This window comes from Nelumbo nucifera, chromosome 2 (assembly GCF_055504915.1).
Source record: "Nelumbo nucifera cultivar China Antique chromosome 2, China Antique-T2T, whole genome shotgun sequence".
In the NCBI taxonomy this organism is placed as follows: domain Eukaryota; kingdom Viridiplantae; phylum Streptophyta; class Magnoliopsida; order Proteales; family Nelumbonaceae; genus Nelumbo; species Nelumbo nucifera.
The window spans coordinates 57,359,423-57,431,002 of NC_142650.1; the positions used below are offsets into that span (position 1 = coordinate 57,359,423).

The 71,580-nt window shown below is 39.4% G+C and overlaps 6 protein-coding genes across 8 annotated transcripts in view; 4 read left to right on the forward strand and 2 right to left on the reverse strand.

The window, feature by feature from the left end:
* Nucleotides 1–1,882: 1,882 nt before the first annotated feature.
* Nucleotides 1,883–8,082, reverse strand: LOC104587331 (malate dehydrogenase [NADP], chloroplastic). 2 transcript variants are annotated; one of them, XM_010244890.3, is made up of 14 exons: nt 7,834–8,082; nt 7,634–7,727; nt 7,127–7,213; nt 6,283–6,367; nt 5,205–5,386; nt 4,587–4,657; nt 4,420–4,510; nt 4,239–4,313; nt 4,043–4,144; nt 3,821–3,943; nt 2,749–2,817; nt 2,591–2,659; nt 2,424–2,477; nt 1,883–2,326 (listed from the first exon to the last, which is right to left on the reverse strand). In XM_010244890.3, exons 1-14 carry the CDS (start codon nt 7,989–7,991, stop codon nt 2,273–2,275), a joined length of 1,314 nt encoding a protein of 437 aa, XP_010243192.1. In that variant the 5' UTR covers nt 7,992–8,082; the 3' UTR covers nt 1,883–2,272. The 2 variants fall into 2 exon arrangements, with proteins under 2 accessions (XP_010243192.1, XP_088755048.1); XM_088898922.1 differs by having other exon boundaries at nt 7,308–7,727; nt 7,834–8,070.
* Nucleotides 8,083–18,297: 10,215 nt separating this feature from the next.
* Nucleotides 18,298–20,077, reverse strand: LOC104587375 (expansin-A16-like). Its single transcript, XM_010244960.2, has 3 exons — nt 19,782–20,077; nt 19,376–19,694; nt 18,298–18,845 (listed from the first exon to the last, which is right to left on the reverse strand). Exons 1-3 carry the CDS (start codon nt 19,993–19,995, stop codon nt 18,536–18,538), a joined length of 843 nt encoding a protein of 280 aa, XP_010243262.1. The 5' UTR covers nt 19,996–20,077; the 3' UTR covers nt 18,298–18,535.
* Nucleotides 20,078–23,230: 3,153 nt separating this feature from the next.
* On the forward strand, nt 23,231–24,234 carry LOC104587374 (thaumatin-like protein 1). The gene is made up of 2 exons (XM_010244959.2): nt 23,231–23,320; nt 23,430–24,234. Exons 1-2 carry the CDS (start codon nt 23,266–23,268, stop codon nt 24,092–24,094), a joined length of 720 nt encoding a protein of 239 aa, XP_010243261.2. The 5' UTR covers nt 23,231–23,265; the 3' UTR covers nt 24,095–24,234.
* A 4,983-nt stretch (nt 24,235–29,217) lies between these two features.
* LOC104587330 (thaumatin-like protein 1) lies at nt 29,218–32,264 on the forward strand. Its single transcript, XM_010244889.3, has 2 exons — nt 29,218–31,110; nt 31,223–32,264. Exons 1-2 carry the CDS (start codon nt 31,062–31,064, stop codon nt 31,891–31,893), a joined length of 720 nt encoding a protein of 239 aa, XP_010243191.1. The 5' UTR covers nt 29,218–31,061; the 3' UTR covers nt 31,894–32,264.
* Nucleotides 32,265–53,022: 20,758 nt separating this feature from the next.
* On the forward strand, nt 53,023–54,089 carry LOC104587372 (uncharacterized). The gene has a single exon (XM_088898999.1). The coding sequence runs from the start codon at nt 53,101–53,103 to the stop codon at nt 53,884–53,886; it is 786 nt and encodes a 261-aa protein (XP_088755125.1). The 5' UTR covers nt 53,023–53,100; the 3' UTR covers nt 53,887–54,089.
* An 11,844-nt stretch (nt 54,090–65,933) lies between these two features.
* The window catches only part of LOC104587329 (uncharacterized), a 9,938-nt gene continuing 4,291 nt past the window's right edge, over nt 65,934–71,580 (forward strand). Inside the window, exons 1-5 of one of the 2 annotated variants that reach the window (XM_010244887.3) lie at nt 65,934–66,377; nt 66,817–67,060; nt 68,285–68,435; nt 69,856–69,912; nt 70,029–70,107. In XM_010244887.3, the coding sequence (XP_010243189.1) occupies nt 66,137–66,377; nt 66,817–67,060; nt 68,285–68,435; nt 69,856–69,912; nt 70,029–70,107 (772 nt within the window). In that variant the 5' untranslated portion in view covers nt 65,934–66,136. The remainder of the gene's footprint in view (nt 66,378–66,816; nt 67,061–68,284; nt 68,436–69,855; nt 69,913–70,028; nt 70,108–71,580) is intronic. The other variant, XM_010244888.3, reaches the window with a different exon arrangement.

Below are 71,580 nucleotides of genomic sequence, written 5' to 3' on the forward strand. Positions count from 1 at the left end.
TTATGGCTTTTGCTGCCTCGTAATAATTCAAAATTATGATAACCCATTAAAGTTTTCTAGGTTTCATGGTCTCAACCCCTCTCTTACTTTGATTAACTACATACTTTATTTTTAATAATTCGTGCTACTAGAACTAGAATTTAATCTTTATTTTTGCAAATATTTCTGTACTATTTTTTTTTTCTAATTTCAAAGGTGTTGTGAAGCCTCACAACTTGACACCTAGGCCACCTTACATTGTGGTTCAGGTTTACTCCTTTTTGAAACTGTTCTTCTTAAGTGGGCATCTTCTATACAATCATGGCGCCTACACACACACACCACAAATGGGATAAACTAATGAGTGGTTGATCTTGGTGATGAAATTGTCAAATGTTGGCCGATCTGCTCGAGAATGTGGATTCCAGTGTGTGAGTGGTCATTTTCATCCAAGAAAATGTCCAATGGTAGGTAATGTTGTCTAGTTTTGGGGGGAATTGAAGATTTCCCTTATGGCACTGTGAGGTCCGCCCCAGCTCCGATTGGGTTTTTTTTGTCAAAATTTGAATGGGCTGGGCCCAAAGGCAGTGTAAAATGCTAACTCGGGCCAACCTGGGTTGCACCCCGAGTCCCAGAGATGATGAAGGTATCCTGTAAGCAAGCATTTTTGGCCAATGGAGTTCATTAATTCAAATCATGTCTACTATATTTTCATACTTCTTATTATCAGCTGAAGCCCAATGCAAATTTTAGCGATGATTTTGGATCATGTTAATTTGATGGAGTACTTAAGGCTATGTTTGGTTTTATAAGAAATAAGAGAGGTAGAAAGTTGAAGGAAAGTTCTTGAGGAATTTTTACAAAATTTGTTAAGATATTTCCTTCACCTCTCTGTTTCTTTCTTATTTTCTTTCAAACCAAAAACAGCCTTAAGGTCTGGTAGTTGGTAACCATCATTTGGGTTTTCATTGCAAGGGAAGGCTGTTTTTGGTTTGATAGAAAATAATTAGGGAAACAGGAAGTTGAGGGGAAGTTGTTAAGGAATTTTGTGCCAAACACACAGCCTTAGGCTGTAGAATGGTTGATTATTAAAAAAAAAAAACCCAAAAAGGTTATCTGAAAGCAAATTCTAGTTCATTAATTCTCAAGAATCAATTCTATCAAAACGAAACAAAGAGAAAACAGAAGAATGAGACAGCTGAAGATTACTGAATGTTTTGTAGCCCTATACATCAATTACGCCATCCTTCAGTAGGCAAACCTCAAGATTTACAGTGCTATTTCAACATTTATCCTAGGTGCTCAGTTTGGAAAGAGTACAAATGCTAATATGTACAGTACAAATACATACAAAATATAAGGTTTTGCACTCTACGTATTTGCATTTGTACTCCTTCCAAACTGAGCGAAGAGAAAATTCCATGGCCAGGGTATTGTGGTCAGTAGATCCGGACCCTGTGCTGTGGGTTTTTTTTTATAGGGTTTGTACCAGGATCAGAACTACCTTGAGCCCAGACCTGAACTATTCATAGTTATATTTCATCAGTCCATTGTACAAGGATGAGGAAGAGCCGAACAGGACCCATCTTTATTCAAAGACCAAACAAACTTGTTAAAATTTTGGAAGGTAGACTGTAGACCTAAGTATGGAACCCACCTATCCACCATTTGACAGGTTCTGCACCAGCAATTCTGGTCTGAGAACTGCACTAATCTTCCCATTGCAATAGTCTGGTCTAATCAGATGGTTGGTATCATTGAATCAGTCAAAGTTTCCTTTTTGCTGCACATGTTGAACTATTCATGCTAATACTTATTAAAGGAGTTATTCATCTTTTTTAATCTTGATTTTCAAATTGCATCTCCTTGAATGAGAGTGTTTTTAAGCAGGGAGAGGAAATCATTGACACCAAAAGCACTAAGCATCAATAATGTCAGACTCAGGCTTGTACAAAATAGGATACAAGATTAAAGCTCTACAAGTAAACAACACATCCAAATATGCTCCAGATCTAAACATACCCAACTGGTGGATCAAAAGGTAAAAAAAGGCACCGCTATACCAGCTCAAAGATGCTACATTGGAGGTCATGTTAACCACAAAAATTTGCCGACCAGATTTATTTCCTGTCAGACATTCTTCACTTAGGCCTATTGGTATACTTATTATATGATACTATACATACAACAGCCAAAAGCATCAGACTCGATCCACATTTCTATTCTGTGATGAAGCCACTCCTGTCAGCAGCCTCCACCAAACTTTAGAGAATGGACTCTATCTGATAAGTGGTTACATCTCTCCAGGAAGCATGGTGTCCTCAGGAAGATCACAGTAGGCATTACCCTGAAAAAGTTTATATCAGATTACAACCCAGTTAGCCACTCAAAAGAGGTGATTGTCTTTATATGTTATAACCCGCTGGTGGCTAGTGAGTGCATACCTCCCCTGTAAGGTGAGCGACACATCTCTTTTCAGCAAGCAACTCAGCTTCAGTCTGCACACAATGGCAGGGGTTCTTATAAGACATTACCATTACATATCTACCATATGGTGAATTGGTGATGGGCCTGATGGCACAGTGAAAGATGGGTTAATAAATAACCAAACCTTTTTTAGGCGCTCACGGAGGAAATCATCAATGATCACATCTTTGACAAGCTCATAATCACCATTTCCCTGAACATTACAAATGAACACTAAGAGGCATGTCATGCAATTGTAGTTGAACAAAGCAAGCAGCACTAAGAGTAAAATATGTAACTTACATCTGATCTGCATGGCATGCTGAAGACAATATCCTCTGCAATACCATAAGGATTACCATTGGTGTAAACCTGGAATTGCAGTGCAAGCAGTAAGTTTGAGATAAGCCATCCATTTTGGCAGATATGCTACATCATGAACCATGTGACCAGTAGTAAATCAATAATTAGGTTTTAGGTATCTTGTGACATACAAGACATTGTTGGAATTTGCATTATCAACTGGAGACATCCTTATTCCAAGGTATGCTTATTTACATTTATGGATATGTAAAACAGGAAAGAAAAACAAACACACCATGAGACCTACACAAATTGTAGATACTATAACATGCACATAACTGAATATTTTATAGCTTTTTTCTAGTCTCATGTACTTGAGCTGGAAGTAATTTTCTTTTGTTTTTATATGGATCAAGTGAAACTTCAGAAAAGTAGTCTTTTCAGAGTCAAGTTTTGCTCCTGATATAGAACAAACATAACAATACAATGCATAAACAGTAGTTCATGGGTGCTGATTTTGTTTTTGTATCAAATGTGGAGATATAGTGTCTTTTGTATGTTCCCAATGTACAGTCCCTTGTAGTACATGGGTGCTGATTTTGGTTGTGTTTGGTACCATTGCCACTTCTACTTGCAACGTTTTGTGTTGGTCAATACAAATTTTTTGAGAAATTGTCTTGTCACATCACATCAGATAATCACTTCCACTAAACAACTATAGGCATTGGATTAGGTGTTGGCATTTATAGTAGAAACACCAAATTTGACTTTTCCTGAAGAAGCAACAATGGTACCCAATGTTGTATTGATAACTCAAAAGCATTCGTGGTAGAAAAAAATATATATTATCATAAAATTTGTATTGACCAACCTAAAACGTTGCAAGTAGAAGTGGCAATTGTACCAAACACAACCTTTGTTTAATGAATTTATACGTTACCTTTTTCTCAAAAAATGGAGATCTAGTTCAAAGAAATTTATTAATGAAAAAAATGGAAAATATTACTTTCAACCAGCATACTTGTGAAAGAAACATCCACAACAACATATATCCCTCACTGTATCTACTCACCCCTGAAGAAAACCAGTCACCCTTTGGTGTAGGAGTAATTAGGGATTTTATGGCATCAACAATTGATACAGAAGTTGAAGCAGCTGAAGATCTACCCCATTTTTGAATCAGCACGCCTCCTCTCTGCAAAATAAAATCTTATCCGTTGTAATAGAAGATTAAATGTACATTGCATACAAACCAAGTTAATCAGTTCTGTGTAGTCTACTTTACGGCTATTACCTTCTGGACCTTCTCAGTGAACTCTTTCTCTAACCATGCAGTATCCTTTATAACCTCTGTCACAGGCAAGCCATTGATTCTAGCATTTAAAAAGTCTGGAACCTATTCAAATTTCAAAGAGGATCTTAATCAAGGGAGATAAAAAGGAAGACATTTTATCTAATTGAACCATTTTTTAGAAAATCTATTTAATAACCTGAGTAGTTGAATGGTTCCCCCAGATAGTCACATTTGACACTTTATCATAAAACACACCAGCTTTGAGGGCAAGCTGCACAAACCAGAATCAATATTTACTATAAATTTGCTTTTTTATTTTGTAGTGATTACCACAATTAGATAGCATTGACAACTGCAAATCTTCCAAATCCACCTACCTGACACTTGGCCCGATTCTCATCCAATCTAGTCAAAGCATGGAAGTTCTTTGCAGGTATGTCTGGTGCATTTTTCAAACAGATAAGGGCACTACACAAAAAATGGATCAAGTTTAGCAATGTAGGACAAACAAAAGTAATAATTTTCTCTCTCAAAAAATTCTTACTTGGTATTGCAGGGGTTGCCCACAACTATCACTTTAACATTACGAGATGCAACAGCATTGAGTGCTTTTCCCTAAGTTAGCATTAAAAAAGTAATTAAAGGAATATTATGAAAAAAGCCAGCACAGAAATTCAGTTGATAAAAAGTTATATTTGATACTAAGGCTTTGTCTGCAGTGTGAATTTCCTTTGCATTGGGGTAAATGCATGGGAGTGCAAACAGGTTGGGTGTAAATTCCAGTTTTCTTTTGCTTCATTTTTGACTTTATATTATTGTTTGTAAGAAGTAAAATGATGTGGTCTCCACCTTATATGAAAGATAATGGAGGTAGGAGAAAGGTTATTTGTTTGAGAATGAGATAGGAAACAAGATGATGTTGTTCCCACTTTATATAAGAGAGAATTGAGGAAGGAGGAAGATGGTGCAAATTTTGCATCAGTTTTTAAAATGCAAAATTTGCACTGCTATTGAATGCAAATGAGACAAAAAGTACAAATTTTCTATCAGATAGGAGTGTAAATCACAATTACAAACAAATGGATGCAAAACAGAACCAGGTGCAAATTTTATATCTGGTTGAGATTTGCACTAGAAACGGAGCCTAAAAGATGAATCGAACCTGTTCAGCAAATATCTGCCCATTTATGTCTAATAAGTCGGCTCGTTCCATTCCAGGCCCTCGAGGCTTTGCTCCAATCAGAAGAGCCCATTCTACATCCTGGAACACCTCATAAGGACTGATACCAATACTTACCTCCCTCAACAGGGGGTACAAGGAGTCCTCCAGTTCCATGGCGACTCCTGTGCATGCCAAGGCAACACATTAGAATTAAAATTTCAAAAAGTCATAAACTTGAGCTCAATAAACAGGATGACATCAGAATAATACTAAATTAGTCATGGAAATCTACAATTGTCTTCACAATTTGCATAATCATCATCTTCCTACTATCATTATTCTACCATTCAAAGTATTGTACAAGATCACTTTCAAATTTAGCACTAAGAATTTATAGTTGATTTTGAGTGAAAAAGTAACCCAATTTAATTGATCTTTTAAGAGACAAGATTCAGTGGTTCATTTATAGCAAGCATCTAGATATTACTTTTTTATGAGCAATGAAAATTCAATAAGGATCAAAGGAGAAGAATGGGACACAGATATTATAGCATGAATGTTATTGCTTTTTCTTTATATTTTTCCTCAGAGTATATCAAGATATTCATTCCTAATGATTCACATAATTTTAAATATAAGTAATTTGTGTGTTTTGTTCCCTTTAGCCATTTATGTCCAAACTAAATTCCATAGTCTTTGCAAAATTATAGAAATGTAGAGAAAGGTCTACCATTCCATAAGTGCAAGCCAAGTTATTGAAAGAGAAATCACATTGCATGATTATGATATCAAATACGAAATAGTTTTTAATGCCTAGGATGGAATCAAAATTTACCCATTGATATAATGTAAAGATAAATCACATTAAATTTTCCTGATGTTTGATAGGATTTGAGAACAAACTAGTCTTCCGGAAATAGATCAGGATAATGCCATACTAGAAGCTAAGAAGTAATGCACTAAGCAGGTAAGGAGCTATCTATAACCAAAAAATCCTAAAAATCTCATCTCAGAGTAGTAGCAATTGAACTACTATATTGTTGCCAATAATATGCCTGATTTGCCAATTTCCATCTACCTTCAAGTGCTTGAAATGACCTTTCAGATCCCAACAATTTCAATGCAATGGGTTGATCTGGCCCAAAAACCTCACCAGATGCAAGCTGGCATAGAAAGACAAGTTAGGTTCCTACTCTGAAACAGCTAAGGTAAAATTTTCAGCCAAACATAACTGAGTTTCATGCAGATAAACTGTAATCGGAAAATCTACTATATCTTACAAGAAAAGTGACTTCGGTTGCATTCCATTGTCCCTGCTATGGGAGGTCCGTCAATAGTTTTTGACCAATTCTTTTTCATCTTTCAGAAATTAAAGGGAAGAAAAGAATCCCCATTTCAAGGAGAAACATTTCATAAACTTGGGTCTGGGGCCATACAATTAGTGATCAATGCCTTGTATCATTGTTTGAAGGATCAGGACCCACTGTTTAACATATTCCACTTTGGAGATTAATTGGACCACAAAGAGCTAGATGTTGATATGGATGAGTGGCAGCACAGAAAACTAGAGAGAATCAAGGGGCAACCTACCCCTACCAACACCCCAGATACCTGGGAACAACATTGGTAATTACCTTTTTTTACATTCAAGGGAATTCAGGAGTTGCTCCAATTGACACAAAGTTGACTGTGGTATAGTAACATGAAACAAAGACCAATGGATTGAACCAGGAAGAATGAATTCTTTGATGCACGTTAAAATTAAAAAAGACTAGATAGGCATGGGTTTAGATGAAAACATTTGGATCTTATTCAATTAATAACGGTATGGGATAGAAGGCTTCTGTAACAGATCACACATGGTGGAGAAAAATGTTCTTCTGCAGCCAATGATGATAATGGATCCAATTGCTGTAACTTACTTTGAAAAGTAGATGATTAGATATCATCCCTGCAGCACCTGAAACCGCAATGTTGATTAATTTCTTCCATGATTTTGTTTCCTCTTCCTGTAAAAACAATAAAAGAAGGATCTATTAGCAATGGTAGAATCAATAAAAACATTGCAATGTTAATGATAGAATCACTAGTTATCCACATAACTGCAAGAGAACAAATTCCTCATATCAAATCACTGTTAACAATCTTCTTTCCCTTCTAGTATTTGGGAACAGAAGGATATGCCAAACACTTTGCCAACATAACACAAAAAGGAAAGAAGGAAAAAAACAAACAAACAAACAAGGTTAATCAATGCACAGAGATTGACTTCACTGATAGTATAGAGAATAAAAGATAATACAGATTCCCAACAAAAAAGATTGCAATTATGTCAACTGAAGCAATCATCCGAAACGAAATAGTACGAATTGAAAGGTGCAAAGATCACTTCAACTCATTGAAAGCAAACAACAGTAAGAAGAAGATACAGCTTTGAGATCATAAGTAACACAAAACACTCCGAAGCAGTCGGGCTTGTTTCTGGTCCCTTTAGTCTGCGGAGTGATTGGGGCCTGAACTTCACTGACATCGAACAAAAATGGGGTGTGAAGAGAAATAAAGCAACAGAAGATAGAGAAGAAGAAGAAGAAAAGACATGAACAAAGAAAATGGAGAAGCATAAACTTACTTGGGTGCAACAGAACACACAATTTTGGCGTTGCGTGCTTTGGAAGAGGGACGCAGTGCTTGCCGACGGCGGCTGTAGAGACGGGTTGAAGCGGATGAGAGTTGAGAAGAAAGAAAACGAGTTTCTGTGTATGAAGGTGAGAGTTGTGCCACAGCCATGGCAACTTCAGAGATGAAGATAGAAGAAAGTGAGAGCAGAGACAGAGTTGATGAGAGGTTTGGACTTTGGAGGGAGAGGACCGACTGAAGTTGTTGCAAATGGATTTTTGAAATAACATGTGAGGCCATCCATTGGACACGTGTCACGACAGCATAATCCACAGACTATTGGGGTGGGGATGTAGAATGGGCAATTATCAAAAATGACCTCGCTGGCGCTACTCACGATCTCGAATTGAGTTGGGGCGCCCTACGAATTCATCATCGGGAGATGTTTTCAATACCCTTATGATTTAGTTAATTTACTAATTCTATCTTGTTTATCTCTTGATTAGGGGTGTTGATTGGATTGGATTTGGTCTAATTTGATCCGGTCCAATGTGAATCCATTACAAATGGGCCAGGTCCAATCCAATCCAATGAATAAATTGGACTATTTTGGACTGGTCCAATTCAATGTTTAGACCATTCAATTTGTTCAAATTCATTTTAATTTAGCTTGGTTTCAACCCAAACCCACCAAATCCAATATAAATTTATTACGGATGGAATAGGTCCAGTTCAATCTAATAAATATCTTGGATCGGATTGGTCCAATCTACTATGTCTTTTTGGTCCGTCTAATCCGTCCAACTTGACTTTCCAGTCCATTGACACCTTTACTCTTGATAATTGTCTAAAGCTTTTCTTATCGTTAATTTTTTGTCATGTTTCTTTACATGTGACATTACGTAGTTGATATATTTTCCAAAAATTCCTAAAATACCTCTTCATTTAAGTCCACTCCATCTCTATCTTTGTCTTCGTCATTGTCTCCCTTATCGGCGACTGATCTTCACCCAGAACGACTACATCTTGGGGTTGGGTGGAGCAACAAATTGTTGTAGAAAATATCATAACTGTGGATTGGACAGTAATCCACATTGTTCTTAAAAAACCTCAGAACATGTGGTCACTAATGAAGTTACAACACAAAGATGGTTGCTATCATGACATAAGGAGTCCAAACCCAACAAAGTAACAACCATGCCTTTTTAAGTCACAAAGTCGCTTCCCATTAAAACAATGGTGGTTTTGGTTCAAGAAAAACCACACCTTCAATCATATGTTAGGATGGATGAAAATCCTCAATCCCGAGATTGATGGTTTTTTGTTGGAAGGGTTTTGAATCCATCATATGGATGATCGAACCATGCTAGATGGCTAGGCGAAATTTCAAAAAATTTTCTAACCCTTATAGGAATCAATTTCCTAGTGAATTTGAAAACTAAATTTTTCGGATCAATCTTGCATTGAACCAAACTAGATTTGAAACCAAACAAAGAGGGAGATGTATACCTGATACGGATTCCACAAATGCAGATCCCAAAGTGGAAGTTCATGCTCAAATCAATCATAAAACCAACCTCCACTAAAGATGGCGTAGTGTGTAGGTGAAGCCGGTTTAGCAACATTGTTTTCAGCAAAACTATGATCCAACTTGATTGAATTGAATGAGGTAAGTGAGCCTAATTTTCTTCTAAATTTTTCTTGCAAAAACAACGAAGAAAACTTATCTAATCAATTCTTGAAAGCCTATGTCGTTATAGGGTTTCTTGGAAGACAAAAGAGAATAAGAGATAACAAAAAAGAGTGGTGTTCTAGTCTGGACTCTATTAAGAGATAAACCTTATTCTCTTAAGAGGATAAGTGTTTCATACCCATTTCCAAACCCAAATTTGACTTAGAGCACATGACAATTTAAGTTCTCATGTGAACTTACTTAATCTTATTAATAATGGGCATTAGGCCCATTTAATTCAAAAGCTCATGACCTAAGATGTTGCATAGCCAACTTAGGCCTAATTTGTATGGTGTGGGACCCCATAATAGTTTCACATAAGTCCACATGGATTTAGACCAACTTCTGTGAAAAGGCTTGGTCAAATTCACTACTAAACGCAATGAACCCCTAAGCACATCACTATAGGCTCAATACGGGCCCAACATTTACACCTAAATGATCATTGAATTCAGCCATCTTATGAAGACCCAAGGATAATGAACTTAAGTATTATAAAGTCCATCAGGTAATCAGCCCTATAATGGTCTCTTACACTTATCCTCTCGGCTCATAATGATCACAACACTGCTCGACAAGGAAGAACCTCTCCCCTGGGTGCAAGGTACAGTGTCACACTCTCTACTCAGATGGATCTCGAATTTAAAACATTGAAATCATTTTTCATAAAACATTAATACATATATCATAAATATATTTTGCAAAATCAAATTTCAAACACAATTGAAATTCACTACTAACAGTTTAGGTTTCCATTAGAGATAGTGTAAATCCTATCATTCACTTTGTCCAACAAAGGGGCCGATCCTATCACTATGATCACCCACTTAGGTGAATTCTCAAACTGCCCCAACATACCTAGATTTTGATCATTGATGTATCTCACTGATCGACATATTAAAGACAACTCAATCTAACACCTAGTGTAGTACCATAATCAAGTCCGGAGTTATGTGTAGCTTTCTAGTTTTGACCATCAATCTCCAAGGTCCAGGGCATAATTGGAAAATGATCCAAGTTTAGTGTTTCATCCAAACACACACTACATATGTTTCGGGTCTAACCCTATCAGTTAAGACAAGTTGTCCCAACTTCTTTGGCAGCACATCAGTGTTAGCCTTGACAGGATAAATTCCCCAAGTCTATCCAACGGCTGAAAACATTCTAAACTAATACGAGTCTCATAAGTGTCCAGTTTAAAGGGTAAATACACGAAACATACAAATATTAACATGAAACAATAATTTACTTTATTCATTTACAAATATATGTTCATGTACATCAGTCTGATTAGATCTAAGTGCATATACTGTTAACAGTTTCATCTGGAGATGAATACTATAACCTATTATCCTCAACCGACCCAAACTCAAAATGAGTTTACTTTGGGAACCGATATGAGATTCTAAGAATGTAGACCTTAATCCGTGTCACATCATTTCAGGCCATTTACGAGTAGTGTTTGTCGTACCATGTGGACAGTCATCTTTAGAGGTGAAGATGAATGGTTTTGCTCAGAATGCAAAGAGCACACAATACAACCACTGGTTCGCATTGATCCCTACTTCAACACAACCAAACTAGATGTATGTGCACTCTGCAACTTGGCATGGCTTAATCCATTGGCTTTCCTTCAAAGTTACCTCCAAGCTTTGAGAGTCGACCACTTAAACATTCAGTTTGTCATGGAAAAACTAGGTAACAAAGGAGATGATAGGTCCATGGTTTCTTGGAAAGGAAGCTCATTTCTCTCATAATCAATTGCGGGTTTTTTTTTCAGAATATGTCACAACTCCTCTTCCTGTGTCCTTCCTCCATGAACCGCACCTCATCTTCGTCGCTCATTTCATTTGTTCACCAAATGGACAAAATAAAATAATACAACAACACATCCATTTGATCACTACTTATAAATGGGTTCAAGGGAAGATTGCCCAAAGATTGTTTTCTTCAATATGGAGACAATGGTCCCCACCGAAGCTGATCAATTGCATACTATTGGAGTTCGACATGATTCTTGTCTGCCCCAACGAGAAATACATAGGTTACAACTATTCAGGCATAGCTTGGTTCTTGTATGAAAACCACTAGCACATCAGCAACCTCTAGATATTGTCCACCAATCATCTTTAGAAGTTTCCCACTCACGCACCAATGATCATCCGATGGCTTGCCTCCTCTGGTTCTGAGGGGGTAGATATGAAGTCGACGTTTTTGAGTTAACACTCAATGTGATGATGATGATCATCGGCAAGCAGTATTACAGAGAGAATGTGGAGGAGGAATTAAATAAAGTACAACATTTCTAAGATATAGTGATGGAAGCGTTTTATCTAGTTGGTGCAACACATGATAAGGCTGCAACAAAAGAGGGACCAGTTTATTCAGGAATTAATCAACGAGTAGAGGAGGATGAAGGCTTCAAGAACTTGGTATGGATACTGGAGAATGGGTTGTTAGATGTGGATTCCCATGCTGCTTGCAACAAAACAGTAGGCTCAAAGAGCTTAGGAGGCAAGGCAAGGGGATGGGGAGGCAAAAGAAAAACTATATGAATCTAATTTGTGTTTCCTGTTAACAATATCTATAAATAGAAGAACCTATTATAGATTAACACAGTTCTCTATGAAGAATGGACTTAAGATCGATGTTACTATTATCAATGTTTAAAGTATCAGAAACGCCAAGTGTAATGGAAAGGCAATTTTAAGAGACGTATCGGCATAAACCTTGGATACACATAGTTCTCTAAGAAGAATGGACTTAAGATTGATGTTACTATTACCAAAGTTTAAAGTATCGGAAACGCCAAGTGTATTGGAAAGGCAATTTTAAGAGACGTATCAGGATAAACCATGGATACGCATGCATATCGGAGAAAAACTAAGATACGCATAGATACGCTTGAAAACACTATAAATACTTTAACAAATCATAAAAATACATCAACAATACTAAATATAAGACCTCAATGAGGTGTATATACATTAAATTAATATATTTTAATGGTTTTATGAAGAAATATATTGTAGCTAATTATAATTTCATTAAAAATCCTATGCTTAACTATAATTTATAAATTATAATTATTAAGTTTTAATGTTTTATGTGATGGGAAAAACTCAACTCTCCTATCCAACCATAAAACATGCATTAGCACAATTTCTATGTGAAAATGTAATTAATAATTATTATTTATTATTCATTTCCAAAAATTATAAAAAATAAATAAACATTATATAATAAATTCAAAATATAGTTATTAAGGAAGAAATTTCAATTGATTTATGGATATGATAGATCATCCATATAATTATAATATATTCAATCATTGTAATCAAATGATAAAATATAATTAATTATTTTTTAATTCTAAAAATAAAAATAAAAAAATAATTATTAAAGAATAAATTTCAATTGGTTTGTGGATATGATAGATTATTCATAGAATTATAATATATTCAATTACTGTGATCAAATGATAAAATATAATTAATTATTATTTATTTTTTATTACTAAAAATATAAAAAATTAAAAAAAATTAAAGAAGAAATTTCAATTGCTCTATGGATATGATAGATAAATCCATAGATCTAAAACATATTTAGTCATTATAGGTAGAGAAAAATTACATTTTCAAAATTTTTTCTTAATTTATATTTTCCCTAAATATCTTCATGAAATTTTTATAAATCTATTGATAACACAAAAAAAATTATGATTTTGAATGTAAGAAATGTAGATCAACATAAATTTAAACACTCAAGAAAAAAAGAAATCACAATATATTATAAAAAATTAAAAAAAATACCTATTTTTGCCATATTTTTTCATAATTTGAAAAATCTTAAAAAATTAATGATTCACACTTGTTTCTTACAAACTTTTACAAATCTATCACTCTAGGAATGAAGTTTGGAGTTTTATAGTCATTTGGGGGTGAAAGAAGGCTTATTTTGGGGAAAAGAAGCTTGTTTTCCCCCTTTAATTGTTTTTAGTTTTTGGTCGTATCTTTTTTGTCAATATGCTACCGATACGCCCCAATGCGCTCCCAATATGAGTCCGATATGTATGAAAAAAGACAAAACGCCCAATTTTCATGTGTATCTCATATCTATTTTTCAAAAATACGATATGATACACCCCATATTGAGCATATCGTATATATCGAAATTTTAAATCTTGACTATTACCATGATGACCAATTAAGGAAGATGATGATGGAGATGAAGAATTTGATTTTTGATTCGTGAGTGAACTCAAATGGAATGGACTCTGTTTCTCTAATCAACTCTATGTTCTTCAGTTAACCTATAGTTTTCACTCACTATAAAACCCGATGAGTCTATCCTAAGAAAAATGGCAGAATGGGGTGGCACCCCAGCTATTAGAATTTGGACTAGTCGTGGGAGCAACAGGGCATTTGAAGGATGCTAATAAATGTTTTTTTTAGTCCAATGGTGATCTGGTGAAACCTACAACAAAAGTCGAGTCCAAAAGCAATCTAGTACAATTTATAAGAACATAGGAGTTCAACAAAATGAGCTGGTGATTCTAGGAAAAACCCACATTGCATCGATAATTTCTGTACTTCATGAATTCTTACCTACTTGTGCCATATTTAAATGCAAAAATTATTCACTCTTGGTAGTGAAAAGAAAGTTGGAAGAAAATGGGTCTGTAAAGCATTCTACCCCTTTAAATTTATAATAAGGGAAAAATAGACATTTTGTCATTGTTGATCTCTCGACCTGTATTCTCTCTCTCTCTTTCCCCATTTTTCTTGTTTCATTTTGAAAATTTGAAAGCGATTAATGGGTAAAATAGCCTTGTTTCGTCTTTCCGTTAATGGAAATTAATGGCAATGAGGTTTTAGACAATTGTCAAAAAACTTAAGAGTACCCTAAGACAATATGTAAAAAGTAAGGGCAAAGTTAGTCAATTAGCCAAACCATAAGGATAACTTAAGAAATTTGTCCTTTTATTTTTAAGACCAAAGGCAAATTTCATTGATCTTTTTTGAGGTATATTTGGCTTTAGGGTCGGGTTAGGGTTTTGATTTATTGACCCGAGTCGGGTTCAGGTTTTGGCTGACCCACCCCATTGGGTCATGATACCCTACAACTTATTCACTTCTAACTCTATAACCTTAAAGTTTATGACTTATTTACATGTTGGTTTTGGTTTTCTTCTTTTTTTTTTAATGGAAAAAGTGACACCTTAGAATTTATAAAACAATTTCCTAATTTAAATTAATGGATTTTAGGTATTTAAAATGTGTTAAAAAATACATTTGAAATGCTACAAGCCGAGTCAGGTCGGTATCGGGTTGGCTCTTATAGGGTCAAGTCGTGTTTAGAAATCATGTATTTTTAACTCCTGTCGGGTCGGGTTAGGGTTGCAACAAACCCATGTCCAACCTAAACCATTGGCACCCCTACTTGCATGCATTATAAGCCAATTTGTGAGCTACTGAGTTTGAAGTTCTACAAACAAATTTCATTGGTCAAGCAAAATGTGCTAGAGAATGTATAGCACATTCTCGGTTTTTGACTAGTTCAATTCTTCGGTTTTTTAGATTTTTATATTTATCATATATGTTTTATAAATAAATGTGTATACACACACACACACACACACACACACACATATATATATATATATATTAGTATTTATACCGATTTATTCGATTAACCACCAATTTTTTAGGTTAACCAAAAACTGAATCGATCCTTGATTTTTCAAAAATATTAAATCATTCAGTTAATCCAGATCTTTCAGTTCATTTTTCTTAATTTGGATTGGCTTTTTCGATTTTTTATGAACACCCCTAATCAATAGTAAGGAGGGGTTTGCAACCTGTCCAATAGAAGAGAACAAATGATTTGATAATCGTCTTCAAAAACCTATTTCCAAAGAGAAAAGAAGCCCCTTATACATGGCCTTTGCTTCAACTTCCAATGATGATCAGGCTGCTAAAGGAATAGCTCTAGCATAAACCAAATCACCCGTTTTTAATGATAAAACCAGCACTAGAAGAGGAGCTACCAACTGGTACCATCGACATTCAACTTTACCCAATTCGGTGGAGGCATTCAATTAGATGGAGTGACTATTGGAAGATCATTATGAACAGGAACCGAGACTACCAGTAGAGATGATTTAAAAAAGTCAAAACAGGCATCCAGATAATATAAGATTTGAGTTGGATGGAAAGGCTTTTGTTGAAAGTATAGAGCATTGAGGCTTTTCTAAATAGCCCACATAATCTGTGTGAATTTTATTTGCACTGGTGCAAATCTAAGCCCAGCTTGCACTTAAATCTGCCATAGTTGGGTTTGGGTTTGGATTAGTCAATCAGTCCACATTAAAATTTGACATGCATATTGTGTGCGTATGTGTGTATATGTATTTTCATGTACGTGTATAATAGGTTTAAGTTTGGGTTAACTAATGGTTAGGGTTAGACTCAGCCCCAAAAGTATTAAAAAAAAAAATTCCCTATCCCATGCAATTAAGGGCTGGATTGATCGACGGCTTGAATCAGCCCACCCAAATTCATCCAAAAATTGCACCCCTAAAGGTGATGTTATGTTTTTATTGCTATACATATCCTACTTATTTAAATTTGGTTTTAAATATTATGTTTTTATTAAAGAGTCAAAAGTTCAAGCTTCAAAAAGTAATTTTCAATCACACACTTTGTTCATGATATATAAATAAAATTAGATTTGAATCTAAATATAAATAAATCAAATTTGGATCTACCTTTAACCAATTTGGTTAAATCAATTTACAGTTTGAGCTGATGGACAAGTAAGTAGTAGAGGAATTATCCTGATGAATTGAACAAGTTGTGATGATTCAACAACTTGTGCACACAAAGGTTAGAGGCCCCGAGATGGTACATCGGGCCGGGAGGAGTACTTTGATGCTTAAGTCAATAAGAGCGAATGAGTGATCACTAGACCGACTGATTAAGATGAGCTGGACTTAACTAAAGGAGTTGAAGAGCTTAAAGAGCAAGAGAGTTTGAGTAGTTTTGGTAGCTAAAGAGTAAAGAAGATCTCACCTTCGGTGGCATGCCCTTATATAGGATCCAAAGAGTTCCATTCATCCATTGTGCTCCTTGTTTGTGGACATGTGTCAAGTTCCGAGATGACCCCTATTCGAGCCATTAGGAGCATTCATCCTATGTTTTGTGGAGAGCAGGACAAGGAACTAGGCGATGTTGGCACCAACTTTCTTGGCGGTTGGATGGTCTTAGTCGGCATTCATAGGGGTGAGCAAGAAAAATAAAAAAACCAAATCGATCGAAAAATTGACTTCGGTTCAGTATTTTAAAAAAATCAAAGGTATCGGTTTGGTTTCAATTAACTAAAATAAAAAACTGTCGGTTAACTGAATCGACCAGTATACATATATTTATATTATATATATTCTATATTTTTTATACATTATAAATTAATAAATATGCATTATATAGATAAATATATATATATTAATAATATATAAAATATTATTTATTATTTAAAATATAATTTATATATATATTTCTAGTGTTTTCTTATATTTTTATAATATATATTGCAAATAATAAAAAAACGATGAATCAATGAACCAAACCGATCAACCGGTTAGTCAATCGACTTTGGCTCAGTTTTGGTTACCGGTTTTTCAAAAATCGATAACCCCGATTCGGTTTCAAAAATAAGCCCACGGTTTGGTTAACTGAACCGTGAGCACCCCTAGGCATTCATCATGTTTCCCTATCTTATTTGGGATTCACGACGTGTACCACCATATTAGCCTACCGGTCGAATGGGAGTGCACCATTTTATCATTCTTCGACTCGTTCAGCTCCAAACACCAGGCGATCCTTGGCTCAGCTAGTTATCACTTCCTTGTTCATCCACATGTTAGCCCAACTTGGGCCCTATTTATGACCTCTAACATTTTGGTATCTACCAAGCACAAGTAGAGGATATGTATAGGTAATAGGGAAAATTCCTAATTAGTGTCATATTATGCCCTTTGAGTGTCATCTAATTCTCTTTACCAACCATCTAAACATTGACAAAAATTGAATAGTCCCAAATCCTTACATCTTCTATTTAAGAAAGTTGGGGTCACGTCTCAATGGGCATTCCGATGACCCCAATTAACTTTCTTGAATAAAAGAGACAAAGGATTTGGGACTGTTCAATTTTTATCAACGTTTGGATGGTTGATAAAGAAAATTAGATGACATTCGAAGGGCATTTGTGTCTTTTCAAATGCCACTTAATGGCTGATTAAAGGTAGGTACTAAATTGACACATTTTAAAAGTTTGAGTACTAAATTGTTGCACTTTAAAGTCCGGGGACCAAAGTGGCATTAGGCCCAAAGTACATGGTACTAATCAGGAATTTTCCCTAGATAATGTCCTCGGCATTCTACAAGAAAAAAGGGGATTTTAGATATCTTGAAATGAAATTTTGACATGTAGGAGTTTAGATAAAATCATAAAACCACCAAAATGACATCTTATCTAGTATTAAGCCATTTTAAGTACGCAAGGAAAGAGATCTATATATACTAATTTTTGTGGGGACTGAATCCGGTTTCATTTTAAAATCGGATTTGCTGTTTGCAAAATTGTGCTCATACCGTTCTCACAGTCCTTCTCAACCGTGCATTGAGAACATCTCTCATGAACAAAAGGATACAAGTATGGAAATGTTCCATGACTGAAAATGGGCTGTGAGCACAATTTTGTGAGGACTGATTCCGGTCTCGTTTCTGTTCTAAGAAAACTTATATTACAAATTGATTTCTAATTTGTATCAATAACTCCATAAAACAAGTATATACAAACAGATATACGACGCAAAAAGCTTTGCGATCTAACAACTAAAACAAACATTAGATTAGAGACAAATCTGAGCTAGCTTGGAAGGAAAAGCAAAAGCTGGTTGAGGTGGTGTGTACGTCCAGCTGGTTCAATACTTAAAGTTCTTTCCTTCGAAGGTCTGGCCGAATTGCCAGCTCGGTGGGGCAATGTGCCACGAAGTGGATATCCGTCCGTCGCTTGCGATGACTCGGAAGGTCAGAGACTGACCCACCAAATTGGCGTCCGCTATCCAGTTCTGGCCCCAGTCTCGTTTCATTGGCGTCCATTCCACTTTGTCACCCTTCACCAATACTTCCTTTACGTCCCCAGCACCTCCAACGTTCCATACCAACACCTTGTTGTAATATGGGTTCCCTGATATTGTGAATCGAATCCCTCCCTTTTTTTTGCAAGAAACCCTACAAAAACACCTCACAGTTAATTACATTTAGGGTTTGGATTTTGAGAGGGGGAAATTAAGTTGGTCTATAGGATTTTAGTTCCATCAAGATATCCATTTCTCATTTCTTAAAGAAAAAGTTGCCAATGAAATAAAATTGTTTATTTTCAGTTAAATTGGTCATTTTACTATTTATCTAAGAAATAAAATGAACATGGATAAATGTACTTACCCCGGTCAGTGTTTACTGGGTAAGTACATTTAGGATTTACCCAAGTAAATAATTTTTCCGAAAAGCCAATAGGGCCTTATTATGTGGAAATTAAGGACCTGTTTGATTTATAATTGGAATCAGAATCAGAATCAGAATTCGATAAAATGGGTTCTCATTCCAAGGCCATTTCCTCAAATGGGAGAAAGCCATTCCACCGGAAATACAAATGGATTCCCATTCTGCCCATCCAAACAGTTGGAATCCGAATATTGCCGCAAACCAAAGGGATCCTAAACAATTTTTGAATCAGTGACAGAGAATGGTCGTTATATAACCTGCGATATTTAACGGGAATGATGCCAGATTTGTACTCAGCAATCAGAAGGAATGCAGGCTGTGCGATATCAAAATGTTCACGTGGTGGGTTGCACCATCCTCCATTGTCGCTGGGAAGATTGTAGTTGGGTGGGCAAATGTTTGTAGCTGTAACGAAGAGCGAAGGTTGCCCTGGTTTGCACCATTGGTCGTCGTCGACACATTTGATCTCATAACACGCACCGCATGCAAATCCGTCTTTGAACAAAGCAGTGCTCAAGGCCGCAGTGTGATCGCCATAGCCTTGTGCGCGCAGATCACCATAGCCACAAGCTCCCCCTGAAATTAGATAAACCAGCAGCAGGTTGATCTATGGAAAAAAGAAGGTTATTGTTTGTCTGGATTGATCGTAAAACAGAAGGTTACCCATTGTCCCTGATGCATCAGCCCCTCCATAGAAGGTTGCATGAGCTGATTTCCATGGCCCTGGTTTGAACTCGGGCCGAGATTCTTTGAGATGAGGCTCATGGACGACATGCTTTTTCTCTATGTTGTAGACGATGTATCTGGCCTGCACATGAGGCAAAACAAGAACAAAAAGCACCGCCAATGGCAGAAGGATGCGCGATGGTGGTGCCATGGTGCAGGCGAGAAGGGTGGTGCGTGGAAGGTTAAGAACTTCAATTTGTCTAGCTCTTTATTTTAATTTGTTTGCGTGTGATGTAGTGGTTATGTATATATATGCTATGAGATATACAAATTTGGGTTCGGTTTGTTTTGCCTGCTTAATTTGTATTTTTGAGTCTGAAAGAGGGGATGACAGTAAATTAAGCCGATTGAGGTACAACGGCTTTTGGCCCTTGTTGCCTCTACATACCCGAAACCAACTCCAAACAGATTTGAGGTTTGTGTGGAGCTGAGAGCATCTTCAGCTTCCCATTCAATTGTTTATGCATTCTGAAAATAAACAAACAAAAACCCAAAATAGGAATGGGGAGAATGTGATGAATCCTTTAAGCTGCGTTTGGAAACAATGCAAATGGAGTGTAAATCCTGGTTCAGGATAAATTTGCACTTGGTTCACTTTTTCCTGTGTTTGACAATATTGCATTTTTGCATTGACAAATGATAGACCAATGCATATTTACATTGATAATAAGATGTAAAAGTACATCAATAAAAAAGAAGTAAATTTGCATTCAAGTGGGCTTTTGATAAAAAAAAAAGCATATGCTTTATTGGAATTCATGTTTGCATCCATTACTGCTAAAAGTCTGCTTGGTAAGAAGGTAAATTTTCAAGCAAAACTAACCCAACTTTGCAATTTATATGAACTGTTTTATACTCCACATATTTTCATTCACACATATCCGCATCGTTTCCAAACGCAGCCTTAGGCTCTTTTTGCTTTTCGGTAAATTATTTATCTAGGTAAATGCATTTATTTGGTTAAGTGTTTGTGTTTTCCACTTATCAAGATAAATGCATTTATCCATATTCTTTTATTTCCCAAGTAAATAAATTAATGACCATTTTATCCATATAAGTCTATTATTAAAAGGGACATTTTTGTCCGATCCAAGTATTGGCAACTTTCCCCTACGTGGGAAAGTTATTTACCCACTCGGGAAATAGGTATCACTTACTCGGTAAGTAAAACCCGAGAAAATAATTTTTCTCTGATGCCCACATAAATCTGAAAAAAAAAACATAGATTTCTTGGTCAATGGCCAAATTTCTCCCTTTCAAAATAAAAAAAAAAACAGACGTGTCCTTCATTTTCACTTCATTTTTTTTTTCACCCCAATTCAAACATAACCTAATCAAATCAAAATCATGTTGACATGCCAAGCTAGAGAACAAAACAAACAAATTAGCTAGCTAGGATACAAGCCATGGGTCCCTAAGCTATATATTACAGGTGGGTCCCAGATAGGGGAGTCAATTGACCAGTTTTGAATTGGATCTAATCCAATCCAAACCTTACCAAATCAGATTTAGACGATCCATTATAATTATTGGGTTGGGCCAATTCAAAATAAATTGGTTCATATTCTTATTGATCTGAATTGGACCTAAACCAAATTTCTAATAATCCAATCATGAGGCCAAACCCTTATCCAATTTGAAACTATTCAAAACTGAGCCGACATAAAATTACTTTTATGAAAGTACTTTTTTAAAAACACTTTTACGAAAACACTTTTACAAAAGCATTTTTATAAAAGTAATTTTATGAAAAGTACTTTTACAAAAACACTTCTACGAAAGTACTTTTATGAAAGCACTTTTATAAAAGTAATTTTATGAAAAGTACTTTTACAAAAGCACTTTTGTAAAAACACTTCTGTGAAAATGCTTTTATAAAAATACTTTATAAAAACACTTCTACGAAAGTACTTTTGTAAAAGTACTCATAAAAAAATACTTTTATAAAAACTCTTCTACGGAGTTTTTATATGTTCTATTTTTTTATATAATTTTTTATATTTCATCCGATTTGGATTGGATCCAGTCCAATCCATTTACATTTTAATGGATTGGATTGGATTTAATTTGTATTGGATTAGGACTTGATTAGATGTAGCCCATTTGTAAGTAGACTCACATTGGACTGGATCATGTTGGACTAAATTCAGTCCAATTGACACCTCTAGTCCCCAGACACACGGTAGGTGTAAGCCATGTAAGAAAAAGAATTGAGAAGATTAATTATTACCCAAAGCATATGATTTCAGGGCTACAATTTGCATGCATTTATGCATATACTATTTTAGTATGTAAGGGTCAAAGCTCTTAATTAACCATTTTTTGTCTTTTTTTATTGGTAATAAATGAAAAACAGACAAAGGAAGGAATTCACACTTCCCTTGACATGCATGCATCTGATCTTTTTAGTTGTAAAAAAAAAAAAAAAGCAACAGTCCAACAGAAATAAATGTGAGAGAAAAATTATCTGTAATTCCCAAAAATAGTGAGATGGTAGCTAGCTAGGCAACCTGTATGTCTTCTACTACCCCACCCGGCCACCAAGCAATTACACAAGTGAATAGTTTCTTGCTATGTGTCTTTGGAAGTGATTCTTGGCCAAAATGTTATTGGATTTTGGCAAAGTGTTTTTTTTTTTGGTAGAAAAAAGGGGAAGCCGGATTATTCGATCTCACTTTGTCTTTTGTTTTATTACTTTTCTGTTTTTATTGCTCTTTATTGCTGTTCTTCTTTGTAGGGATTACATTTGAAGCAATTGGATCTCTAATAATCTTCTAGGGGCCGTTTTATAACAAATGCATGAAAAGGTTTGAGCTGCTGAATGCATGGCATTTGTCTTAGTGAATAAGTTGGTTATGAACTCTTTAAAGTCTCTTCAATAAGCCATTCAATTCAGCCACTCTAGCCATTAAAAAAATATCCCCTTAGCATTTTGATTTCTTTCCTTGTTATCCAAAGCCAATTGTTGCATAGAATCCAATGTATCATGCATATTAGTGTGGAAAATAGACAAGATAAAAAACCTAATGTCTTAATTGCTCATACAGATCATAGATAAGCTCTTTCTATTTTCTACTAAATTCATCAAAGTTGATTGTTCTCTGATAATAAATAAGTAAGGCTCCGTTTGAATAGGCATTTATTATAGCTCTGGGCATTGAGAAACAAAAATGAGTGATCAAGAAGTATTTTGACCGTTGGGTTAGAGTTGCTTTTAGAAAGCCCCAAAGCACAAAGCTAAGCCTAAAAATATGGCTTTGTACGTGCTTTTGGGCTTTAAATTAAAAGCACAGACAACCTGAAGCTTAATTATCCTTACGTAACCTAAATTGTCAGCGAATTGAAATCTATAAATAGGCCCTCTATATAGAAGTTCCAAACAGAGAAGTTCATTTCATTCGAAACACCCAGAGAGGCAGAGATGGAAGCAAGAAGACTGATCATCATTTTCCTTTTTCTATCTTTCCTCGTCTCAGGTTTGTGGTTCTAATTAAACCTTTTAATTCTTTATTTTCCATTACCAGATACGTAGTTACAGTAGGAATTAAATAACGATGGAATCTATTCATATCTCGTTGATTTCAGGCTCACAATCAACCACATTTACTTTCAAAAACAACTGTCCATACCCCGTCTGGCCAGGCGTATTGACCGGTCAGGGTTCAGCTCCTTCGACGGGGTTCGAGCTTGTAAGCAGAGCATCATCATCCATCGTTATCTCAGCTCCATGGTCTGGGAGGTTCTGGGGTCGAACATTCTGTTCCACAAACAGCGGGAGCTTCAAGTGTCTAACCGGAGACTGTGGCTCCGGCCAAGTTGCATGCAATGGAGCGGGAGCAATTCCACCGGCCAGCCTAGTGGAACTAACGCTAGCAACAAACGGAGGGAAGGATTTCTACGACATTAGCCTCGTAGATGGCTACAACTTGCCCGTCTCCATCGCCCCACAGGGCGGGTCAGATTGCAGTGCGGTGAGCTGCCCAGCTAACATTAACTCAGTCTGCCCCTCGGAGTTGAGCTTTACGGCACCAGACGGCCAAGTAATTGGTTGTAGGAGCGCTTGCGATAAATTCAAAGATCCAAAGTACTGTTGCACCGGCTCGTATGGCTCACCGTCGACTTGCCCTCCGACGAACTATTCCATGTTCTTCAAGAACCAGTGTCCTCAAGCTTATAGCTACGCCTATGATGACAAAACAAGCACATTCACATGCACCGGTTCCAACTACCTCATCACCTTCTGTCCTTGATGGAGAATATATAGATCAATAAAATTGTATCTTTTTCCTTTACATTTTTCAATTGAAAGTTATCACTGAACACCAAAGCCAGTAGAGCTGTATGCCATTAAAGATATGAATAAATCAGATAATTAATTTAATTAGTAAGGTTGAAATTTTCTCTCTCCATAAGCAACATAGAAGGTAAAAAATTAAACCAGTGGATAGATAGATAGATAATCAGGCTTTGACTTGGTTCCTTAGCGCCAGGTCCAGGTCGGCCAGGATTACATAATGCATGCATGCATCGTTGTCCAATTGCCTAATTAAGGTACGTAGCTTAGTTGGCTAACGGTTAATAATACAAATTGTAATATGAGAAATTGAAAGGGTGGTTGACTTGAAATTTGAAATGAGCTTAGTTCAGCTTTTACGCTTTGACCATTGATCTCATCGTCTTAGATTTTGACTTGGACTCTAAGGCTCGTTTGGTTTGGGGATGATAAGCAGGGAAAATGTGGAATGTTCTGAAATATATTCGTTTGGTTTGTGGGATGTCATGAGATGGGTGATGAGAAAAAGGTAGGATTATAGATCCCAATAATTCTTGGGATATGGACGAGTCCTAATTAAAGGGTGAAAAATAGAGGTGTTGGGATAAGGGAGAGCATGGGTCAGTTCGGTCCAAGACAGAACCTGAAACCTACCCTGTAGAGGTTGGTTCTAGGGTTAGTTCTAGCCTTGGTGGTTTAACTCCGTGGTCTATCCATGGAATAACATTAAGAATCAAATTAAATATATATTTATGTTATTGAGTTTAATATAGTATTATATGTTATTTTTTTAACATTAAGAATTATAAATTTGACATAATTACATAACCATAAATTGTATCATTGATAATGCTTACTATCAATATATATTATTAATTTGAAATCACAATCATAAAATGTTTAAATTTGATTTTCAATAATAGTAATAATAATAATAATAATAATAATAATAATAATAATAATAATAATAATAATATATATTATTAATTTGAAATCACAATCATAAAATGTTTAAATTTGATTTTCAATAATAATAATAATAATAATAATAATAATAATAATAATAATAATAACAACAACAACAACAACAATTCAAAACATATCACTATGATTTAAATTTGTAAATATTACCTTTTACATTATTTATTATACACATTCAAATAATAAATTGAGGAAAGTTATCAATTTGCTTAAATTGCTCAATGGTCAAGTGAGACCATAGTCTTTATAAACATGTATGAGTTTACATCATCAAAATATTTTAAGATTTAAGGTTTATTTTAAGGAAAACTTGGTTCCACCAAGGACAATCAATGTTGGTTTGGTCCAAGGTCAGTTCCATTAGAACCAACCCATTTACTCACCCCTATACTAAAACAAACAGGACATGTTATCATGCCTCTCCTTTCTCTCTCACCCCTTCTCTATTCTGTGGTTTTTTTGAATTTTTATTTTTAAAATTGAACAGAATAACTCATGGTTCTTAAAACCAAACCGGTCAGGGGTCCGGTTACCGGTTTGAGCAGTCCGATCGTTCGACCTAGATGGTCGGTCCGTTCTAACAAAAAAAATTTAAAAATTTAAAAAATTTGAAAAACGGTCAAAACCATTCAAACAGTTCGAACGGTTAACCGGCCAGTTCAGCAGTTTGCTAACCAAAATCAACGATTTTGGGGGAAAAACGGTTTTGGGGAAAAACGGAACCAGTCAGGTGACCGGTTCCTAGTTTTTCTGGTTCGACCGTCCGATCCAGTCCAGTTTTGAAAACCATGGAATAACTTAAGTAGCCAATCATTTTAAGACTTCCATCTCTCCTCATTAACTCACCATTAACTCTCTTTTCTCTTATTATTAACTCTTTATTACCTCTCCTCATTAATCATGCCATTAACTTTTTCTCCAATTAACTCATCCACTAATTCTCTCTACTCTCAATTACTCCATTAAATTGCCTAAAATTTATTTACTGTTTTTTTTCTCTTTTTTTTTTTGAGAAAATGAATAATAAACCAAACCACAAATTTCAGGGCCAGCCCAACCTGCAATCAAATAAAAGTTTTAAACTTAGTTAATAGAGAAATATTATAGATTGTTAAATCACCCAAACATAATGCTTGGGTTGGGCATAGGGGGCTCTTTTTGTTTCAATTTCGTTTGACAAAGACCATGCATCACACATGCCCCAACTAGAAATCTAGATACTCACACACACACTAAAACAAGGTGAGCTAGGGTATGCTTTTTTTTGTCCTTTTCTTGAAGTCTTTTATTTTTTATTCCATGCTATATTACAGAAATAACCAATCATGAGTTAGTCCCACCAATTGTTGGCATTCCTGCAATTTGAATGCTAAGAGTATCATCCTCCCATGTGTTTGTTAGGGGAAAGAGAGGAGAGAGAGAATTTTACTCTTATTCAAATTCCATTTAATTGATTAATACTAAAATTAATAAAATGTATTAAATTTTAGCAAGACTTTATCTAAAACTTATTAAAAATTAAGAAGCTAATAAAAAATTAATAGTTCATGAATTAAAAATTAAAATATGCTTAAATTCCATTTAAAAATAACTAATATGAGTTGAAAATTTAAAATTAATTGGACTACACAATGGTGGGTAGCCCATTAGTCCATTCCCCATACCTATGACCCCAAAACCGTTGGTAGTGGGATCCAATCCGAAGTCTTTGCTATTAAAAGCCAGCGGTCATATCAATTGAGCCACCCATTAGTTGAGCTGATCAAGATCAGCTCCTTGGGGTTTAATTTCACTTAACAAAACTTATGCATCGCACGACCCCGACTAGTGATCAAATGATATAAACTATATAGTTTACCTTTTGAACTTAGATGGATTATAGAGCTTTTAAAATGGTGGTATAGTTATTGTAAAGATAAAATGGTCGACAATGATCTGAAGATGTTGATTTAGTGGACAATCTCTTATAGTTTCAATGTAAAACCCATCCAAAGTTCAAAGTAACCCTTAGAATCACAACATTGATTAGAATTATAATTCTCCAAAGACATGCAATCACAGCCCGAGACTCTCTGATCTTCATTTGGCAAGGAATTAATAAAGGTTAGGGTCGGATCAATCTTGACCCAGTTTTGGATAGGATTTGGATTGAGGTCACTCACCAAACCCGACCCAATGACATGCTAACTTTGAAACGTAACATTTGCAAATACTATCCTTGGTTAAATATAGGTATACAATTTATGAGATGAATCGGATTAGATCAGTATCCCATTTCCTTTATAGTTGGATCGGGGTGGGTTTGGAATAGAGCAACTTGAATTTGATCTAGATCAGTGCTAGAATCTGACTCATTAACATCACCACATTTTTTTCTGGAGGACTAGTTGAAAGGTTTGAAGACTGTGAAATATGAGTCAGGTGATCATGGGCTAAGCTGGGCCGGACTTTGCACTTATAACAAGGGTTATAGCCTAGACCTAGGCATGGCTCAGCCCAGGGTGCCAAGCCTGAAACATAAATCCGAACCCAAGTCTATATGGGCCTGGGTCTGATTGGGCCTTATTCTGCACGGCCGGGTTGGAATGGAATGAAATGATCACCCCTACCACCAAGTACTAATTCCCAAAACAAAACAAATAAGGAATTGATGTTTAATTACCATTACCTCAGTCGTTATCAAACGATAAGAGTATTATTCATCAAACTTTAGTTGGTTTGTATAATCTACAACCACAATGGCAGATCAGATATATCGATCCTCGTCGGTTGCAGAAGATTAAAAACTCCATTTTCTTCTACTTCTTGGTTTCATATATATTTTAATAATTTGGGATAAGGTTGCCCGGCCCAAACCTCCGGCTACGGAGGATTTGAATCCAGCCTTCATTTTCTTACCATTTGGGTGCAGACCAAAAAGAGCTTAATCCTTCAAAACTTGGGTGCTCAGGCATGTTTAGCACTATCTTATTGTTGGCTTGTGAGTTTGATATTTGAGCTAAAATCAAATTTGTTCCTCAAAATATTGGCGTACCTTACATTTAAAGGGTGTAAATGGACTGATTTTGGATTTGAGCCCGCCCAATCCAAAATCAATTTGGACAGATTGGATGGACCAATAAGACATATTGGATTGAACTAATTTGATTCAAAGTATTTATTAAATTGGATTGGACCTGATCCTTCCGTAATAAATTTATATTGAATTTGGTTGGATTAAACCAATATCCGGTCCATTGATGTAAGATAAGAATATAGGTGTCAATGGACTGGGTTTAGGTTGAAACCAATCTAAATCAAAACAAATTTGAACAGACTGAATGGTCCATACGTTGAATTGGACTGATCCAAAATATTCATTGGATTGAATTGGACTTGGTTCATTTATAAAGGACCTACATTGGACTGGATCAGATTGGACCAAATCCAGTCCAATTGACACCCCTACTTACACCAACCTCACAATACATTGCAACCTTCCATAGTTGCATTAGAAACATATTTCCATGAATGATAAAATTGAGCACGAAAAATGTTCTGTGTATGGTTGAAAACACTGAGATTGGTGTGAAACGCACTCCCAACTTGATGACAAAATTTGAATGGTTTATGAACAGAACAATTACTTTTGATACATTTTTTAATCTTATAAATTGTGTAGATAATAAATTTAAAGCATGTGCTTAGACAATAATTAAGCCAAGCAGCAAATCATCTTTTACATAGAACATGTCACCAGAAGAAATGGCTATTCGATAGGAAAGAACCAAAATAATTGGGAGGAATTATAGTTCAATTTCAGTATCATCATGTAAAAGTAAATGGAAATTTTTGAGTGTAAATTTGGTCCCAATTGATGATGGGTCATAAGTGATAACTAATTAGTATTGTTTTTAGGACTTTTTTTATTCAGTATTAGATTGGAAATGACTTTCTACCAACACTGGCGGGGCTGAGTGGCTGACCTAACTTCAAATATTCTATAGATGATTAGATGTTATTACCAAAAAAAAAATAGATCATTAGATATTAAAACATAATTTGTATATTTTAATAAATCTATTAACTAATTTTTTATAATAAAAAATTAATTAAATAAAAAAAAATAAGATAAGGGAATACAAGAGGGACCAGCCCAACAAAAATAGGCCAACAACTTGCAAACAGCCCATAAAAAGACTGACTCGACCCAACCCCAAATTCACTCAAATCAAAACCTCCCTAAAAAGAATTCGGATTTGCTAATTACAAGACATTGCTAGTCACGCTCATCTAATCATGCATCAGGAATATTGGCAATGTAAAGTACAAACAATATTCTAGATATACGGCCAGGTGAACATAATCAGCAAAGTACTGTGGTCAGGAGATCCGAACTACTCCCCCTAAAACCCCTACACCACCTAGCAGGAAAACCTACTCAAGCCGGGGATACCTCGAATGCATTTTGAGGCTTCACCCCTGCTTGAACCACCTTATTCACATAAATGTCCACAAGTTTCCTCAATTAGAGAGCCCATCATAATAGTGAATCTCCACATCTTCGTCTTATGTATTTGTCCTCACTTTGCTTTTCAACCAAATATTTCCCTGATTCATTCATCTGATCGCCACCCAAAAAGAACAAACCCAACTTCTTTCCAACTTTATGTCTACGTTAACACACCATTCAAGAGAGAACTTCCGCCTCAGCCCTGGTTGGATTATTGGGATGAAAATTTGTCAAATTTTCAATGGTCTGAACCCTAACCCAGAGCTTGATGTAGCTAACCTTACAGCTCTAATCAACCCCAACCATCAACCTGAGGGTCAACAGATACAGTCGTAAACCCTCCCACAATTTCATCAAAATGTATTGTTTTTATTGACATGGAAATTGACCAGTTGTTTTTAATTTAGAAAACAAAACCATTCAATTGTTTAACATAGGGGTGTAATTTGTGAATTGGATGGGGTTGAAAGTCAACCCAGGCCCAACCTTAAAGGTGCAAACTTTGGGCTCAGGACTGACTCAATCCAGAGTTCAGATTTGGTCCTTACAAAATCGTCCTCACAGCCCATTACAACTGTTCTAGGGAGATATTCCCAATGCACAGCTGCAATGAGGACAGTGTGAAAATGTTTTTCTGAGGACCGAATCCCAATTCCCCAACCTGAGCTCAAATTCAAGTTTATCAACCAAGCCCAAACTGAACTTAACCAAAACAACTCGGACTGGGCTCAAGTTTGCAATGTTGATCAGGTTTAAAAGAATTTGTGCATATATTTATATTTTTATATACTTATCCGCTCCATGCCTCCACGCAAAAAACAAATCCCCAATTGCTGAGCTTCACTTTTACAGAAATTTTAAATATTATTTTGGCTCAGTTTGGAAAGAGTCTAAATAAAAATATATATACTGTATAAAACCTTACATTTTATGTTATTATATATATATATATATAATGAAATTGGAAATTAGAAATTTACTCTAGTCCCAATTGAAAGCCGGACCAAAATTTTCCGTTACCCAATATGTAGAGTTTTCTCTCAACTGTGCCTTGATATATTGTAAGAATCCACAGTTAGTTAAGCTGGCCCTTTAGCTAAAATAAATAGAGTAGTTGTAAGTTGTAACAAAAATGAGCATCTTTCTGTGTACTGATCAATGTAATAAAAAAGTATAAAACGCCTATGTTGTGTATAATATTTTCTTTAGGTTATGTTTGGTTTAAAGGAAAAAGTAGGGAGAGGAAGGGAAAGATAGGAAAATCTTTACAAATTTTGTATGAGTTTTTTACCTTTTTCTTTCCTTTCCTTTACTTTTTCCTTCAAACCAAACACAGCCTTATTAAACAAAGTTTCTCTGCAACCCTCTGCTGCACAGAATTTGAAGTTCATTAACGTTGAGACCTATATAAAGCCCCTCCAGTTCTGACTTTTGATGAACAAGGATAATCATCCAAACCAACTGTGGCGATATGGAAACAACAACACTTGTCGTCTTTTTTCTCTCTCTCCTTGTCTCTGGTTTGTGATCTCACAACTTTTTGATTCAAGAAGTAGAGTCGTAGTTTTTACTTTTCAGTATTGGTGATGTTAAATTGACGATAGGAAATCTGTTTGTGTCGTTTGATTGCAGGTTCATACTCAGCCACATTTACCTTCACAAACAAGTGCCCATACACCGTCTGGCCGGGCACATTGGCGGGCTCAGGACCATCAGCTCCCTCGACTGGATTCGAGCTTGCAACCGGCGCATCAGCATCTCTAGACATCCCAGCGCCATGGTCCGGCCGGTTCTGGGGTCGAACACTTTGCTCCACAGACTCTGCCGGGAAGTTCAGGTGTGGGACTGGAGACTGTGCCTCCGGCCAGGTTGCATGCAACGGAGCCGGAGCAATTCCACCGGCCAGCCTAGTGGAATTCACCTTAGCAACAAACGGAGGGAAGGATTTCTACGACGTTAGTCTCGTCGACGGCTACAACCTGCCCATCTCCATCACCCCGCAGGGCATGTCAGGTTGCAATACGACGAGCTGCCCAGCTAACATGAACTCTGTCTGTCCACCGGAGTTGAGGGTCAGAGGATCAGATGGGGGAACGATCGCTTGTAGGAGCGCTTGCGACGCATTTAACGATCCCAAGTATTGCTGCACCGTCTCGTTTGGCTTGCCGTCGACATGCCCTCCGACGAACTACTCCATGGTCTTCAAAAACCAGTGTCCACAAGCTTATAGCTATGCGTATGACGATAAAACAAGCACATTTACGTGCACCAGTTCCAACTACCTCATCACCTTCTGTCCGTGATAGAAGCTTTCTAACCTTTTTTTTTTCCTTTTCACATTTTCACTGAAGCTTGAATTAATTAGACAATTGATTAATTATATAAAGGCAAAGCGGGTGTACGATTAAATCAAAGAATTTGATACTCAGGTTGAAATCGGTCCTTTAGCCAAGATTTAAGTTTCCATGAATGATTCTCTTTTTTGCTTATTTAAGGTCCCTTAGTTGGCCTAGATGAATCAATGAGTCGGTGACATAAATGTAGTAGAGTTCACTGAATATGATGTAAACTAAGCAACCATAACCTGGTCTTGGTTGTATTGTGACACATGTTGTGGGGTATAAGTTGGTGATGAGTTAGGAGAATGGAAAGAACTTTTATTTATTAATATGGAGTGATGCATCAATGAGTGGGCTCTCATTTTTAGTAAGTTGTTGTAACAGAAATCAAAATAAACAAAAGAAAAGAGTGGAAACAAAAAAAAAATTGAAATAAAACAACCCACAAGATTTAACATGGTTAAGCATTTTGTGTCTTGAAGATTTCTATGAGTTTCATTATTCTCAAGCAATTAGATTCCGTCCTATAGAGGAAAAGGCTAATTTTTACATAAATCGGATTTCTCAAGGTTTCCTAGTCCAGTAATCTGTGTACAAATTAGAACAAACGAGCTAATTTTACATAAATTGGATTTCTCAAGATTTGGCCCGACCTCGTAATCACTCAACGCGTGATAAAGGCAACAGCTCGGCACAACAACATGCCCAAGGCGCGAGCTTCGAAAGGAGGAACCAGCGGTCCGAACTCTCCCTTAGGCCCCGAGACATACAAACACAAAGGACAACAACCCGAACTGGCCTGACCCATGGCAGTTCGGGACACACCTCTATCCGAACTCAAGACTTCACCTCGCCCACCACTCCAGCACTTCGCCTCCAGGACGCCGAACTGAACAACCGTACCATGCCTGACACCGAGGAAGTCCGTATCCAGGGGCGGCGCACCTGACTGACTTGGGATCTGACGCTTGACAGCTGCACTTCAACGGCCACCTACCACCGCCACCTGCCACCGCCATCTCCAGTTGCAGAGACGGCTCCGACAAAGAGAGCAGTGGCGGTTCTTCCCCAGCAGAGGTGATGACACCCGAACTGGCAGGAGCGCAGAGATAATCATACCCGACCTGACAGAAGCTTAGGAGTGGGTGTGCGAAGTGGTTATAAAAGGCTCCCTACCCCCAAAGAACAAGGTATGTGAACTTTGCGCCATCTGGTTTTATCTTGCCTTTGAGAGAGTACTAACTTGAGCTTCGGAGCAATTTCACCGGGTTCCTCCCCAGAGATCCCCCACTTTCTTTTCCGTTTCAGGCCCCTGTTGCTCCAGTCAGAGGCAAGATCGTTGACAACTAGGACCGGCCGGATTGCGCACCATCAATTGGCGCCGTCTGTGGGAACGCTTCTAAAAGCCTCCCTCTAAAACTCTCATAACCTCTTTTTTCCAAAAAAAAAACCAACACTCATGGCTTCTTCCAGCAACACCGGACGTGGCACGGAGATGAACACCACCGGGGAACAACTTCAAGTCCCCGTGGTGTGCATCAAACAATTCACCATCCCCCTTCTGGTGGATGGGATCCCCAGTCTGAATGCGCCACGAACAATGGGGCCCGTAAACCTTCCCGCCAGTTCAGGGAACCATCCACGTGATAGTGGGAGGTTCAATAGTAGCAGGCTGTACTTCGGCAGCGGCCCGGATGTCAGTTCGCGAAGCAGCCCGAGAAGAATAGAACCCTCCAAAGAGGCCAAAGACGGAAGAACCAATCTTCTTCACGGAAGACGATGCACGAGGTGTCAACTACCCCCACGATGACGCGCTTGTCATAAAACTAAGGATCAGCGACTTCGAAGTCAGGCGCGTACTTGTAGATTCAGGTAGCTCGGCAGACATCCTCTTCAAGTCGGCATTTGACCAGTTTCAGTTGCAGAGAAGCGAGTTAAAGCCCGCGAACACTCCTCTGGTGGGCTTTAGCGGAGAGGAAGTCAGGCCCCTTGAGAAAATAACAGTACCTGTAGAAGTCGGCACATGGCCTTGTGCGGTGAGACTCAACCACGATTTCTTGGAAGTCGCGACCCCCTCCCCATACAAAGCCAAAATAGGGCGGCCAATTACGCATGTCCTACGGGCAGTGGTCTCCACCTACAATTTGGCAATGAAGCTCCCTACAGACTTCGGTGTGGGGGTAGCGCGAGCCGACCAGCTTGAGTCCCGTAAGTGTTATGTTGCCGCCCTGAAGGGAAAAACCAAAGCGGCCGATGACCTCGAGCTGGAGCGGCCTACGGAGCAGGCGAGGAACGAGCTTCGCCCACAGAGGAAACGATCACAATCCTGACTTCGGCTATGGACCCGGCTCGAACGCTACAGATCGGTGCTTCCATCAAGGAGCCTCTACGAACCGAACTGGTGAGTTTCTTACTTCAAAATTTAGATATTTTTGCATGGTCCACGGCCGATATGCCCGGTATTGACCCTAGCCTTATAACTCACAAACTTAATACTAACCCTATAGTTAGACCCATTAGACAGAAGAAACGCAACTTAGCCCCGGAGCGCTGGAGGGCGGTCGACGAGGAGGTCGAAAAGCTCCTTGCAGCAGACTTCATAAGGGAAGTTCATTACCCGAGTTGGGTAGCCAACCCAATGCTGGTGAAAAAGGCAAACGGCAAGTGACGCATGTGCGTTGACTACACCGACCTGAACCGAGCTTGCCCAAAAGACTACTTCCCCCTCCCCAGAATTGACCGCCTAGTGGACGCGACCTCGGGACATGAGTTGCTAAGCTTCTTGGACGCCTACTCGGGCTACAACCAAATCAGGATGGACCAGTCCGATGAGGAAAAAACCAGCTTCATAACCGAGTTCAGCCTGTACTGCTACAAGGTCATGCCCTTCGGACTGAAGAATGCTGGGGCGACCTTCCAAAGACTTGTGAATAAGCTATTTTGGTCCTTAATTGGCACAAAAATAGAATGTTATGTAGACGACATGGTCGTCAAGACGCAGTTTTCACAAGAATTAATACAAGACTTAGATTTTGTCTTCCAAATTCTGCGTCAATTTAGCATGAAACTGAACCCAAACAAATGTGTCTTCGGTGTCACATCGGGTAAGTTCCTAGGGTACATTGTCAACCGGCGCGGTATTGAGGCCAACCCGGACAAGATAAAGGCCATCCTAGATATGAGACCACCCCGGAAAGTAAAAGAGGTTCAGAGGCTAAATGGCCGCATAGCCACTTTGAGCCGTTTCATGTCCAAATCGGCAGACCGTTGTTTGCTTTTCTTTAAGGCAATCAAAAGCAAAGGGTTCGAATGGACCCGAGATTGCCAACTCGCGTTCGACGAGCTGAAAAGCTACCTCACTAGTGTGCCAATCTTAGTCAGGCCCGAGGAGGGCGAGGTCTTAGAACTGTACCTCTCGACAAGCGACGAGGTGGTCAGTTCGGTACTAATAAAAGAAGTAGATCGGGTCCAGCGGCCCATCTATTATGTTAGTAAAATTCTGCAGGGAGCAGAGACGAGATACCCGCAGATAGAAAAGCTAGCATACGCACTAGTAATTGCAGCTCGGAAACTCCGCCCATATTTCCAGGCCCACACTATCATCGTCTTGACTGACAAACCTCTGAGGCAAGTCTTACTTAAGCCCGAGGTTTCCGGTCGGCTGACGAAGTGGGCCATCGAGCTCAGCGAGTACGACCTCTAGTATAAGCCACGAACTGCTATCAAGGCCCAAGCCTTGGCAGATTTCATCGCTGAGTGCACCTCAGCCTCGAAGTCCCTAGGCCGGTTGAGCCCGAGATCCCCAGTTCGGGTGAGACCAAATCTCCCAAGCCAATAGAGTCTGAGCCCTGTGAAGTAGCAGCCAGTGTGGCATCTCTCCTAGTTAGGCCAAACGCGAACTGGGATGAGGAGCCTTGGATCCTTCACGTAGATGGCTCTTCGAACCAACAGGGCAGCGGGGCTGGAATATGCAACACGGCCCGGGTGGCACGAAATTGGAATATGCACTACGCTTTGAGTTCGAGGCATCCAACAACGAGGCGTAGTATGAGGCACTGATAGCCGGGCTGAACCTAACGCAAAAGGTAAGAGCAAAACACATAGTTATCTGCAGCGATTCCCAACTTGTGGTCAACCAGGTTACGGGCGAATACGAAGCACGCGAGCTCACTATGATCGCATACTTGGCAAAAGTAAAAGAGGCTTTGCTCAACTTCCAGTCACACTTCATCAGGCAAATCCCGAGGTCAGAGAACATTGAGGCCGACGCCCTGTTCCGATTAGCCAGCACCAGTCACAACGCCATGAGAACCGTGTACATAGAGGACTTACCTCGGCCTAGCATTCTCGGTGGGGCAGAGGAGGTGGCTCCCGTCCTTGAAGCAGAGCCGAGCTGGATCGACCCACTCGCGAGCTTCTTGCTAGATGGAACCCTCCATGCGGACCGCAACGCAGCCAGGAGGGTGCAGCGCCAGGCAGCCAAATACGTCATAATAGACGAACGGCTATACCGACGGTCCAACACGCTCCCCTACCTGCGTTGCTTGCGACCTGTCGAAGCCGAGCTCGTACTCCGCAACACTCATGAAGGTCTGTGCAATAGACACTTGGGGGGCAGAGCCCTCGCCCAAAAGGCACTTCAACAAGGATACTACTGGCCAACGATGAAGGCAGAGGCCGTCGAGCTCGTCAGAAAATGCGACAAGTGTAAGAAGCATGCCAATATCCACCATCAGCCTGCCGCCGACCTCAAGTACCTCACCAGTCCATGGCCCTTTGTCCAATGGGGCATCGACTTCTTGGGGCCATTCCCGCCAGCAACAGGTGGGAGGAAGTTCCTAGTGGTAGCGGTAGATTATTTCACAATGTGGATAGAAGCTGAACCTTTGGCAACAGTTACAGCCCGAAACGTACAGAACTTCTTTTGAAAGAACATAGTATGTCGCTTCAGGTTACCTCGGGTACTGATCTCCGACAATGGCAAGCAGTTCGAGGATATCAAGTTTCAGGAATGGTGCCAAGATATGGGAATCCGACAGAAATTCACATCGGTCGCACACCCACAGGCAAACGGTCAGACAGAAGTAATGAACAGAGCTATCCTCCGCGGACTGAAAGCACGACTAGACCGAGCTAAAGGGTTGTGGGCGGACGAGCTACCAAGTGTTCTATGGGCTCACCGAACCACGGAAAAAACCGCCACATGAGAAACCCCCTTTAACCTCACCTATGGCACTAAAGCGGTAATCCCGGCGGAGATCGAAATACCTACACTGCGACTAGAAGCATACGACGATCAAACAAACGGAGATGAGTTACGCACCAACCTCGACCTACTGGACGAGGTAAGAGACCTCGCGTACATCCGGACCGCAGCTTACCAGCAAAAGGTAGCTCGGTACTACAACGCTAGAGTAAGAAAGCAGAACTTCCGTGTCGGCAACCTGGTTCTCCGTAAGATCATGGCACCCGAGCCCGGCGTGGGCAAACTTGGACCGAATTGGGAAGGGTCCTACTGAGTAAAGAGAGTGCTCGGGGGGCATACGAGCTTGAAACTTTAGAGGGCAAACAAGTACCCCGAGCTTGGAATGTCATTAACTTGAGACGATACTACCTATAGATCACCAAGCGAAGTGGACTGTCACTACCAGAGCCGAGGCTAGGATGCCGAACTAACAAGGACCTCGGCATGGACAAGCAAAGGCAAAAGATGAAAAAAGCTCAGGCAAAGTGCCAACAACAAACTAATAGGGGCATCGGCATATGGTCAGTTCGGCAATACAGCCAGTTCGGAGGAAAGAGCAACCAACACTTAATCAAAAGAAAATCATTCCATTGCAAAATACTTTGCGTACAATTCAAAAAAAAATATATATATATATATATATATATATATAATACTGTGTACACTTAATCAAAAATCACAGGCCCGGAGGTACTTCTTCACCATCAGAAGGCATTTCAACGATACCCGAAGGTCCTGCCTCGCCCCCAGAATCCAGCTCACCGTCAGTGGCGTCGGCCATCTCCTGAGTAATGCTCGAAGTGGATATGGCACTAATATCGAACTCAGGGTACGTATTCCAGATCATCCACCGGCTTAGTTTAAAGCCCCTTTTGTACGAGTCCACCATCAGGTCATCAAAGCGCGACGAGGCGATGTATTCATCAACGACCTTCTTCTTGGCATCCTCAATGCCTCGAGAAAAGATCTGTGTCCTCTCCCTAATATCCTCTTGAAGGTATTCAACCTGATGCTGCAAATCCAGCCTCAGGTCCGCCATGTGCTTCACCACAACTCCCATGACCTCAGCATCTCTCTGAGACCTCGCTTGCTTGGCCTGTGTAGCGCGAGCAGCCGCCTCAGTAGCTCGGGAAGCCGCCTCGGCAGCACGGGAAGCCTCTTCGGCAGCTTGCGCCTGCCTCGAGCTCCTTTCCATTTGGGCCGCCAAGGCATGGATAGAAGAATTCACCTACAAAAAGGAAAGAACAAATGATCAAAAGAACGACAGCAAGAAAGATAAAAGCAAAGAGCCCGACAAGAAATCTGACTTACCACCATGGCATGAGTGGCAGCACGACAAGCTACCTGGTTCAAAGGAAGCTCGGTCCATGCCGCGACCTCCTCAGGATAGATGGCCTCCCTACTCTTCTGAAGAGCGTGGTTCGGTGACAACACGCTCTTGAACTCGCCTTGGGCTCTCGAGCCTGAGGGTCCAGCTCACGTATAAGCAGACTCAGAGTAAGCGGGAGCCCCCGTGTAAGTAGCCTCGGCATAAGGGGCCCCTACCGCTTCATGTACTGGAGGGGCCATCTCGGGCTCCCTGGGCGGATCCATTGACGGGTAGTCTGGTACCTCGGGCTCTACATTTCGGGGCAGCTCAGCACGAGTTCGTTTGGCGACTCGCTTCCTCCTCTTCATGCCGTGAAAGAGGTGCCCACCACGAGTCTTCTCTGAGTCCACACCTGCAAAAAGAGCTCGGCATAAAAAAAAAACGAAAGAACAGAGCAAAACAAAAGACAAACCTCTGAGTAAGGAACCTACCCGAACTCAGACAAGCCTCAATGAGCTTGGCCTCCGTCAAATAATGATGGCATTTTAGCCCAAGCCGTGCCCATTGCCAGAGGCCCTTCGCCATCTCCTTATCAAGCATAACACCGGTGTCAGGGGCAGCTATCCCCCACCCGGTTTGGAACGGCCACCCCAATGCACTTCGCACCCCGAAGTAGTCCCGTTTCCACGCTGGGACCTTGTTGGGAAGTTCATGTAGAAGCTTAAAATCCGGGCGAGGAGACAGGTAATACGCCTGCCTACGCCTGAGAAGGGGACCCGCTTGCTTCTTAAGCATTAAAATGGAGGAGAAGATCTCCAGGTCTAAAGGCAAGACATGTTCGCAAAATAGGGAGATTGTCCCCACCAAGTTACGAATGGAGTTCGGGTGAAGCTGGCCAACAGTAACGCCGAAGTGGTTCATTATCTCGACAATGAGGGGGTGGAAAGGCAGGTGCAACCCCGCAACGAGTTGCTTCCGGAATATCACGATCTCATCAAGACCGTGTTCCCAAGGGAAACTGCCCGAGGGTATGAAGTAGGTGTACTCCCTAGGCAAATTGAATTGGGTAATAAGGGAGTGAAGCCCCTCAGGCATCATAGTCGAGGGCCCAAACTTGTTTAACGTCCGACCTCGACGAGAGGAGAACGCCAAACTACCCGAGGCAACTCGGCCTACGGGTTCAAACTCTTCCTCGAGTTCTACCTCAGGTTCACTATGACTGTCGGGGGATGCAACTCGGTTCGTAGAACCTACATTTGACCCCCTTGAACTGTCTGAGCTATCCGAGCTAGACATCGAAAGGAGAATAAGGATTCTAGGAAAGTACTCACCCGGAAAAAAGCAAACGGACTACGGGAACGTGAATGCGAGCTAAAACTTGGACGCGAGCTCAAGAAGCAAAACATAGGATAATGACAGCGACTGGGGTCCCCCACTATTTATACCCATAGTAACCGAGAATCAACGGCTCAGATCAAAGCCAATCCAACGGCCCGCAGTCGCACTGACCGCACGTCTCCGGAGACCGTGACGTGACAGGCCGCACGTCTCCTGAGACCGAGACGTGACTAGCCGCACGTCTTTCTGAAACTAAAAGAATGCCAGTGCACGTCTCCTCGCTTTAAAGGCAGCAGTGGCGCATTTTTTCAAATTTGAAAAGATGCCCGCTGTCACGTCTCCTAGCGGCACGCTTTTTGAATTTTGAAATAAGCGCACACCGTCACGTCTGTCAGCATTTATAGATAGATTGGCGCGTTTCCCGTCTTTTTGGCGCTCGAGAACCTAGAAAAATCCTGACGAACGCGCACTTAGCGCTACCAGTCAACCAGTTCGAAGTACAGGACAAATCCACCCGCCACCTCGCGAACTCCCCGCGCCAGGGTAAGTCCCTTGGCACGAGGAGTGGGGGGCAATTGATGAAGGAAGATTTCGCCCAACCTCGTAATCACTCAACACGTGGCAAAGGCAACAGCTTGGCACCACAGCACGCCCAAGGCGCGAGCTCCGAAAGGAGGAACCAGCAGTCTGAACTCCCTACAAGGGGTTCGAACTCTCCCTTAGGCCCCGAGCCGTACAAACACAAAGGGCAACAACCCGAACTGGCCTGACCCATGGCAGTTCGGGACACACCTCTATCCGAACTCAAGACTTCACCTCGCCCACCACTCCAGCACTTCGTCTCTAGGACGCCGAACTGAACAACCGTACCATGCCTGACACCGAGGAAGTCTGTATCCAGGGGCGGCGCACCTGACTGACTTGGGATCTGACGCTTGACAGCCGCACTTCAACGGCCACCTGCCGCCACCATCTCCAGTTGCAGAGACGGCTCCGACAAAGAGAGCAGTGGCGGTTCTGCCCCATAAGAGGTGATGACACCCGAACTAGTAGGAGCGTAGAGATAATCATACCCGACCTGACAGAAGCTTAGGAGTGAGTGCGCGAAGTGGTTATAAAAGGCTCCCTACCCCCCAAGAACAAGGTATGTGAACTTTGCGCCATCTGGTTTTATCTTGCCTTTGAGAGAGTATTAACTTGAGCTTTGGAGCAATCTCACCGGGTTCCTCCCCGGAGATCCCCCACTTTCTTTTCCGTTTCAGGCCCCTGTTGCTCCAATTAGAGGCAAAATCGTTGACAGCTAGGACCGGCCGGATTGCGCACCATCACCATTCATTGTTGTTTTGCTTGTAATTTATCCCGTAGGCCCCATAGTTAATTACTTATCTGGGTAAGTCTTACTTCCAAAAATTTTACCTACATTTATTTATCTTCTTTTGCCAGATAAGTAAACGAGTGAATTTCTTGAAGGATTTTTTTCTTTTTTTTTGTTCTGGTAGACACATTTTAATCCCACACAATTTGGTCGATTTACCCCCTCCCCATGGATAATGAACTTACCCACCTCACATATGGGTAAAACTTTCCAAAATAAGTTCCAACAAAAACTTAACAAGGAAAGTTATGTTTCCATAGGACCCACACTTTAATAGTAGAGGAACATGGGAAAGTTTGTCATGTGCTCACCCACTCATGCATGTTGCATGGGCTCACGGGATTGCCACTTTTCGTTTTGCCATTCAATAGTGATAATATTTAGACCAAGTCTCACATTTAAGTAGGTTGTATTTGGCACAATTGCTGTTTTTATCTGAAACAATTTAGATTGAACAATACAAATCAATACAAATTTCCGTTCAATTATAAATGTCAATGATCCAGAAGCAACGACTTTTAAATAATTATATTGATCAATCCAAAACTTTTAAATAAAAAAAAAAACAATGATACCAAACACAACCTTAGTAAGGCTGTTCAACAAGCTCACAAGAACAAAAACAAATTTTGTTCTCTTGTATGCATTAGAAATGCACTATAAACCAAAATATTGGATGCAATAGAGATGGCTTAGGAAAGTGGTTTGTTTTTCATTTTCCAATTTGCCACATCATAGGGGGCGTTGTAAAATTAATGCCTTCTTCCCCCAAACACCCTCTGAATTGTTCAAGCAATAAATGAATCGGATATGGACTAAAAGCACCCACAAAGAATTTGTATCGCTAGCATTGTCATGGCTAATGGAATTAGTTTTCACATTAATAGATCTACGTAGCAACAGCCCATTAAGTCAAAGCGGGTCCAGTACACAATCAACAAGATTTGAATAACAATGATCGAGTATCAGATCTCTCCTGCCAACAAAACATGTTCCAACACCCTCCTAACATGATCTCACACCACATATCTCATAAAGCGTGGGTCTCAGTCTCATGGAAAGATGCCACATTGGATGGTCTGAGTCAGTACATAAATCCAGCCACTTTGATTTGTTTATAGTTAGATCATATATATACGATATTTAGTGGATTTGAATCAAGGTTTTAAAAATTGACCCGAAAACGGAACCGTTCTAGCCACTAGTTTCCAGATCAGCGGTTCGACCGTCCAGATCAAATAGATCAAACGGTTTGAGCATCTTACCCATTAGATTGAAATGTTAGGGTAAGATGCATACTATATAAGAGAAAATAAGATTGAAACTTGAAAGAAAACTATCGGCTGAACTGAAAGAGTTTAGAAGAAGAAGAATGAGGAGGAAGAGGAGGACTTGCAATCTTGCAGCAACAACAATGACGATGACGGCAATGGCGATGGTGAACTACAACGGCAACAGTGGTGGCATTCTCAGTCTCAAATCTCACTCTCTCTCACCTTCTCGCACGAGAAAGACAGATCTGAGATTTCTCAATCTCAAAGATTTCTCAGATCTAAGAGATTTATCAGATATGAGATCTAAGCAGCAAACCATTTTCCAGGTCGAATGGTTTATCGGTCAAACCATCTGGGTCAACAGTTCATTGACTAATTCAACAGTTTTTGACCAAATGTCGGGTTTGGGGTAAAACAGGAAAGGTCGCCTGAACGGTTTCCTGTCTGAACGGTCCGACTATCTGGGTCAACGACGGTTCAAAAACATTAATTTGAATTGAATTCGATTATAATCGGATATTAAATAGTATAAATAAATTAAATTAAAAATGATCAAAATAGTATTCATTATTAACAAAATGAATCCAAAATGACTTTAATATTATATTTTATGAACAAATTGAATTGAAAATTACTTATATGACACTTAAACCTATGACAATTTATTGAAAATAGAATTTTAATCTCAAAAAAAGTATACAAATAAAATATTAATAATAGAATTTTAATAACTGAAATTTGTAAATTTACACATGATATGTATCTTAGAAATTTTAATAAATTTAAATATTTTAAGTTAAGATTAAATATTTTTTATAAATTATTAATTGATGTTTTAATTTACATTTGAGAATTTAACTATTTAGTTTACTTTTTTTGTTATGTTAAAAAAATAAAAATAGTAAAATAAAAAAATTGACATAATAATTAAAATATAATGGATGTGTATATTTTGTGTCTTGTATTCTTAATTGATACATTATAAATAAAGTTGTATAATATATATGCATCCTTTTATATTAGTTGTAATATAGTTTTTCATGTATACCATTAAAATATACATTTCTTATATATTAATACATCATTTATGACTATTTGAAATTAAATTTAGGGTTATTAATATGTTTATAGAATTTGTATATATTTCTTCCCTAGTGTATCAAAGTGTTTTTATGTTTTTCATTCATATGCATGCGTCTCCACAACATATCCATATACTTGTATCCAAGTTTTGAAAAAGAATTAATTGAGCTTGAAGCTATGTTTCAAAGTGGCAATAAATGGAAATTAAGTAGTAAAAGGTTGTGTTTCGTTGCAATGCAAATAAATTTGCACTGATGCAAAATCATGGCATTGCAAATTATTTGAGTGTAAATTATAACCTATTTTTGATCAAAATTTTAACTAATTTTGTTTGATTACAATACAAATGAATTAAATTAAGACATGAAGCATAATAGAGTAAAAACCCCAAATAATTTTGCATTTTTTAGGGAAAATTCTTTATTAGTACCATATACTTTGGGCCTAGTGCCACTTTGTTCCCTAAACTTTTAATTGCGACAATTCAATACCCGGACTTTCAAAATGTGTTAATCCAGTACTTGTTGTTAACCAGCCGTTAAGTGACATTTGAAAAGACACAAATGCCCTTTGAGTGTCATCTAATTTTCTTTATCAACCATCCATATGTTGATAAAAATGAATAGTCTCAAATCCTTGCTTGTTCTATTCAAATCCTTGACCCCAACTTTCTTGAACAGAAGAGGCAAGGATTTGGAACTGTTCAATTTTTGTTAACGTTTGGATGGTTGATAAAGAGAATTAGATGGCACTTGAAGGGTATTTGTGCCTTTTCAAATGGCACTTAATTGCTGGTTAATGGGCTGGTTGATTGGAAGATACAAGATTGGCACATTTTGAAAATTCGGGTACTAAATGGTCATGTTTTAAAGTTCAGGGACCAAAGTGATACTAGACCTAGAGTACAGAGTACTAATATGAAAATTTCCCTTTTTTTTATTTGCATTCCCATGAATTTGTACTAGTGCAAATAAAATTGCATTGCAACCAAACACAGCCAAAGAGGAAAAGGAAAAGACAAATTTGAAGAAGTGCTTGGTTGTTGTCCAAATTTGATAAAGTGATCTACTATTTGGATTGCCAAAGTTCAGAATCATGGGACAGACTTGTCAAGCTGCAAGGCCAAATGGTAGAGATTAACAAGAATCTGCAAGTGGAGATGGTTTCAGATTTGGCTCTTTCAATGAAAAAGAATGAGAAAGATGGTAGTCGGATCATCAGCACGATCGTTGTCGTTGGCATATCTCTTTGGGGATGTAGTGCACGGGAAAGGTTCGAGGATGGAAATGAGAAATTCAGATATGCTCCTCAGGGAGCATGCCTCACATCACATTGTAGCCGTGTATTAGGCTGTGTTTGGTTGCAGGGCAAATTTATTTGTATTAGTATAAAAGCATGGGAGTGCAAATGTAAAAAATATAAATTCTTATTTAATTTTATTTTGGATTTTACTTTATTCTGTTTCATGTCTTAGTTTACTTCATTTGTACTGCAATCAAACAAAATAAACTAAAATTTGAACCAAAAATTATGAGAAGTTATATTCAAATAGTTGCACTGTCATGGTTTTGCATCAGTGCAAATTTATTTGCATTGCAATTAAAATTAAACACATTCTTAGTAACATCTCCTCATGAATAATAACTTATAAGTATGAAGATGTTCCAGATGTGTGACTCCAAGTTTTATGAGGTTGGTCTGAGAAATACTTTGTGAGAAGCAAATCTAGGGCTGTCAATGGATCGGGTCCAACCCGATGGACCCGAACCGATTGGGAAGGTTCTGGTTCCAGGAACTGGAACCAATGAATCGATTCTAGGTCCTTATATAGGGTCCCAATTACTATCGGGCCGGTTCCACCTAGTCCTGAATCAATTCAAGTCCGACCTGATATATATCTATATATATATATATTAAATAAATTATATATACATATATTATGCATATAATATATAATATATACAATGTTATATTATATTAAATATAAATATTTATTTTTTATTTATTATAATCGGATCTATTAGATCAGACCCTATTGTCTTGGGAACAAGTCGGTTCAGTTCCAAATCCAAAAATTACAAACCCTGTCGAGTCCGGGTCCAGGTCCTCAACATTTCATGTTGAGTCGGTTCCCATTGCTGAATCAGACCCGTTGAGAACCCTACGCAAATCCGAGCTTAGAAACGAGATCAGAATCACGGAATGTGGTCAAAAGTCACTACTGGCCGACTGCCAATGGCTTGGGTCACGTAAGCATTATTGCCCTGTTTATTGTCGAATTGAATTTGCTTCAGCACCCAACAATGTAACTAAAATTTCTTCCTCCTTTTTAAGAGCTCTTTCATGGCTTCAAGAAGGCAAAAGAAGAAGTGTATCAAATACGAGCAACAAAGAAAATACAATCCTCTTCCAATACACATAACAGAATAAAACATACATCCCATTCACTTATTTTGTGGAACACCTCCTTAAATTAGATTTAGATTGTAATGAAATGCAACTTATTTTTAATTTAAATAATAAAAATTAAAATGTATTTAGATTTACATGAGATCCATATTATTTAATTCCTTTTTTTCAGGAGGAAGGAAAAGCTCTTCTCTACCTACCTATCTAATTATCTATCCATCTATCTTATCAGTAGATTTCCCATTTTATGGTGAAAGGCTAAAAGGGTTAGAGTTCTGCAACCTCTTTCAAGATCAGTCGATATCAAGCGTGTTGGCTCCATTTATATATAGCCACACGGTTTTAAGTTGACATGGAGTTGGTAACGTTGGTGGAGGAGCTACCTCCTTCAATGACTATGGACGTGTCGATTTTGGAGTACAATGGAGCAATTCAGAATATGAAAATAAAAAAAAAAAATTAGTGGGTAAGTGGATGATTGGTCGGCCTCTTCCATCTTGAATTATTGTACATTATTCAAGATAGAGAAGAAAGGAAAGAATAATGCATGGTTTTCATGCACCCCAAATTCTTCCATTCTGTACTCGCAAAGTCTAGCCCCTACCCTCTTTCCCTCAATTTCATTTGATGCAAAACTAACTATACCTTACTTTCTTGCCAGGTGGCAAGCCCAGTTTGCAAAAGCCGCAGAAGGCCTCAACAGGATATATCATATATATGGAAAGAGCACCTTATGTCGAGCTGTGCATGTTCTTATTTGTAGCTGGGAATTAATGTATTGCATGGAGATCGACTTCTGCCGGTGGGTATCTGCTCCTACCCACTCCAATGGGTGAGTTTTTTAATGAAGTCGGGTTTTGAGATTTTACAACTTGGGCCTTTCTATCTTGCATATTATTAGAAATCATATAAATTTTATATATTAAATGTTGAATTTAATAATATTTTGAATTTTAAATAAAGGATAATGAGTTTTTAGTTGATAAAGGCAACTTTTGCCTTGAATATAAAAAAAAATAATAATATTTTTATAAAATAATCAAAATAAGACAGCTTTTTCGGAAAAATAAAAACTGATAAGGGCAAAATAATACTGTTACTCGTCTTCTTCCTTGCCCTCTGTATCCCCTCAATCAGCATGAATTTACAGCAAACCATGAGGATGACGGAGCCTCCACTGATATGGGTGAATCCATTGTTCCTTTCAATTCCTCTTTTTTTTCTTATCCGCCCATGTCAGTTCATAAAATGGAGGAAGACGATCGTCTTATATGCCCATGTAGGTGCATAAAATTCTCCTCTTCCTCTTCCTTCTCTTATCCGCCTTCGTCTTCCTCAAAGTTTTGCCATTGTCTTCAAATCTACAGAGGCAAGGAAGAAGACGAGGAACAGTGTCATTTTGCCCTTTCTTGATTTTTTTCGAAAAAGCTATCTTATCTTAGTTATCTTATAAAAATATTATTCTTTTCTGATATTCAAGGCAAAAAGTTGCCTTTATCAGCTAGAAACACAAGGATAATTGATACATCATACGTTTTTTATATGTTTTAATCAAATAATTGGAAATTTTGTTGTTTGTTTGTATTATTTTATTTACTTAATTATATATATAATAAAAAATTAGATGTGGGTAAGAATCCAACCTAACCTACCCTTGAATGCAAAGAAGATAAGGTTGGGGAGGGTTTTGCATTTTCATATGCAGGCAGGGTTTGGATCTCAAAATCCAACCTGCTACAGGTTTTAGGGTGGGTATGGATTATGAGGTTTAGGGAGGTAGGGAGGTGTTAAGATCTAAAACTTACAAAGCCCTCACTGAATCAGCTCCATTGCCATCCCTATATACATTGTTTTTTAAATGCACCTAAATAGTGATCTGAACCCAACAATCATTTCCACTTCTGCATTTGAATTCCATCAGCCAAATACAAGCTTACGAATTGAAGTGTGCATGCAGTAGCATGGTTTTTAAAAACGAACCAGTCAGGGGTCCAGTTACCAGTTCGAACGGTCTGACTATTTGATCCAAACGGCCAGCCCGTTCTAACAAAAAAATAAAAAAAAAAATTAAAAATTGGAAAATGATCAAAACCATTCGAACGGTTAATCAGCCGGTTCAGCGGTTTACTGACCAAAATCAACGATTTTAGGGAAAAAACTGTTTTGGAGGAAAACGGACCAATTCCCAATTTTTCCGATCCAACCATCCGATCCAGTCCGGTTTTGAAAACAATGTGCATTAGTGATTTTAACTTGGGTAGGCCAGCTTAAGGTCTTCTTGGCAAAAGTAAGGTTCAAATTTTTTATATAATACGTCCCTTATCAAGTGAATCATATTATGTATGTTTTGGACTGATTGAAATCCATTTTTTAAGGCTTTTCAAGAATTTATGTTTTTAAACATTAATTAAATACCATTAAAACTGAAAATCCTCATGAAAATCTCAACGTGAAAATATAACAAAAACACTATATATATATATATATATAGCTCAGTTTGCGATGCAAATTTCATTTACACGGGGACTGTAAATAGGTTGGGTGCAGAAATCCACTAGATTCAGATTTGGTTCTTTTGTTTGTCTGTGAGAAATAAAATATCAAACTCTTCCCAAAAGAACAGATCACAAATTCCAGATAAACAACTCAATGTCCACTAGGCTTTTTATGTACTATAACTTTATCCTGAGACCTGAGTACATATAATGTACAGGAAGAACCGAAGGCAGTACCTTCATCAAAAGTCAAACTTTTTTCTAATATATGTCGTATTTGAGGAATTGTGGGTTACGTTTCCAGTGATAACATTAGCGAATGAGAAAAAAAAAAAAAAGTTCGAAAATCCAAAGGAAAGTGCTTTTTGTTGGGTAAACGCCAACTCACTTTCTATGGAATTAATCCATTAATATCGTCTTCGGCATCATGATCACCATCCACGAAAATATGCATCAAAATCTATAATTATGATAGTTTGACAAAAGTTTTAACACCAGCTCAAAATCTAATACAACCTTCCTTTATCCAGGCTTGACAGGCGATGTAAAACAAGCTCTGAAGCTCACACACACTCCCCGGATTTTTATATGAAATTAACTAATTAATTCAAGGTTTTAAAAACTGGATTGAAACTATTTTGGCCATCAGTTCCTATGTTAAACGGTTTGACCATCCATTTGAACAGATAGTTCATTCTGATTTAAAAAATAATTAAAATAAAAAATTGGTCAATGGATCGATAGTTTGACTGCCTAAATCAGCGGGTTGTTGATTAATTCAATAATTTTTTACTCAGGAACGGTTTTAGGTGAAACAGAACTGGTTTGTCTAACCGGTTCCTATGTCAACCAATCCGACCACCCGGTTTTGTCCGGTTTTCAAAACCATGATTAATTAGGACAATGGAATAATTAATTGAAACAGCATTTGTGATAATTAAAAGCATCGTAAACTAACTATTTTTTGTTTTCTGTGTTCAATTGATTGATTAGTTCTGATCAGTCTTGATGAGTGGTAATTTTGTCCAATCTATCAACACCTAGACACGTGGAAATGATTTCTTGACTGGATGACAATTCAGTGTATTTTGTCATCTCAACAAGTCAAGTCAGTTCGGATATTTCAGGCACCTCGACCAAGACCGAGGTCTGAGAAGCTTGTAATCGCCCGACCTACCGAGGTGATACGTAGTCAATTTCTAGAAGCTAACCAACTGTCTCCAACCTCTTTGGGATTACACCACACATCCGCAAACCTTATCCTTATCCTACCTGAATAGGATGGACTTGATAAGCCTTATCAGCTCACACGAAATCCACCTCGAGTGTGGAACGAATTCCTAATAACATGGGCTGGGGATCTCGAAAGTGTTTCGTAAGACTTACAACAACTCACCCATATAAGGGTACTAACCCCAACATTACAAGGTACGTACGATCATTTGCTCACTAGCCTTCTAGCTTACAAGCTTTCAGCTTGCATATAGCTACTAACTTAAGCAACGGAACACCCACATTGGACAAGCCACCCCAGGTCCTCTGAGCATTCTTTTCTTATAGTTTGACCGGCCAACTAAGCGGACCAACGTCTGAGCCTCCTCCAGTTAGGAGCATTCAAATCATGCACCACCAAGTCTCATGCAGGTAAATTGGTGAATTATTAAGCTATTCTTTCATACTGACTTGAATAAGGGACTATTTGGCAAGTCTTTTCAGATAAATCTTTCAACAGCTAGTCTAGTAGACAAGAAAATGCATTGAGCTTTTACGGTTTTGTCTTTAAGGGCCAAAACTGTTTGATTCATGTGGTATACCGGGCTATTGAAAACAAATGGAAAGGCTACTTCATCCGAAACTTCCCGATGTTTGACTTTTTCGGTCTTTCTGCACGTTCATCTTTAAATCTTTCGATCTGCACAATACCAAACAGAAAAAAAAAAAATGAAAAAAAAAACTTTTTTCCATCTTTCGAGCTTTTTACAAATCGAAAGACACACCGAACATACAACATAAAACACCACCTTAATAAACTTGTAAAACTTTATAGTGAGCCTTGAATTCAATCCACATACAGCTGCCAACATTTGAACTATTTCAATTCAAGCGAACGAGTGATCAACATGTTAAGGCTCAGCAGAAGTTCTCAGCGCCTGAACATTCTCACTGCCCCACATGATCGTCAGTACTGAATCAATGTCAAGCGTGTTGCCACCACTCACATATATAAATATGCGGTGGAACCTCCATCTGTCAATTTATCTAATTAACGGAAGTGGTTTCACCTCCATTTCCATCAATTTTGCAAAGAATTTTGGGTAAAACGTTGCATGCTTTCATGCAATCACCAGTACTAAATCATGCATCCCACACTCCCACTTAACCAGCAAATCACCATCTTCAGCCCTGCCAGACAGGACCAAAGGCTACCGCACTAAGCTTCAGACTTTTCTTTTTCAGGAACGAAGATGGGATCCAGTCCATCGTGATTTCCAACCTAAAAGCTTCATCAGTACGCACTACACCTTTAAAAATTTAAGGAAAACAATTCTACTTTCCAAGTTCTAAAAGTACTAACAAAGGAGGACTACTTCGTCTGGACCCCAATTAGGGCTCCAAGGACGACCACTCTGCTTTAACTTCATGGCCTCAGGCCTCTTGGACTTGAGAGTTTCTCAGGGCTAGGCAGAGAGGAAGCCAATTCCTGGCCGACCTGGTACTAAAACTGAGAGTCTGAGGCCCATTACATAAATCATAAATGGTCCGTAGGCATGGCAGTTTTTCTATCCTCATCCGTATCCAGTTTTCCAACTCAATGGGATCGGGATGGAAATTGCCTTGACAGAGATAGGGTGAAGACGGGGATTAATAGTGATACCTGATCGAAGATGGTAAATGAAATTTTCGTCCCACCCCAACTTCGATTATATATATTAAATATTATAATATATTTAAAATATTTTGTATTTAAAAAATCTTATTTTAAGTAAATCTATTTTATAAAAATAATTTTAATTTAAAATTTTTGCAGACTCAGGTCCTCAATGACGAACCCACCCCATTGGGGATCAAGAATAGAAGGTTATTTTTATCCCCGATGAAATTTATTTCAAAATTAGGATCCCCCCCCCACCACCCCAAATTGCTTACTCTCAATCTTATACATTAATTATAATATTATATTCATATATATGCAAGAGTTGTTGGGTCGGATCTTAACTGGGTCAAATGGAGCAAATCCAGATTCCAAGAATCCATATATCTGATTACTGCTTAATTAAATATTCATATCCAGGTTGAATCCAAAGTGAAGATCCAATAAAATGACAGCATTAAGAATGGTGTCATGCGATAACAAGTCTTACCATGTCTATCAATCAGCTCAAATATAAACAACAAGTTTGTTGTTTCGACCATAGAAATTATAAATACAGTACTATAGAGTTTTTACTTTGTTTACTCAATAATGAAGTCTTTCCATCAAATCACTGCTTCTCCTCTCCAGGATGAGAAAGTATCTAACAAACTTATTGATCCGATCCACTAGTGTAAAAATATCTAATAAAAGCATTGAAAACACTAATGTTTTCATTAAATTATCACTTCTTCTTAGGTGATTTGAATCCACTAGTTAGCACTAGGACATTCTAGAATGACATTCTATCTATCTAGACAAGCTATATCATATATGGTTCATAGGTTGTTTAGAATCCGTTTACTTTACAATTGGAATTGGAATTGAAATTGAAATTAAAATGGTCTATTCTCATAATATGTTTGGTTCAAACAAGAATCAAAATAGAAATTAAAATCAGATATAATAGAGTCTCATTCCTAAAGGAGAAGGGAATAGCCATTCCTTTATGTCGGGAAATGTCATTCCATCAGAAATAGGAATGAGATTTCAATTCCGCCTGGCCAAATAATTAAAATTGGAATGAACCATTCTGATTCCGATTTCCATTCGGCACCCCTTATTCCCGCGAACTTAATGTCCTTAATTACTACAGTCAAAATGGTAATGGTCATGGGTTAGTTAAGAAACCATATTATCTCACATGAATATGTGTATATAGTTATTGGAAGCTTAGGAAGAGAGTGCACCATAGTGCAGAAGAGTTCACACTTCATTTGGAACCCAAATAAACCATTACTCCAATGCTCATTATCAATCTAGCTAGAGTTCAAAAAACCATTCATTGGAGAGAGAGCAATCCATAATTATGTCATTCTAGCTAGGTATCAAGCTTTAAAGAAGCACCACTCACGCTCTTACATTTTGACAGGGAGATAGATATGTGTGGCCGTAGAAACAAAGTATTTTCTTTATATTTTATATATATATATATATATATATATATATATATATATATATATATATATATATATATATATATAAGTTGCTCCAAAAGAGTATGATATGCCCCCAAGGACGAAGGCTTTTCAGTCTTCAATTTTAGACCGAAATGTGAATGAGTGAGTGGACCAATTGGAATGGGAATTAGACAAGTGAAAAGTGGGGGACTCCTTGTTTTTTAATCTTTTTAAAATGTATGGAGAGGGTCTCCACTACCACCAACTACAGGCCACTCCACTATCCCCCCACACACACACAGAGAGCTAGGAGAAGAAGCTACTAGAACTAGATGGTGCACAAGGTGCCTATAAATAGAGAACCAGTCTTAATGCTCCCTCGTTGTAGTTTCTGCATCAAGATACAACGGATATCCTTGGTAATTAAGCCATTATTGTATTTTGAGATGGCAAGCTCAAGAGTGATAAGTTTTGCATTCTTGGTTTTGCTTCTTGTGGAGCTTTCCTCTGCTGCAAGACTTTTCTACGGCAGAGGAGGTAGGGGTGGGGGTGGGGGTGGGGGTGGGGGTGGAGGAGGAGGTGGAGGTGGTGGAGGTGGTGGAGGAAGTGGTTTTGGCAACTTTGGAATTGGCTCTGGTTATGGCTCTGGATATGGGTCTGGATATGGTTCAGGGTATGGTGCAGAAGGAGGAGGATATGGTAGTGGAGGGGGTGGTGGAGGTGGAGGTGGAGGCGGAGGTGGCTCTGGTTATGGATCTGGATCTGGTAATGGCTGGGGATATGGGTCTGGAAGCGGTTCAGGGTACGGATCTGGTGGAGGCTATGGTAAGGGAGGTGGTGGTGGAGGAGGAGGCGGTAGAGGAGGCGGAGGAGGTGGTGGCTCTGGATATGGGTCAGGTAGCGGCAGTGGTTCAGGTTATGGCTATGGTTCTGGAAGTGGCAGTGGTGAAGGAGGTGGAGGTGGAGGTGGAGGTGGCGGTGGCGGTGGCGGTGGAGGAGGTGGTGGTGGCGGCGGTGGTGATAATGGCATTGGTTCAGGTTATGGTAGTGGATCTGGATATGGTTCAGGGTATGGATCGGGATATGGCGGTGGTGGCTGGAACTACCCTTGGCCTTGAACACGGCCTCCCTGAATTCCTTATTCCAGCTTCTTTAGTGTATATGTTAGCACTCTCTCTCTCTCTCTCTCATGTTGCTTGTAGGGGTGAAACGTTGTGCATGTGTTTACGTGTCCAAAGACCAAAGTGTGAGGAGTCTCGGGAAGCAATATGATATTATATATGAATGAATAGAAATCAAATGTGTTTGCTCTCTTTATTTATTTATAATCTTTGCTGTTACAACTTACAACAATGCATGGGATGATGGATTGATGGGATGATGTTGTTGGGCCTGACTTGGCATGTGGCCCCTAGCCCATAGGCCTGTTTGTAGAGATTCTTCTATAGAGCAACATAGTTGGAGGCCCAAATGGCCCAAAAGTCAAAACATTTTATATATCTTAGCATAATGGACCCAAGTCCAACACGGGGATTCATACCATGTCTGTTTCTGTATCATGTGCAACTAGACCTGTTCAAGGACCGGGTGGCCCGGACGGGCTTGAACAGGTATATGGGCTTGCGGGCTTAACCTCGGGCCAAAAAGCCTAATCCGCAATAAATTCAAGTCAGGTTCGGGATCTGTTAAAATAGCCCGACTCGGCCCAAGTTGTAGACCCGTTGATCGGGCTGGTGTCGGGCTCGGGCCTAACATATTTCCATTAATGAAGAGTAAAAGCCCGGCCCATGAATAGGTCTATGTGCAACATGTATGGCAATTAAAAATGAGTATGTGTATATTATGGTGGTGCTTGGTAAGCTTTTCTAAGTCTAAGAATTAAAATTTGGTATTTTCCATTTAACAATGAAAAAGGAAAATCACAGAAATTTGATCGTTAGACAAGACCCAAAACCTTAGTACCCCTACTGGCCCAATTCATTTGCACATTTGGACCACATCTTGGATGGGGTTGGATCCACCATGCCCAATTCATTTACACATTCAGATCCTTAGGTTGTGATTGAAATTGAAACTCCTTAAGCTTATTTCTTGTCAAACCAAACATGTCCTTGGTAAAAGTGCACATTTGGTGCAAATGGCCTAGGTCGGGCTTTTGCTCTTCATTAACATAAATTTTTTAAGCCCAAGCCCGAGCCTAGCTTGACCAATGGGCCTAAAACTTGGGCCCGAGCCCAGCCCTCATAAAAGCCCAAAGCCCGACATGGGAGTCTGAGCACCGATGCCCTCTAAGATTGAGAGAATGGTGCCTACTGAGTTCGTCGATTCTTGGGAGTCTGAGAGTGAATAGAAACCGAGAAAGTGAGAAGATAGAAGATGACAACAGTGCAGGCCAAAGAGAGAGAGAGAGAAAGAGAGCTCACCGCTGGAGAGAGAGATGATCTAGATCTGGTGGCGCCAGCCACCGGTACCTGAGTTCGCATAATGAAACAGTGTGCCTGGGTTCTGGTGGCACCGACTGGAGAGAGAACTGAGAAGATAGAAGACCTAGTTCTAAGAAGAGAGAGAACTGAGAATGAGAAGAAAGAAGATGAAAACGGTGCCGACTGGAGAGAGAGAGAGAGAGATCACCGCCGAAGAGAGAGATGATAAGTTCTTGTGGTGTCGGCCGCTGGTGCCTGAGTTCGTAGGTGCAGTTGGGTTCGCCGGTTATGAGAATTGAGAGGGGGAAATGAAAGTCTCTTCTGAGAGTGAGAGTGAGAAAGGAGAATGAAAAGAAAAGTTTTAAGAATTTAGGGTTAAGGTTAGGCAATTTAGGAATTTAGGGTTCAACTTATATAAAAGTCGGGCCAGGTCAGGCTTAGGTCAAGCTTTTTTAACAAATCTGGAGTCCGGCTCGTAAAATAATTGGGCTTGGGCTTTTAGGCCCGAGGTCAAGCCCACGGGCTAAAATGCATGCTCAAGCCCGTCTAGGGGCCGGGCCGGCTCGTCGGGCTACCCAGCCCATGAACAGGTCTAGGTGCAACCCATTTCGTTCTACATTTATCATATACAAGCCAGATAGGTCTAGAGCAGGATGGTCTCTTATCTCATTTGAACCTATTCACTTTCGATGATCTAATGAGAGGCCACAGTGACTGATAGAGGAGTAATATTTTATCATATATCTTGTGTGTATGTAATATTTTATAAATAAATAATATAGGCCAAGCCTAGGCTATAATCCTTATCACAGGTACTAAGCCTAACCCATAATCATCTCTAGTAGAAAATGAAGAAAACAAAATCCGACACCTTTAATATGGATGCAATTCCGAGTTTGATTCTGCCCATCCAAAATGTAGGCCATAGAATTTCATCAAAATTAAATTATTCACTAGATCAAGTCTAAATAAAGGATGTGACTATGATATGGCAAAAATATGAAATCTGAAAAACAATTAATCCATAAAATGAAATCATAAACGTGGTACTAAATAAAGTGTTATTTATCAAAATTTATGGGTAGGTTTTGATTGGTTAAAACTCTTTCCATATATATTTCTCGCATTATAGATTTTGCCCCTAAATAAAATAACAAAAACAAATTCATAGGTGGGCCTAATTTGATGCCCATAATTTATCTTATGTTAAGGCCAGACTTCAAAATTCAGACTTGGGTGAGAATGGATTTGTTCTAACCGAAACAGATTGGACTGACATAGAACCGATTCCAATCAATTCTCTAAGTTGGTTTCAGTTCTAAATTCTTGAAACCAACCCCTAACCAAGGCCAATACCAACCTGTAAAACTGGCCTTGATTAGCTTTAATGGAATGTGTATTGTTTTGGTTGATCGTGGATAGTATCCTATTTTGCATTGAAAATGCATTTAACTAAATCGTGGAACACGTATGAAGTTGGATTATGGAAAAGTAATGGTTATGTGATATTATTTAGGCTGTTTACGGCTTTTGTTTTATTTTCTTTGAGATTGAATGACTATATGAATTTAAAATATGGAATGTTTATGATAGGTTGTTATCATGGTCAAAGCTTTGGAATGCGACAAAATAGAGAAAAAAAAACAGCATAGTATTATTATTGTTGTTTTAAAATATTGGTTTCATGGGGCCGACCTTGAAACCACCAAGGCTAGAACTGTTCTTAACAAATTAGACTCTAATTCCAAAAACGTAGAGTAGGTTCTAAATTCTGCCTTGGAATCTTACCAAACCAATCCATGCTCTCCCTTAACTCAAACCACTCATCAACTCACCCTTAACTCAAACCACTCATCGACAATTCGAATGCCAAATCTTATCAGAATCCATTAAAAAAAGGCTAAATTATAGGCTACCACCCTGTGATGACACTTTGCCCCTCAAACTTTTGCTTTGCAGCAATGACCCCTTGAATTTCTCAATATAAGTACTTCGCCCCTGTTCTAATGGGTTGATGGTGAGCATAAAATTATTTAATTGCAATAATGTTCTGGTTCATTCTAGCATATTCCCACAAATACTACTTTGGGGTGGGGTGGGGTATTAGTGTGGTGCGTATCTCCAAATATCAAAAAATTCAACTCAGTTTTCTACCCACATGACATCACATCCACACAGGGAATATCTTCTATGCTTGTATGTTATTATACATGGGAGATGTTCCTGATACATGTTTGTAGTGTTTAATTCTTGTGGGTAGGGATAGCAATTTTCCCCATTTCTCTGATTCTTACGAGGATCCATCCTGAATGGGGCAAGGATGGTGATGATTTTCCCCCCATGGGGACAGGGATGGGGAAATTTTCATCCCCGTTAGCGGGAACGGGGAGAGCATTCCCCGCCCCACGGGGACCTCGATTCTCGCTTCATGGGATCCCCACTAATATATATGTATTCATATGTTATATATGTAAATATGTAAACATACATGTATGTGTTAATATTTTTAAAAATATGTTTTAATATTTTTTAATATTATTATAAATGTTAATTATTTTTTAAATAAAATTAAAACAAAAACAAAATGGTTAGTGTTATAAAGAATCACAAGGAATGGGGATCCCTATGAGAATGGAGATGGAGATAACCTTGTCCCCGTTAACGGGGGCGGGAATGGAAAGACCCGCCCGTTGCCATTCCTACTTGTGGTAAAGATCGTAAGTACAAAAAATTGCCCATTTTAAGATTAGATGGACAGAGAAATCTGGATCAAATGATAACTGGAGAACAATTTGGAGAACTAAAGTCCCATTTAGATTGCAGTTGTTCATGTGGAAAGCGTGGCAGACAAAAGATGTGGCAGCATATTTTCATTTCCTTAAAGAATCTGAAAAAACATGCAACCTGTGCAACCATGAAGAAGAGACATGGCAGCATATTTTCTTTTCGATACCAATTTGCAAGAACCATATGGCTGAAGGAGTAAATAGGCATTAACCCTGAAGAGCTGGGAAATATGAGCTTGAATCAGTATGTAACTACCTGGATCAACACAAAACTGAAGAACTTACAACCCCACATAAAAAACAGTTGTACATCGAAAAATTTTTCATTTTATTCAGACTGATATGGGATGTAAGAAATGATAAAATCCATCGAAACTCGATCCCAGATCCTCACTTGGTGATGGAAAAAGCCAGGAGTTATCTAAACCAAACTGAAGAAGGCCCCCCTCCATCCACACCCACCGAGATATTACCAATCTCTCATATACAAATAATAAGAATATATGTGGATGGTTCATATGACCCAAGGACGGGAAATGCAGGCACAGGTTGTGCAATATTTGAAACTGACAACTCTCTATTGGCAGAAGACAGCAGAAGAATTAAAGCAACAAGCAGTGAGCAAGTCGAATCAATGGCCCCAGAAGATCGTGAACAGTCTAAATACAGAAGAGAAAGGAGAGGTTTGGGACATGATCCATCTGAAAGAGTAAAAACTCTACTTAGTTTTTTTGATAATATCTATCCAATAGGTAAGTAGAACCTTAAAACTCAGCATCTCAAGAGGAGAGCACTAGCTCCACTGCCCGTACATATTATATCTTGGAGTCAGGATCTCCTGCACTCAAAATGGTGTGGGCGGGGGTGCACTTCCAATCAGAAATGAACACGTCCGGTGTTCACATGTGCACCCTGCTCCCCATGTGTGGAGGAATACCAAACGGTAAAACTTCTGTTAACTAATATTTTTTTTTTTTTAAACTTAAAAAGAAGTTAAAGTGAAAAAATAGAGGAAACCCAGGTCTTTTAGGCTCTAAACGAAAACGTTGTGAAAGCCTAGTGATATCTACCATTAATGATTGCATAAGACGAGCTTAAGCAAGGGGTAGAAAATCCACTTGCTTAGTTCTTTAAATCTTCACAACGAACCCTTGGAAATATAGATGAGGATTCAATCTTCTTCAAATCTTCGAAGGGATTCAATAACGAATCATAGGTCTTTTTCTTTTGAATAGAAGAATCAGATGGTCCAACTTCTCTTGCCATAGCCTTCGGCGCCCATCACTACAAAAACGACAAGAACAGAGTTGCTACAACTGTAATCAAGGAGGAGAATGGCCAAACTCTCCATCTACTAGCAGTATAAGAAATATGAATGAAGAAAATAATGTGATTGTAAGATTTTAAATGTTTCAAAATGTGCTCTGCAAATGATAGTTGAGAATCGAATGACTGTTGCTGCTGAGATGTTGGATGCTATGAACTCAGAACTTGGATGCTGCGAACTCAAACTCTTCGTTTGCTAGCATGAGCCCAGTTATCAGTGCTTCGTACTCTGCCTCGTTGTTGGATGTTACGAACTCGAATCGAAGTGCATACTCTAGTTTCGCTCCGCTTGGCCCATATAGAATGATTTCGGCTCCGCTTCCTTGCTGGTTTGATGAGCCATCTACATGAAGGATCCAGGGCTCCTCGTTCTGGGCTGCCTTTATTCTGACCGGGTCTGGTTTCATGCTAGTTGGAGCTTCCTCCACGTGCTTGGTCTCTACCAGTTCGGAGGTTGTAGTGCTGAAAGTGCATTCTGCTACGAAGTCAGCCAAGGCTTGGGCCTTAATTGTTGTTCGGGGGCTCGTACCGGATGTCGTACTTGCTGAGCTCCATAGCCCACTTCGCCAGTCTTCCAGATACCTCAGGTTTGATTAGGACTTGCCTCAGGGGTTGGTTGGTAAGAACGATGATTGCATGGGCTTGAAAGTATGGTCTGAGCTTCCAAACTGTTGTGACCAGTGCATACGCCAACTTCTCGATCTCTGGGTATCTAGTTTCGGCACCCTGCAAAACCTTGCTCACATAGTAGATAGGTCGTTGGACCCAATCTACTTCCTTTATTAGTACCGAGCTAACCACCTCGTCGCTCGCAGAGAGGTACAGCTTTAAAACATCACCCTCCTCGGGTCAGGTCAAAATCAGGATACTAGTTTGGTATTTCTTCAACTCGTCGAAGGCGAACTAGCATTCTTCAGTCCATTCAAATTCTTTGCTTTTCTTAATTGCCTTGAAAAAGGGCAGGCAGCGATCTGCTGACTTGGACATGAAGTGGTTTAGGGCAGCCATACGGCCATTCAACCTCTGAACCTCTTTTAACTTGCGAGGGGGCTTCATATCTAGGATAGCATTTATTTTCTCAGAATTTGCTTCGATGCCACGTCAGCTAACTATGTAACCCAGGAATTTTCCCGATGTGACACCAAAGACACATTTGTTAGGGTTTAATTTCATATTATACTTGCGTAGGATTTCGAAAACACATTGCAAGTCACTTATTAAACAGTTCGAAAGTTGGGTTTTGACGACCATGTCATCTACATAGCATTCAACCTTGTCGTCGATTAACGGCTCAAAAATTCGATTCACAATTCTTTAGTAGGTTGGCCCGGCATTTTTCAGTCCAAAGGGCATGAGTTTATAACAATACAGGCCCAATTCGGTAATGAAAGCCACTTTTTCTTCATAAGCGGAGTCCATCTTGATTTAATTGTAGCCCGAGTACGCATCCAGAAAACTCAGCAACTCGTGCCCTGAGGTCGCGTCCACTAGACGGTCGATCTTGAGGAGTAGAAAACAATCCTTTGGGCAGGCTCGATTCAGGTCGGTATAGTCGACGCACATGTACCATTTACCATTGGCCTTCTTTACCAGAACGGGGTTAGCTACCCAGCTCGGGTAATGGACCTCCCTGATGAAATCGGCTATGAGAAGTTTCCCGACCTCCTCGTCGACTATCCTCCAGCGTTCCGAGGCAAGGTTGTGTTTCTTTTGTCTAACGAGCCTCACTATGGGATCAATGTTTAGCTTGTGAGTTATTATTTTTGAGTCTATGCCGGGCATTTCTGTCACGAACCATGCAAATACATCTAAATTTTTGAGTAGGAAACTTACCAGTTGGGTTCGAAGAGGTTCTCCAACTGTTGCCCTGACCTGGAGGGTCCTGGTCGGGTCTTCTTCCGAAGTCGGGATGGGGATCGTTCCCTCGGTCGGTGTAGCTCGCTCCTCAGGATACTCTACGGGTCGTTCAAGATCAACGCTTTCCGCCAGCTTGGCTTTCCCTTTGAGGGCCGCGACGTAACACTTCTGGGACTCGAGTTGGTCGCCCCGAGCTACCCCTATCCCGAAGTCCATGGGGAACTTCATTGCCAAGTAGTAGGTAGATACCACTGGACGAAGCGCATGGGTGATGGGACGTCCTATAATGGCATTGTACGGGGAGGGCGTCGCGACCACCAGGATGGGGTGCTCGAACCTCGCGACGTTGGGCCACGTTCTGACTTCTACAAGCAATGAAACTCGACCAAGGGGCCTGACTTCTTCTCCACTGAAGCCCACTAGAGGGGTAATTGCGGGCTGGAGGTCGCTTTCCCGGAGCTGCAGCTTGCCAAAAGTGCTCCTGAACAGGATGTCGGCCGAACTTCCCGAATCCACCAAGATGCGCCTGACTTCAAAGTCGTTGATCTTCATTCTTATGACTAGAGCGTCATCGTGGGGATAATGGACTCCTCGCGCATCGTCCTCGGGTCCGAGGGCCACAATCGCTTCGGAGGGTTCTGTTTTTCTTGTTCCAGCTCGCGGACCGAGGCCTTTCCTGCTGTTGAAGTGCAGCCCGCGATGATAGATCCGCCAGTAATAGTGTTGATCACTCCGCGGACTGGCCTTTCCTCAGGCGGTTGTCTCTGCTCGCCTTGTCTATTACTGGATTCGAGAGCATCTCTCCTCTGCTCCCCTTGGTGATCTGTCTGATTTTTATTACTTTTTTTGTACAAAATTTTTCAAGGATCCACAACGGATGAGCTCTTCAATCTCGTCGCAAAGGCTTTTATAGTTCTCGGTATTGTGACTGTGATCCTTATGGAAGTGGCAATATACATTCTTACTTCTGGTGGTGGGGTCCCCCTTCATCCGAGGTGACCACTTTACAAACGGGGCGTCTTTAATCATCATAAGAATTTCCCCTCACTTTGCGTTGAGGGGGGTGTAACTCGTCCTTTCAGCTGGAGGAGTTCGGGAGTGCCAACTCGACCTGTTTTCTCCCCTGGTCGGGGACTTGTTTTTCTTCCTCTTGCCACTTCCATGATGCGTCTTGTCGTCGTCCCTCCTCCTCTTCTTTGCTGGAGCTCCGGCTTTTTGATTCATTTCCTCTTCGGTCTCGATGAATTGGTCAGCAAGCTTGAGGAATGCGGTGATGTCCTTGGGCTTGTTCACCACCACGTGCCACTTGAACTCCCTGTGGGTGACTCCTCTCTTTGCTGTGGCGAGTCTCACAATGGGGTCCAGGTTCGGGATCAGGAGGCAGGTGTCGTTGAAGCGCTTGATGTAGATCCAGATGGACTCTCCTTCTTTCTGAAATATGCTAAGGAGACTTTCCTGCGACCTTGGACACTTCTTGCTGGTAACGAAGTGCGAGGTGAACATTTGTACGAACTACACCCAGCTTTTGACTGCTCCAGACCGGAGGTTCCTATACCATGTGTGCTCCACCCCCTGAAAGTTGTGGAGAAGGCAACGCACATGCAGGCTTCACTAGTCCCGGCGAGGTGCATCTGGGACTAGAAAGAGTCCACATGGTTATTTGGGTCAAACGACCCGTCATATTTGTCTAGAGGGGGTACCTTGAAGTCTTTCGGCATGGGAGCTGCCAGGAGCTCAGAGGAGAGGGGGGAAGGCACCAAGAGGAGAGGGGCGGCCTTTGTAACCTCCGAGTTTGCTCCCGCCCTACCTTTGGGTTGCTCGGGTTGGCCAGGTTATGCGAGCCGTTCGGGGATTATTGCACGACACACCTTGGGATGTCATCTTCGCTGCTTCTTGGCGGGGCCCGTACTGGTGCTGCTTGCTTCAGTATTGTCAGGCCAGGTCCTGGCCTGGTGAGAATCGGGCTGATACTGGCTTCCGCGAGCTGAAGGGACTCGCTCAGAGCTTGCAGCCAAGGCTTCGAACCAGTTACCCATAAGTGAGGTTTCTGGTTGCGCACGTTGGGGCGGACTGGCTTTGGTGGGGCGAGTGTCTTCTGTTCTACCTTGTTGTCGCGAGGTGGTGGGAGCTATTTGTTCTCTCTTGCTACGGGATGATGCTTGGGAGGTCTCCCCTTGGCGAGGAGGGCAGATATTCCGGCGGGGATTCAGTGGCTGCTTGTTCTGTGGCGTGATTGGGCATCGCGGTGGAGCTGACTGTCAGTTTTGCTGCAGCGTTGGGAACTGTTGCGGGTAGAAATGATGCGGGACTTGCTGCTGGTAGTGATGAAGTTGTTGGACTTGCTGCATTTGGGTATGCATGGCCCGTACACACTGTACTAGGTCACTCAGCTGATTTTGCCCCACCGCGGGAGGAACCACGGAGGGTTCAGTGAAGGTGGCGTTCACCGCAGAGGGGAGTGGGGCGTTCACCGCCTCGGCGACCTAGGGTAGGTTCAGTGTGGGGACCCCGAAAGTGCCAAGAGGCACGGTAAGCTGGCCGATACGCACGGTGGGGGCCTGAAGTTGCCCCCCAGAGGTGTTCATTTCGTTGTTCTGCCCGGCATCGCTAGAAGATGCCATTAATGTCGATGGTTGATGATAAAGAAGGCTTTTCGAAAGTTTCCCACAAACGGCGCCAATTGATGATGCGCAATCTGACCGCTCCTAGGTGGAAGTGATTTTGCTCTTAGTTGGCGATGAGCGAAAGAGACCTGCATGAAGAGAGTTAAGGAGCCTGGAGTGGTTCACCCGACGGGAATACTCCAATGCTTAAGTTAGTTCTCGGTTGTGAGCTAGAAAGATAAGATTGCAAGAAAATGAGAGAGCTAGAGAATGGTGATTGCGTGATACCTCTTCCCCCTAGGGGAGCTAGAGTCTTTATATACTGGTGCCCTGACAGATTTGGTGGGGCTGACCGCAAATCCCTGCTGCGACGGGATCCATTGTCAGGTAACGTTTTCGGAGTGACTGACCGTCTTTATCAGAACTAGGGAGCAGGTGGACTAATGCGACCGTTGTAAGGTACGGTCCCGCCAGGCAGGGGACAACCTTCAGGCTTGGCAGGCACGGCGCCGCCAGTTAGGGGACAACCTTCAGGATTGACAGGCACGGCGCCACCAGGCGAGGGGCATGAGTGTAGTCCTCAGAGTTGGCAGGTACGGTTTTGCCGGACAAGGAGCTTCCCGCGAGACATTGGGCTACCTGATAATGAGTTGCCTTGCAGCGAGCTAACCAAAGGCGAGTTACTTGTAGCGAGATATCGGTGTTGTGCCGAGGTGGTCTTGTCTGGGCCAAGTCGTCTTCGAGGTGATTCATTCGCTTGGGTTGGGTTGACACGAACTAATAGGCATTGTTGTTCAGTTCGCGAACTGAGATGATCTTAGCCCGAAGTAACTTTAGCTCGGGATATCAGCGTACTCGAGCTCACTCTGCTGCGAGCTGATACTTGCTGAATTGTCACCTGCGCTATCACGCCCACGTGCTGATCTGTTTATGTCGATTTATCATTTATGCCGAGTCACGTCCACGTGTCTCACTGTCACGAGGTCATACCAAATTCCCCTCCATCATCATCATCATCATATATATATATATATGGAATCTGTCTAAGCACCACCATTTCCCATCCTACTGAGCAGGCCTGAACTTTAGTTCTGAATTCTACTAAGAGAATATAGGTTTTATTGGAAAATCAAGAAGAATGGGGAGACTGTTGGAATTGTTCCTAGTCGGGAGATATCACCCCAATCCTCGTCCTCCATGTCTGAGAATACTTCAAGAGAGCCTCTTATAGTTCTATCCTACCCAAGAAGGCCTCCTACAATGGTGGATAGCACCTTCAGTCGTTCACTTATGGAGTTTTTGCTCGGAGTATATAGAAGACAAGTCTCAAAGGACTCCCTCTCATTTTTTCACTTTTTCCTTTTTAATTAATTTTACCGTTTGTTCTATAAACAAGGTAACCGTGATGTATTTATTTCTTATTGGAAGTGAATCACTGCCCACACCATTTCTACTTTCTAGGGCAGGAGATCCGGACTCTATATCTCGTAGTAATGAAGTGTAGCTTTTTTGAGGGCAAAAAAATGACAAAGAAATATTATGTTTTAGCATGTCCATTTCCATAATCTAGCTTCTCTCTCTCTCACTCAGTCCATCAATTTTTTAGCACTTCTTTTGTCGGAAAAGGCCACGGTTCAGGACTGGGCGACTGTTAACAACATTTGGTCGGTCAATGTATCCAAATCTTCTATGACTCTACTCGAAATACTAGGCCCTCGTCAGCATCATATTGCAATCAGCCACGTGTCAGGATGATTTGGCTAATTTCCCCCGGTTCAAGTCCTCTACGTTCACCGTGGAGATCATATAATAATAATAATCCTGTGGTTTAAAGAAAAACTCTGAGAATAAGAACTTCAAATAAGATGACACTAAAACCAAAAGTCATGTGATCAATTTTCTTAAATAGACTTAGCACGTGGCAAATTGTAGGGCCTAATAGCCTCCTAGGCTGCAACACGTAGGCCTAGACCCAACAGACCCGCCAAAGACCTAAACATGTGACTGTGACTCTGTGAGCTTCCTCCAAATGTTTTCCGGGTGGATAAAAATGAAGGCCAGGTCGAAAGGGTGCTCCGATCTGCTACCCACTTGCTGTTCACACAATTCTACTAACAAGACATTACAGCTGCGCATTGGAAATATCTCTGCCAGTTTTGGGTTGGCAAGTGGGAACAGTTTGTGGGTAGATCCTGAGTACTACAGCAGTGTACTGTGTTCAAGTATCAATTTCCGTCTCACCTTGACAAAATACATACCTCTTGTATTTTCTTCCCCCTCGACATTTCTCCCCCCTCCCTCTCTCTGTGCTTCTCTTTCGATCTTCTTTCTCTGCAATCCCCTTCGAAAGAAACAGAATTTGAGATAACAATAATGGCGAAGAGAGCCAAAGAGAGAAAGAATGAGAAAGTAGAGCATGTTCACGTTCCAAAGTTGTGCCAACAATCCAGAAGCCGTACCCCTAAACCCCGCACCGACTTCTCTCCTTTCGCCTGCTCGCCGTCCACATCCTCATCCTCTGCCCCACCTTCACTTTCTCCTCCCCTTCTCGATGCTGCCGCCACCACCGCTGCTGGTAATCGCCTTTGCCCTTCTACCTATCGCCGTCGTCGTGGTTCGTTTGTCTCCTTCATTGCATTGTTTCCAATCTTTAAATTCCTCGATTTGTTTAGTTGCTCAGCTGAACTTTGTTTTTGAGTTGCATTCAATCCTCTGGGTTGAGTTCCTGGTTAAATTTTTGTTTGCCAATGATATATTTGCTTCTGGTGCTCGCTTGATCACCAATTTAATTAATTCTTTGTAGTTATACATGGAATCAGTATTTGATATAGCGTTTATTGAACAATCAAGTCCGCAACTCTGTTCTGTTTCTTATTCTCCCTTGACAATGAGATGGGATTAAATCATGAAAGGCGATCTAATCATTCAGCAGTACTATGGAGTCCAGAACAAATTTTCTTCATAGATTGCCTTTTTAGTGTCTAGCAGTTTCTACATGTTGAAATTTCATTCAAAAAATTGAGGCTTCTGTTTTGGAATGTTTGATGCCTTAGGTTCCATGCTGGATCACTCACGCTTCAAAGATGGTTGTTCCAGCATCACAACAGCTAGAATGGAGCAACGCTGTAAGGATCCTATTTCCAGTCACCAAAATGAAATCCTTAAGTTCCCTTTGGTTCAAGGTGGTATGTCCAAGAACAAGGGACTGGAGCATCTCTTCTCAAACTCAATTGGAGTACAATTTACTGAAGTTGAATCAGGTTCTCATAATGCACTGTTGAGCTTCTCAGATAATAGGTTTGTCTCATAACCTTGTGGCGTTGCAATCTTACAAGCGTAACTTGTTCTGAAAGTAGCATTTTGATGTGTTGAGACAATTTCTAACTGCATGGATAGAATTTATTGATTTACTATCTTCCTATAAATTATTTGTTGTACCTTTAACATAATGTAATCAAATTCCTCATTTTCAAGATCCAGAAATAGAAACAAGAACTTTATGCTTTTTGCTACATGGTGCAGGTAGCAATTGATCCACAATAATTTGGTTTGCCCATGTTGGAGATCTAATGGCCTAAATGTCATTGAGATTGAATGACTATTGTCATCATATATTAACTGTCAATAAAACATAATAGTTTTGATAGCAATTATCAAAACAAAAAAAACATAGTAGTTTTGATAGCAATATTATTGAACCACCACCAGTTTACTGAATTAGTTAGCCATGATTCTTCAATATCAGTTTCATTAATCCAGAAAGCTGGACCAAATTACCTCCTCTGTCATGTGGCAGTTAAAACAGATTAAGTACAATTGTTTTTTAATGAAATTATTCTCCCTGTGAAGGTATTTTCATTCAACCTTATCAGATTCAGATGCTTAAGAGTGAGTCAGCTATATAATAATCTCAACTTTTCAGATAACTCACAAATCAAATGGACTAGAACCATTATACTTCTGGTCGACTACATTTGAGTGTCTATTCTAGACAAGTACGGATCTGCTGGTTCGTTAATGCTGTGACCCTTGCTGGTTACCAAGTATGGATCTTCCATCTAACTGAAATTCATGTAAAGTCGCACCGTGTGCAATCGGTAGTACCCATTACCACTTTTAAAAAACTGAAATATTTCTTTTTTACTCTCAAATCCTAACCTAGGTAGCTTTTTCCCTTTCTCTGTCTTCTTTCTTCTCTTGCACAACCCTTTTACCCTCCCTTCTAGATTTTTGTGCCACAGTAGATCAGCAAATAGATGCTGCAAAACTTTAGTTCATAAGTCTCCCATACGCACCAAGTTTGAATTATATATTAAACTCTCCCTTTATTCAGATAAGAATCCAAATGTACTGGCAAGTCAATTTGAGCACTAATACGTTGAACTTTGTTTTGAGACCTTAATGATTCTTCTAAGAAACAATGATAAAGAATGCTTTCCTTTACCCTTTTCATTTCCTTGAACTTTTTAAAAGTAGGATAACTTTTTAGTTCTAATAACAGACAACTTCTATTTTGTTCAGGAAGGTTAGAAAACAAGGAAGTGCTACTACTGGAACATTATCTTTTACTCCTGATAAATTTACATCAACAGTTACAGAAAGCAATGATGTTTGGACTCCAGGAAGTGTAGTATGGGCAAAAAGAGCATGCCAGATGTGGCGGCCTTTAGAAGTAGGTGAAAATTACACTCTTCAGAATTTGCTTACAATTGAATTGGTTAATTTGCAATTTTACTAGAAAACTGTAAGATGCAGAAGATATATAGTGATGAATGCTAAAACTATGATGTGGTTTATGGTCAAGTCCAGGCAATCTAAATGGTAGGTCGCCCTCTAGATGAGTCAGTCTTCAAATTCATATGCATTGTATTTTGCCATCCCATCCAGAAAGTGGTATAATTTAGACAATAGAAAGATTCTAAGAGGAGAAAAAAAGGGAAAAGTACAAGGTAATAGACAAAATGCATTGAGAGTTAGTTTCATCGGAGAGATAGATTAACATCTGCTTTGTTGAAATTGATTATAACATCCACACTGTATCATATCCTCCTCAAGAACCCAAAATTATATGGTCTTCTTAAGGAAGATACCTTATGGGTTGGAATTTCAAATAGTCAATGAGTTCTTAGAGGCAGTAACCTATCTCATTCTTAACTAACAACTTCGTATCACAAGTAGCTGACTTTCTGATGGCCATATTATAGTCAATTTTGCATGGATAGAAACATAGGAATCAGAATCTGACAAACATCCTGAAGTCCAATTCTTGTGAACCTAAAAAAGTAGGATGCATGGACACATCCCACATATAAATATTTTATTATCTATTAATATTATGATTTTTAGTATTATTCTTAATCTCAATATTAATTGAAAAGATCAATAAACAATGGGTAATAACTAATTAGTAATGTGTAAATTGGAAAAATACAGATACTAGAATCTCCTGTTGGACAGTTTAAATGGTTGGACCACTCTTACATAGAGGCATTTAAATTGAAGATTTGCAATGTTGCAGAGTTGATGCAGCAGGCAAAGTGCAAAAGGACTTTTGATATGGGTGCCATGTTGTCTTTGAAGCTGCAAAGTGCAAAAGGACTTTTGAGCTCTGTTTGATGATTTAGTTGAAGGAGCTAAATGTTTGAGGTGTTTTTTGTTGTGCTTGGGTTGATCCAGTGAGAAATCTTTCACAGTTTAAGGATGTGAGTATGGATGGTGTCCAGCTTCTGTTAAAGAAGTTATAGACATAAAGGGGCTTTTGGATGGAAATATAAAATCGAAAATCTGTATACTAAAATCCCACTGCAATATCCCATAGAATCTAGACAGTAGAGATCCTAATCATTTTACCAAACCCCACCATCTAAAATCCTAGAATCGTGTTTTCAGAAAGGTTATGGAATCAGTTAGGTTTATTTGGTTGCTGCGACCTATGTATGCATGTTCAGATGATACAGATCTGGTGTTGCATGTATTCTAAACAACTTATTTCACCACATAATAATTTTATGTTGTTGGTCTTTGTGAAATTATTATCCATTCAATAATCAATATTGTTGTAGATGCTAAACACTTTTTTTTTCTCTGTTCAGTGCTTTGGAGTAAAGAGCTATAATCCTATTATATCATTTCAGGATGCTCTGAAACAAGTATATCCTGCCTCTCTCAATGATACATTCTTTTGTTGATAGTCTTCTATTGTCAAAAGTCTCAATGACCTGTTTTTGTATTAATGTGGATTAATTTTATTCCCTTCTGATTGCAGAATTTGCATAGAAAGAAACACACAAGTCCCTTTAGAGTCTCAGGTGAAAACCCTGAAATTCAGCACTCCCAGACACCCGGTGCGTTCTTTGATCTATCTATATTTTTTTCCTAGTTTGACCACTTGTGTAAAAGTTCAGTATAGTGGGTAGAACTCAAAGAAGTAACATATCATATGACTATCTGGATATGATCCTGACCTAATTTGATTAGGCCTAGGTACAGATCTAGAATATTGGTGCCATAAATAATGTTTTTGGTTTACCAAAATAAATAAATGATGTTTTTGAATCCAGATCCACCTGATGTGATCCCAGTGTTTCCAAACCATTCTTATCCCTGGTTCAGCCCATTCAACCTGTCTCCCAGAGCATAAAGCAGGTCACTCTCACCCCCAACCATCAAACTTAAAAAAATAAATATATAAATAAAAATGAACTTTGCCAACAACCTGTAGACCTGGATTTTTGAACTGACCCACCCAAATTTCACAGGATGTGGTTCAATCTGTTTTATATATATCTTAAAAGAAATAAACCTGAACTCGATGTAAAACTCTTTATAAAATAATAGAGAGAAAATTTCCTGTTCAAAAAAAAACAGAGAGAAATATCATAAAAGAAAACAAAAAGAATAACTGATATGCAATCTTAAATCTTTAAATATATAAAAATAAAAATATAACAGAGGTAGTTGGAAAAAAAAAAAGGAAATTGAGAGAGAGGGAGGGATAGGTAGGGGAGGGAGACTTGGTTAGGTAGAAGTGGAACCATGGAAGGAAACCCCTGTTCTTCCCAGAAAAAAATGTAAAGGCAGAGAGAGAGAGAGAGAGAGAGAGAGAGAACTTGTCTGTGTTTCCCATTGGCTGATGGCAGAGGATTCTTCTCAAGTAAGTTCCTCTGACCTTCTTCTTGGATCAGCATGTCCCTTTCCATCTACCAGTATGAGAAACAGAAAGAGAAAGGGGGTTTCTTTTTATCAGTTTTTTACTTTCTTAAATTAGGGGTTAATAATTATAGCAATATCCCTAGTATAGATTGATCTTTTCCACTCAGGTTATGATACAATACCCATCCATTGCATAACAATGAGTATGCTGATATCATGGTTCAAAACATTTAGCCTGAACTATTGAACTGCTGAACCACTAAACAGGGATTAACATAAAAGAAGTTCGCTCTGCAGGTCGGGTTTTAAAAGATTGTCTGGTCATGTTAGGACTTGATATGATAATAATCAACATGTGCATATGTAATTAACTTGTGTTTTATTAAAATTAATTTGAGTGTTGCATTCTTAATTAAAAGTTGCAAGTTGAAGTTTCATGAAAGAGGAAGGGCCTTGGCACAGTGGTTGGTTTACTCTATTGTGACTTGGGTGACCGGGGTTCAAATCTTGGAAACAGCCTCTCTGTGTATCTGCAGGGGTAAGGCTGTGTGCATCTGCCCCTTCCCAGACCCCGCATTGGTGGGAGCCTTGTGTACTGGGCTGCCCTATTTAAGTTGAAGTCTCATAGAAGTCACTTTTAGGCAACCATATTTAGGCTCTATAGG

Coding starts and splice junctions, on each gene's coding strand:
- LOC104587331 (XM_010244890.3), bottom strand. CDS start 7,991: ATGGCTGTGGCACAACTCTCACCTTCATACACAGAAACTCGTTTTCTT. Junction 6,368..7,126: donor CTAATCATCTACTTTTCAAA/GTAAGTTACAGC, acceptor TTTCTATGCCAG/CTTGCATCTGGTGAGGTTTT. Junction 2,660..2,748: donor GCATGCCATGCAGATCAGAT/GTAAGTTACATA, acceptor TGTAATGTTCAG/GGAAATGGTGATTATGAGCT.
- LOC104587375 (XM_010244960.2), bottom strand. CDS start 19,995: ATGGCACCACCATCGCGCATCCTTCTGCCATTGGCGGTGCTTTTTGTT. Junction 19,695..19,781: donor TGATGCATCAGGGACAATGG/GTAACCTTCTGT, acceptor ATCTAATTTCAG/GGGGAGCTTGTGGCTATGGT. Junction 18,846..19,375: donor ATTCCCGTTAAATATCGCAG/GTTATATAACGA, acceptor GTGTTTTTGTAG/GGTTTCTTGCAAAAAAAAGG.
- LOC104587374 (XM_010244959.2), top strand. CDS start 23,266: ATGGAAGCAAGAAGACTGATCATCATTTTCCTTTTTCTATCTTTCCTC. Junction 23,321..23,429: donor TCTATCTTTCCTCGTCTCAG/GTTTGTGGTTCT, acceptor CGTTGATTTCAG/GCTCACAATCAACCACATTT.
- LOC104587330 (XM_010244889.3), top strand. CDS start 31,062: ATGGAAACAACAACACTTGTCGTCTTTTTTCTCTCTCTCCTTGTCTCT. Junction 31,111..31,222: donor TCTCTCTCTCCTTGTCTCTG/GTTTGTGATCTC, acceptor GTTTGATTGCAG/GTTCATACTCAGCCACATTT.
- LOC104587372 (XM_088898999.1), top strand. CDS start 53,101: ATGGTGCACAAGGTGCCTATAAATAGAGAACCAGTCTTAATGCTCCCT.